We start from the raw sequence: 72,089 nt of genomic DNA, 5'->3' as shown, positions 1-72,089 counted from the left end.
GGCCACTGCCTATGAAGGCTCGGTTGGTATTAACCTCCGCAGGTTCAGAAGGGCCGATCAGTTGTTTCAGCGGGATCGTTTAGTGCTGCGTCACAGTTGTTTGTCTGCGAGACACAGGCGATCCAGGCTCAGTGTGTGTTCCGAGAGGCCCAGACTGTTCGCCCCAGATCCACATCAGCCTAGCATTGCCTAGTGATCCTGAGCAAACAGCATTTAGACAGTTTACGACTCCCTATGCCCACGCAGCTGAAGAGGTCAGAGACTTGATGTCTCCGCGCCCGCCGCCATGTTGTGATCTTTAATCTTAAAAACAATTCATGCTAGTAGATTCTATTTTTTTGTTTGTTTTTTTGAGAAGTTGAAGTTTAGATGTGATTTGCCTGAAGCTGCCCCATTAACAGGTGCCAGAGTTGAGATTTTGAGCTCCTTGCACTACACTGCATTCTGATCCTTGCCATCTCTGTCCTCTTTTTTCTCTATGAGAGTTGAAACAATGCAGTGTGATCATATAGTGTGATCATATCATTTGAATATAGCTGAACATCATTTTACAGTAACTGAAATTTCTTGCCATCACTCTGTGTGTGTCTACAAATGTCTATGAAAGCACCATTGGTATGGATTTGTGGGTTTCAAATAAATTTGAGCAAGTAGGCAAATACAGAATCTGTGAATAATGAAGATGCAGAATACATATAATACAGCATATTTTATAAACATAGAAGATTCTACAGAAAGTTGAGAAATTACCAAGGCAAGAATATTGTTTGGATAACAAATGCATTAACTAGCACTTATTAAGTACTTACTCTATAACAGGCAGTATTCAAAGCCTCTTACACATATTAATGCATTGAATCATCACTACAACCCTATGAGATAAGGGTACCTTTATCATTTACATTTTACAAATGATGGTACCAAGACAACGCAAGATGAAAGAAATAATCCAGGTGCAGAAGTGATGTATTGATAGAGCCAGATTTCAAAGCTCAGTTATCTGACTCCAGAGACTCCTCTTTGAAAAATAGGAAATGTACAAATTAAAATTATGAGAAGGGCATGCTTTTCAACTAAGGTAATTTAAAGATTATGCAAGTGTTTACAGAACATCTATTCTGTAGTAACCCTTGCAAAAGATATATGATGAACCTTAAGATGTCCCCTTTCTTCACTGAACCCATGGAGAGGTGTGGCATGTACACAAGTTACCACAAAATAAAAAATAAGTGCAGGTAACAAGTGTTATGATTGTTTTGACTAGGTCTGCTTTATGAGGAAAAGATTCAGGGTAGACATCAGCAGGGAGGTAATATTTGAGATAGATCTATAAATTGGAATAAAGTTGTATTTATATTTTGTTTACCCATAAATTGGTATAATATATGGAACATAATAGCTATTCAATACCTATTTGGTAATCAAGATAATTGTTTATGAATTCATAACAAATAGAGGTAGGCAGGATATTCTTTGCGGGGTGTGGAGTGGGCATAAAGACCCAGGCTGAAATGTTGAAAATGTATAGGGAGCAAAAAATAATTTACTTAGAAAGCAGTAGGCTTTGGAATTGTCTTTCTGGAGGGTAAGAGTAGAAAGATAATCGAGGCCTAGGTTGAAAGTGCCCGGATCTAGGATTTTATTATCTCTTATTGTCACTAGGCAGTATAATTTCAGATTATCTAAAATTTATGTAATTCATTTTAGTAATGAAAATAAACTGTTTATTTGAATGTTAGCAGCAATACTTTTATTGTTCTTCTTATTATATTTTAATTTCTCAGTTTTCAAAAAATTGAATCCCTTTGAAAAGTAGTTCTGTCAGAGCAGATGAAGTAACTATATTGATGGTCAAAGGCTCATTATCCTAATTCTCCAAACCTCCTGTGTTATAATAGTCACAAACAGGAAGTATATTATTCCCCACTCTTTCAGGTGTAGTTCTAAAAATAGAGGATTGCATCCTTGACTGAAGGGCTGTCAGTTTTGTAACATAGAACAAGTCATTTAAAACCATGTAATTTGAAAAAAGCTAAACAAAGAAAACTGTAAATTTGTGGTGTTTAATAGTTGAATGAAGAATTATGGTTAGTTATTTATTAATCATATTAGGTGATGGACAGTGTTGAATTAAGTTATTTTCTTTTATGAGGAGTGTTCCTTTTATCTTATAGAAAATCAGGAAATAAAATTATAGCAGATTTTTATATCAGTGTTAACATTTTTCAAAACTAGTTATTATTTAACAGTTTAGCTAAAATTGACCATCATGAAATGATTTTGCTTTTTAAAAATTTTTTTTAGTTGTAGATGGACACAATATCTTTAGGTATTCATTTATTTTTATGTGGTGCTGAGAATTGAACCCAGTGCCTCACGCGTGTAAGGCAAACACTCTACCTCTGTGACCCAGCCCCAGTCCTGATTTTACATTTTATATAGGTTCCAAATGATTTATAAATTTATTTCTAGTATATGCATATATTTGTATAAAGTTCAGTAAAAATAAAATACCTTACTTATTTTATTTTAGCCTCAAACACATTCTGGGAAATAGAGGAAGTTTATCTTTATTGTACAGATAGAAATACCAGGATTAACAGATTAAACTAATTTACTAATGTTGCATTCTAGTGTAGAAATTAAGAAGGCTCAGCACTTGGTAATAACATATGATGTAATTGGAAAAGGAATATGTGACACTAAGACAACAGCTCATAGTCTCACTCAAGAGGCTGCACAAGATAACCTTGGTTTATGTAGTGCAAAATTTGGCCTTTATTTGTTAGGCTCAGAAGTCTTTTTTTTTTCTTGAGCTATATCAGAGGTGAATTAGTTCAAGAGGTTAATGTTTAAGTCTAAATATAAGACTGTGAATTTACAATGAGAAATAATTATCACGAACTTCAGATTTTAAGCTCATTGGATTTTATTTTCTTTTGGACAGATGAATTTTAAAAGCCAGGTAATAATTTAAAAAGTTGTTTATTAAGTATTAGATGAAAGGGTGTTGGAGGAATCAGATCTTTAGTGGCATGAGGTTGAGATAACCTGTTACATCCATCTCAGAGTTGTAATGTTCATGTCTGTAGACTAAACTTCTTAAATGCTCCTTGCTGTAACTCCCAACATTGTTTTCTGCATTAAGTATGGCTTTTTGAGAGGGATCAGACTTCTCAAAGGTTGACAGTGCATTGGTCTTCTTCCAAGAACTATACTCAATTGATCAATGCCTACATTTTCTTAGTACATTCATTCAAGGCGCCTAGAAGTCCTGTTTGGCAAGGACTCGTGTCTCCTTAAGATAACTTTACTTCCTTACCCATATTTTCATCAGTTATATAGATTTCACTTATTTTCTTGGCTTTGGGAATACAGCTCTTAACTGTTTAATGAATATGCGTTAATATGTCTTGTCTTAGCCTAATCTCCAGTTCCAAAATTGAGTCCCCAGATAGGAACTGGGGAAAATTATCTGATGGTCTTTTATATTTCTGTTTGAACTGTGAGTCTAAGCCCAAGTTGGTATGCTGTAAATATATAGTAGTGGTCTTAGGTGTCACTTGCTGTTTAGTCACTTAAGCATTGCATATCCCTAAATTTCTGATTCACTTAAAACCCCAGGAATGAAGTTAAGGAAGACTTAAAGGAATCCACTTTAGTTCTTGTTGTTTTTCTCATTTTATAGCACTTGTCCATGAAATACCTTCAAATCATTAGAATCCAGGGGAGGACCGGTATTTATTTATTTATTTATTTTGTTTCTTCTGAGAATCCAGGGGAGGACCAGTTTTTATTTTTTTTGTGTCTTCTGAGAGTGTCTAGAGAGTATGTAGTACTATAACTAGCCATCAGAAATACTGAATATTTAGAATGTTGACCAGTTAATAAGAAAAATGAAAATGTGATGGTTTATATAGATATTTTAGTCAGACTGGTTTTTGTTTTGTTTTGCTTTTTTGGTGGTGCTAGAGATCAAACCCAAGGCCTTACACATGCTAGGCAAATTAGATTGCATTTTTAAATTTAAATATTTAATCACAGCACAATATAAGAGAAATTTCTTCCCAAGAAGGGTAAAACTGTTATATTGTTTGCTCATATGTACTGTCAGGTAGATAAGTCCTAGGTCTCCTTGTACTGGGAAAAATGGAGGGCAGGCCCAACAGTTGCTTTTTATAGAATTATATAAAAAGGAGACACCCATAAGAAGTTGCCAGAAGCTAAAAATGTCATTCTTATATTTTCATTTTCTTTTCTTTCTAAAGGAACAAGATGAAGTAGAAAAGTCAAATAAAAAAGAATTACAGGAAAAGGAGGCAATCATCCAGGCATTAAATATAAGACTAAGAGAAGAAGAAAAAAAGAATCTTGAGCTAAAAGATCAAGTCACAGCCACTGAAAAATTAATAAGAGAATTACAAGAACAAATTGCAAGTATGAAATTAGAGCTGGCTAATTCTAAGCAAAAAGAAAGACAGTGTTCTGAAGAAATAAAACAGGGTACAGCTGAAGACCTTCAGAAAAGATATCATTACTCAGATAGCCAGTTTGAATCTGATGTGGTACAGAGAATGGTGGAACAAGAAATGCAGAAAAGATTAGAACAACTCCGAGCAGAGGTGGATGAAATGTATGGGCAACAGATAGTACAGATTAAACAAGAGTTAATAAAGCAACACATGTCACAGATAGAGGAACTTAAAGCACAACATAAGGAAGAAATTGAGAGTGTTTTAAAATCACATTTAAATATTACAATTAATGAAGATCAAATAAAGTTAATGAACGTGGCAATAAATGAACTGAATATGAAATTACAAGATACTAACGCTCAAAAGGAAAAACTCCAAGAAGAACTAGGAATAGTTTCAGGAGAAAAATCTACTCTGCAGAGACAACTTGATGACCTTTTTGAAGAATTGAACTTTTTAAGGGACCAAATTCAGAGAGCTAGAATGATAATAGCTGAACAAGAAAGTCAACTGAATGAAGCACATAAGTCCCTTAGTACAGTGGAAGCTTTAAAAGCTGAGATTGTTCTGGCATCTGAATCTAGGAAAGAACTAGAGTTAAAACATGAAGCAGAAGTTACAAATTACAAGATAAAACTTGAAATGTTGGAAAAAGAAAAAAATGCTGTATTAGACAGAATGGCTGAATCACAAGAAGCTGAATTAGAGAGGCTGAGAACACAGCTCCTATTTAGTCATGAAGAAGAACTTTCGAAACTAAAAGAAGATTTAGAAGTTGAACATCGAATAAATATTGAAAAACTTAAAGATAGCTTAGGCATTTACTATAAACAGCAGATAGATGACTTACAAAATGAAATGAGTCAAAAGATAGAAACGATGCAATTTGAAAAAGATAATTTGATAACTAAGCAGAATCAGTTGGTTTTGGAAATTTCAAAACTGAAAGATTTACAGAAGTCCATCATGGATTCAAAATCAGAAGAAATGACCCTTCAAATGCATGAACTCCAGGAGGAAATCGAAATATTAAGACAAGAAAAAAAAGAAAAAGGTACACTTGAACAAGAAGTTCAGGAATTACAACTTAAAATTGAATTATTGGAGAAACAAATAAAGGAAAAAGAGGATGACCTTAAAGAAAAGTTTTCACAACTTGAAACAGAAAATAACATTCTTAAAAATGAGAAAAAAGCTATTGAGGACATGTTGAAAATTTATGTTCCTGCTGAACAAGAAGAAAAATTGATTTTCATTGACTCCAGCAAGTCCATATCCAAAGATTGTAGCTGGCAAAAAGAAATGGAAATGCTTACAAAAGAGAATGAGGCCCTGAGGCAACAGTGTATTCAGCTAAATGAAGAAATTGAGAAGCAAAGAAGTACATTTTCATTTGCTGAAAAAAATTTTGAAGTTAACTATCAAGAGTTACAGGAGGAGTATATTTGCCTTCTCAAGGTAAAAGATGATTTAGAAGATAGTAAAAACAAACAAGAATTAGAGTATAAAAGTAAACTTAAAGCACTAAATGAAGAGCTTCATTTACAAAGAATAAATCCAGCTAAAATCAAATTGAAAAGTGCCATGCTTGATACTGACAAAGCTTTTGTCGCAGAGCCATTAGAAATCTGTGAAGTTGTTGAGAAAGATACAACAGAACTTATGGAAAAACTTGAGGTAACCAAGCGAGAAAAGCTAAAATTGTCAGAGAAACTGTCTGATCTCTCTGAACAATTAAAACAGAAACATGGTGAGGTTAATTTTCTCAGTGAAGAAGTCAAATCTTTAAAGCAAGAAAAAGAGAAAATTCTATTGAGATATCAAGAGCTAGAACTCCTAATTAACCATCATAGAGCAGAAAATATAAACATGTGTGATGTTCATTTAAGCTCTTTATAAGATGGAATAGTAACTATTATAAGCAAGGATTCTCAAGGATCATTATCTAATGTAGGTGAAGATTTTGGAGAACAACCAAAAACAGTAGTGGAAGAGAAAATTTCTTTTGAAAATGTGGCTATTAGAAGAGAAAGCAAGCACGAACAGTTATTTTCACCATCAGTAACAAATGAATCCTCACCTGGGACAGATCAATCAAGTGAAAACAATAAACTCCTTCGGGAACTTTATGTACTTATATCAGAACAGGTATGTTTACTTATTTACATATGGTATAGCACAGTGAAAATGTACATTTCGTGCTAAAAAGAGTTTTCACCTTCTTAAAACAAATTCATAAAAGAGAATGAAAGTGAATCATGTAATTCTCATTTGGATCTATCATTTACATTTAATTTTCCTATTTTTTCTTAAACACTGTTTTTCTTTTAGCTAATCTATTACATATTCTGCTCAGGAAGTAAAGCAATATTTTCTTTGTAAAGAGAATACTTTAAATAATATTGTTTAGAATCTCAACTTTACAAAAGTTATTGATTTTATAACTTAGTATTTTGTTGCAATTTCAAAGACTTTTAGAGTTTTTATTTCATACTGGTCTTTTTCAAGGTTCCACAATTGTAAACAAACTCTTGAGTGTTTTAGAACCTTATGCAGTTGTTCAATAGTTACAAATTCTTTTTCCTTTGTGCAAGAAAAACACTTAAGTCCTAGAGTTTTTTGAGTCTTATACCTGAGGAGGAAAAAATAGTATTAATTATCTGTACAGCTAAAGAAATAGAACACATAAAATAATAGGTTATTTCCTTTTATGTCAGCTATTGATATTAGAAATAACAGAAAAGTCTGATGTGTATCTTCAGTATGATAATGCTAAATAAACTTTTTATAATTAAAAACATCTTTTAGCTATAGATGGACATTTTACCTTTATTTTATTTATTTATAATATGGTGCTGAGAATTCAACCCAGTGCTTCACACATGCTAGGCAAGCTCTCTACCACTGAGCCACAACTGTAGCCTGCTAAATAAACTTATGTGTTTCTAAAACTTAGGTAATAAATATCTTTTGCAGATATAAGAGTTTAGTGTTGAAACAGAGAAGAAGTTAAGGAGTATATATTTCAGTGAGGAAGACAGGTAATAAATTAGAAAATAAGACAGAAATATTGTTACAGTCTATGAAGAAATAAAATAGGGTATTGTGATAAAATAAAACAGGGAAGCTCACAAAAGAAATTGAGAATGATGGGTGGAGGTGGGTGGTGGTCTGGAGCTTGGAGGAATTAACATTGAACTGAGATTCGAATGAGAGGGAGGAGGCTGCATTATGGAAATTAGAGTAGTTGTACCATGAGTAAGTTTGAGGAACTGAATTGAAGGCCTATGTAGTTGAGTTTGAGAAGAGTTTGAAGAAGGAAGAAACTCAATCATAGGGAGCCTTATAGACTTTGTAAGTTTAGATTTTTATCCCTAAGTACAATAGGAAGTCATCAGAAAGATTTCTGTTTTTATTTCTACTGACATGTTTATGTTGATGATCTTATCAAATGTGGTCATACTTTACGTTTTTAATAACTTGAATAGAGCCAAGAAATTCAAATTGCTTAACTACTATTGCTATGTTAAATATTGCAAATTGTTTTTAAAACTATAAATGGTGGTGATTACTCCTAAAAAATGTCAGACATAATTTAAATTTTATTAAAAAGCATTATTCGAAGAAGACCTGAACTTGAAGCACATTTGTCAAATTGGTGAAATTTTCTTAATAGGAATTTTGTTTCTGTATTGAAGATACTTGCAATGGTATTTAGATACTCTCTCCTTGAAATTAACTAAACAAAGTGAAGAAAAGCAAGTCTGTAAATTGCTCCCATTTATCATTACTAAAATAAACTCCATCATTGATACAGAGGGGAGTAAGGTATGTATGCAGGTGGAGGGAAGCTCACAGAAGAAATTGAGCGGTGATTTACATAGTGATACTGTTTACTTGTCTGAAATACTGCAGAGGCAACAAAATACTCCTACTCTCAGTATTAAACTTAGTAATTAGAGCAGATATATCTCACTGAAACCAAAATAAATGTGGCTGTTAAGAATTTTTAACTGGCCAGCTGCAGTGGCAAACACCTATAATCCCAGCTGAGGGAGGCTGAGGCAGGAGGCTAGTGAGTTCAAAGCCAGCCTCAGCAACAGTGAGGCGGTAAGCAACTCAGTGAGACCCTCTCTCTAAATAAAATACAAAATAAGGATGAGATGTGGTTCAGTGATCAAGTGCCCTGAGTTCAATCCCCAGTACCAAAAAAGAAAAAGAAAAAAATAATTTTTTAACTGAAAAGAAAGAAATGAATAGTTTTGGAGTATAATTCCAGATTATCAGAGAATCTTTTCAACATTGGGGTGCAAGAAATAAGGAGTGGCAGGAACATTATAGATATTGGCTAATTATTGATGCTAAGAGAAGCCATAAATTCAAGTGTGTGTGTTTAAAATTGGAGGTAATTATTGGTATTGGAAGAGATACTAGAGCTTAGAAACATATACTGGAGCTTAGAAACCTCAAGAGGAACCATAATATCAGTTCTGTGAGTGAAGAGACACTACTATATAGGCTATATAGACAGCTGCTATATCCCTAGTACGTAGAATAATGTTTTGCACATGATCAGCAGTTAATAATGTTTTACGAATGGACGGATGAGGGGTGAATAGGGGAAATAAACAAAGCCGTTTTATCAAGAATCAGCAGTGAATCAGGATAGGCCTTCATGCTAGAATGAAAATCAGAATAGCTTTTGTCGCTTGCTATTTAGCATTGTTCTATAAGCCCTAACCATTCCAAAGATAAAAAGATAGATGGCATAAATAGAAATAGATAATTCACAGGTGTAATTAAGAAATTGAGAAAAAAAACTAAGCAAATAAACCAAAAAACCTAATGTGAAATAAATGTCAAAATTAGCCAAAAATATGTAAGACCAATACAAATAAAATTAGAATACTTTAATGAAAAATATTTGAATAAATGAAAAGTCTCATTTCTGAGTGGGCAATTTTTTATATTATAGAATGTCAGTTATCTCTAGATTTATCAAACTTAAAAAGTTACGGAAATTTGACTTAATTGGTTTATAGTTCAGCTGGAAGAGTAAATGCACAAGTAGAGCCATGAATATTTTTTTTAAAAGTAGAATGTATGTAACATGATATGTGAAAAATAATTTTTAGGTTTAAATATTATCAATTTAATAAATGAGATATTGAAATGAGTTAAGTATTCAACAGCATAGAAAAGTGTCAAGAATATCTACATTCAAAGGAAATAGAAGGAAGGAAATAAAAAGCAAAAATAAGGGAACTTGTAATAAACAAGTGGGAAAATTTTTCAAGAATTTTGGAGGTTTATTATTTGAAAAGATTATTTACAGGTATTAGATCTCCAAAAATATGACCAAGGGGAAAACACATAAGCAAAATCAAGAATGAAATAAGGATATAAGTACAGGTACCACAAGAAATTTTAAAAGTCATAAATAATGCTACAAATAATCTCTGCCGGGCTGGGGATATGGCTCAAGTGGTAGCGCGCTCGCCTGGCATGCGTGCGGCCCGGGTTCGATCCTCAGCACCACATACCAACAAAGATGTTGTGTCCGCCGAGAACTAAAAAAAAAAATAAATATTAAAAAAAATTCTCTCTCTCTCTCTCTCTCTCTCTCTCTCTCTCTCTCTCTCCTCTCTTACTCTCTCTTTAAAAAAAATAATCTCTGCCAATAGATTTGAAAATATAAGCAAACTCTAGATGGTGTTCTGGAAGAATATAAATTACCAGAACTAATGCAAATAGAAATGAATAAGTTCAAATGACCATTAAATAGAAATGAATAAGTCAGGAATCATTAAAGAGTTTGAAGTAGTGGTCAGAAGTTTTCCCTTTTGCCTCATCTCAAACCAAAATTCTAGACTTAAGACCATTTTACAAGTGATTCTTATTAACTCTCCAAGAACAAAAGTGTAATTGTCCACTAAAATAGGATTAAAGAGAGAATGGAAGAAGAAAGGAAAGAAGAAAAACTGAAGAAAGAAAAACCACCCGGTTCACCTTAGAAGGCCAATCTTAATATGAAGTCCTGATAGGAATTGTAAAGAAAATAAAATTGTAGAGTAATCTAACTTGTAAGTGTGGTTGCAGAAATTCCAAATAAAATATTAACAAGTTATACTAAGAGTGGACAAATAGTTAAACATTTGAAAAAAAAATCTGTGACTGTAATCTCTACATTTTTATGTAGCAAGACAAAATCCATGATTATTTTAGTACATATCAGAAAAAAATTCATAAAAAATTTGACAACCCATTTATAAGTTAAAAAAAAAAGCTTTAGGAAATCAGGAATAGCAGGGAAATTTTCTAGTCATGATGCTGATTTTCATCAAAATGTTGACAGATTATATTTCTGATGGTGAAATTTAGAAGCATTTCCATTAGAATCAAGCATAGGACTAGGATACATACCCATTGTCAACATTACTATTGCAACATGGTTTTGTAGTTCTTAGTGAATGCTTCTCCAGTTCTTGCAATATGACAAGAATAGGAAATGAGAAAAAATATGAACAGATCAGGCAAAACTTTAAACCCAAGATAAGATGTTTTGAGTTTTTGTTAAGAAAATTATAAAATATTGAAGGACACAAAGACCTGACTGTGTGCTAATACATATCATATCCATAATGGAAAGATACAAAGAAAAATATCAGTTCTCTCCTAATTAATAGTTCTAGTCAAAATTACAATAAGGTTTCTTAATGAATGTGGACCACTGATTCTAAAATTGATATAGAAGAGTAAATAGCCAAGAATACTCAAGACAATCCTAAAAGTATGTATTTGTTATCAAAACTTATTACAAAATCATTATAAACAATATGGTTTGATGCCAGGATGGTTAAGTAGATCAGTGGAATATAATGAAAAGCCCAGAACAGATCTGTATCTTGTAAAAATTTAGTATGTGGCAAGAAGGCCCTACAAATCAATGAATCACTTAGTGAATCTCTACTATATTCCAGGCACTGTTCAAGTCATTCATAATTTAACAGTGAATAAAAATGGTCAAGGAAGAATAAAGTTTACTTTTTAGGGTTTAGATGAACATTAGAAAATACAGACAAATATTTCTGGTGGTCTTAAGTGCTATGAATAAAATTACAGTATGATAAGAAGAATAAGATCCCTAAGTGTAGGGCTTTTTTTGCATAGTGTAGGTCAAGGAAGACTACTTTGGTGAGATAATATTTGAGCAGAGACAAAGGAAATCAAAAAATAAACCAAATTAGCAGAAGAAGCTTAGAGTATTCAAAATTGTTTGGGAGGAAAAAAAACAAAATTGTTTGAGCACAATTGACTTTTGATACTAGAGGTTAGAAGTTAGGGAATTAGATCCTTGTTGCTTTAGGGAAAAAAAATCAGGTTGGTTAAAAATGTACACATAAGAAGAAAATAGAATCTTAAGATAGGGAAAGACTTTTAATAAAGACAAAGCATGGGAAAAGATTTAAAATTTTTATTGTATCTTTTAAAAACAATAATATAAAACAGATTTGAGGACTGGGACTAGATATTTGCCATGTATGTAAGTTGCAAACAAAAGCTATCAAGAATATAGAAAGAACAATTAATGTAACAAGAGGTCCAAAAATAAAATAATAATGGGCAAAAGATGTGAAAGACATGTGCCTGAATAGGAAATCAAAGTATCTAATAAACATGAAAATATTCTTTCAACCTTACTATTCAGTGTAAAAATAAAGTAACATTTTATACCCATTACATTGGTGAAGTTAGTCTGATATAAAGAATGGTAAGGATGTGAGTATATAAGTACTCGATCTTCTGGAAGCATTGTAAATTAGTACTGTCATATAAAAATAATTTGATCAAATCTAGCACAGTTAAAAATGCACTATAGCAGTTATATTTCTAAGTAGTTCTGAAAGTGTGGTTCCTGACCAGAAGCACAGCATTACTTGGTAACGTGTTAGAATTCAAAGCTCTTTGACCTCTCCTGAATCAGAAACCGTGCGGATGGGGATAGGTTCCTAAAGTAACCTGTTTTAATAAGCATTCCAAGTGATTCTGATGCATGTTACATTTGAGAACCACTAATTAGAAAGAAATTAGCACATTTATCTAAGGGCATGTGTAAGAATTTAACAGCAGTATTTTTTTAAATATCCAAAAATTAGGAATAAACCAATTTATCTCTTGAAAGGAAATGGACAAATTTTGGTATAGTCATAATACCACAGTTAAAATTAATTAACCTGTTGCCTACATGCTGCTAACTTTTTGTTTGTTTGTTTGTTTGTTTGTGGTACTGGACATTAAACCCCCTGTTACCTACATGGAATAATACCAGAGACATATTGAATAAGAAAATAAATTTGTAAAATTAATATTATTTGTGTAAGTCCATAAAAATACAAAATATACAGTGCATTGAGAATGCAAAATGTATTGTAATGAGAAGTGATAATGTAAGAATTGGACTGGATTTGTAGCAAATTATGATTATGGTTGCTGTGAGGAAGGAGTGATGAGAACATAGAAGTGTATAGGGAGTATAGGGAATGAAAAAATAGACAAAATATTATAGTACTTGTTAATTTGGGTTTTGAGTTTATTGCTTGCATTTTTTTCCATATTTAAAATAGTATTTTAAATCCAGGCATGGTGGTGCATGCCTGTAATTCCAGCTGTTTGGGAGGCTAAGGCAGAGGAGGATTCTAAGTTCAAGACCAACCTTGGCAACTTATTGAGACCTTGCCTCAAAAAGGGCTGGAGTTGGGATTGTGGATCAGTGGCAGAGCGCTTGCCTCACATATGTGAAGCACTGGGTTCGATCTTCAGCACCACATAAAAATGAAAATATTGAAAAAAAAAGGGCTGGAAATGTAGCTCACTGGTAGAGAGCACCCCTGGGTTCAATTCCCAGTGCCATGAAAATAAAATATTATTTGAAAATAAAAATGAAAGATAAGGAATAGTCAAGACAACATAAGAGAAATTGGTATGAAAATTTGTTCTCCTGGTCTCCTTGGCTAACTACTCTTACACAGCTGTAGCCGATCCATTGCTGATAGTCCTCTTAGGGTTTTTAATTGGACCCTGCATCTTTAACTGTTTATTTAATAAGATGTATAAAACAAAAAATACATTCTGTAAAACTGATGGTCCTCCATACTCACTACAGTAGCTGTAAACCAATGATGATTAATTAATGATTTGACTAGTTCCATAAAACCAGTGGGGAATGTTATAGGCCAGGCTATATAAGCAATGACCAAACAGATTTCATTTTACCCTGAGACTCCATATTACATAAGAAGTGCTTCTCCCATAGGAAAGCCTCATCACTGTACCACATTACTAATTGCCTAGCATAGCCTACTTGCAATACAGAATAGCAGTTCTTACACAATGTAAAATTGTTCTCTTTGGTTCCCATTTCCCTTGGGCAGTGTACCTTATTGGGGAATAATTGATTAGATGTTAGTAGCCATTCTTTAATTTGTATTCAACTAGGGTCACTTTGATCCATTTCTCTTTTGATTATGATTATGAAAAAATCCCAGGAGAAATGAATGAGATGAAAATTTGATTAAGACATTGCATTGTTTCACTAATGGCTTTATTCAGCTTCTGTACTACTTCTTGCTTGCTTGCTTGCTGGTTGCCAAGTCAATCTGGATGTGGTTTTCGCCTTTAAATATCCTAAAATGTTGAGGCTCTAGGCTGTTTCCTGCAGAGACAACTTGTTCCTGTAGGAAGCAGTCCCAGACAGTCAGAATAAAGACTCTCCAATATGGACAACTTATAAGCTATACCAAATATTAAAATTTGCTATAAAATTGAGGTAATGATACTACTCTCCTTGAAAAAAGAAGTAGCTCAGTATAACTGAATGAAGAATGAAGAAAAAAATGTCATTGGTTCTCTTATGAAGTTTTAAACTATAATTTATTTCTCCTCTTGTTTTAGTATATGCAAAAAGTAAATTATTTTATAGTAAATTATTTTAAATTTTTCTAATATATATTCACTTTCAGAATGATTTAAGGCTACAGATGGAAGCTCAGCGCATATGCCTTCCACTGGTTTATTCAGCTCACGTGGATCAGGTTCGTGAATATATGGAAAATGAAGAAGATAAAGCTGTTTGCAGTCTTAAAGAGGAGCTTATTTCTACTCAAGAGGAAAAGATCAACAAACTTCAGAAAATATACCAGTTAGAACTACAGAATGTAAAAACACAAGAAACAGGTAAATAGTTTCTGACTTATAATTACCATGAAGCATCACTTAGAGTCCACCATTTTATAATTCTGTCCTTAGAACTCACAGGGGAAGGTGACTTGTGTATCTAAGCCCTAGTCTTATTTGTTCATATAATCATTGGATATTCATTCAAGTGCTAGAGAAAACTAAAATTACTGAGTCATTTTCCCATAGGAAATCATAATCTATTGGGAAAGCATATATAAAATAAACTGAAAATTTCTGAAATATAATGAATGGAGGGAGAAAAAAGAGTCTTGTCTTTCCTGGGGAGATGAGTAGGATGAGGGTATGGACAAGAGTAATTAGGTTGGAAATTTGGGGAAGGCTATGGAGTCTTAAGCATTGAGCTCTATCTAAGATTGCATCCATTTGGGAGAACTGGGAGTTCAGGTCGTGTTAGCTAGAAAAAACTGGAGAGATTGGAAGGAGCTTGATCAGGAAAGGTTTTATATACCCTGATGAAACATGTTTATGTTTTATGCTATTGGTGATAAGACCTACAGCAGGATTTTAAAAAGTGGGAGTAACAATAAGATTTTTATTTTAAGGTGATACCATTAGGATCAGTTGGAAAGGATGAAATTATTGATGGGAAGACCAGCCAGATTGAATTGAGTATGATAGAAAGTTAAGTTCAACACTTAGAGTTACGTTTTAGTTTGTCGTTAATGTTAGCAGAAATTAAGGATGATACCCAAGTTTCTAGCTTAAGAAACTAGAGTATGGTTCTAGTCATAAAAAGGAACCAATTTGTGAAAAAAATAATAAATTCAGTTTTAAATATATTGAGTTAAGAATAGAATACTTACTGACTTTGAAAAAATATATAGGAGTTAGTTGAAAATAGAAGTCTGAAACCTGGGAGAAAAATTTTAAGTATGAGGCAAAGATTTATAATCAGCATGAATGTCAAGGACAAGAAGTCAAGGACAAGAATGAGTTATCCTGGGAAACTAGAGAGTGAGTTAAAAGACCAAGATGGCATAATGGAAAGCAACAATGTTAAGGGACCATACAATGAACCATAAACAATTAGTCACAGTTAATGTTTTTCTTTCATGAATATTTGGCCAGTTAACTAGACTTCTTGTGTTCAAGGTATCTCTAGGCCTTTACTTTTGCTTTTAGGAATGAGTTTTATTATTGGAATTGCTTTGGTGAACAGAATAGAATTTCAAGCATATCAGATAATACCATGCTTTTTCACTTCAGGGGTTCTTTGAATATAGTAATATTTTAAGTTTGTATTTTTTTTAATTGATATCTTCTTGAGGTAGTCTGTCCACTATTTCCCAAATTTCATGTTAACTAATGGTTCATTTAATTGGCAAAAAAGTTAGTTTAGTGATTAACTATCAGCATTTTTTAGACATAAAAATAAAAGAGGAAAGTGAAAGGTATGAACTACTCTCCTCTGGTCCCTTTTCAACACCTCTTTTGTTTCATGTTTCTGAATTGTTTTAATGATATAAAATTGTTGAATTTAGAGGTACTATACCATAAGGATAGGAGAAATGATATTGAATCACACTGTTTTCTTGTTTTCATCAGTCAGAATGAGTCAAATTAAAACCTGACTTTCACTCAAAACATTTTTCAAAGAATAAATATTTTTATACATTGAAATAAAATGATTGTTATTTCACTGAGAAGTTTGTATTGAAATGTGTATTGTCTTCTCTTCCTGTTATCTTCTCTGTAAGATACCAAAAAAATTAAACAACTTGAAGAACAAATTCAAGAATTAGAAAACTTCATATGCTTTTTGCGCCAACAATTGAAAGAAACTAAAGAAAATCATAGGGCAGAAATTTATTCTCTACAGGAGAAGCTTCAAGCCATTAGTGAGGCCAGGGTGGACCCAAGGTATCTATTTACTTAAAACTTCATTCAGTGGTATTTGTAGCTTAGTAACAATGATAGTATCATCTGGAATGGTTATTTTAAGAATAAAATATAACTTTAACAAAGAGATAGGATGTAACCTTTTTGAGAAATAAGAGCAGGAGATAATTCTGTATCTTTGAAATGTGTGAAATAAATGTTGGTATAAACCAAAGACATTTTATTATAGGAATTTTACTTATACTCTTATAAAGATGTTATTATTAATCTATTTTCTGAATTAAAATAAGTCAGGTAGTAGACATTTACTTGTTTATTCTATGCCTAGGCTTTGATATGTTGATGTGGTGAATACTTAAATAGTCTAAGTATGATCATTCCACTATGACTTGAACATACTCCATTTGATTGTCTAATTGCTCAAATTCATCATGTCCCAAATAGAACCCTGATCTATGAAGAGAGAAGAAATGATCTTGAATTACCACTATTTATGTTTTCTTGGATCAGGATCTTCTAAAATTTGCTCCTTCTGTAGCCATCTTCATCCATCATGACTCCTTTCTGTCTTAACTCTCTGCCGTTCTATGAAAAAATCTTGTTTTTTTTTTAACCTTCAAAGTACATCAAAACTGTGCCACTCCTTACTGCTCCACTGGTCCCTGCCATTGTTGTGTGTTTCACCTGGATTACTCAACTTCTGTTTACAGTCTGTTCTCTATATAGTCAACACAAGCGCCAGAACCTTTGCTTTTATAATTTCAGTTACATCATGTTACTCTAATCCTCTTCTGCTCTTTACAGTCTCACTAGGTCCTGAGGACCATGACATCTTTGACTTTCATTTCCTACTGTCTTTCTTATCACTTACTATTCTCAAACCATATAATTCCATGGGGTTGGGGTTGGAGCTCAGCGGTAAAGCCCTTGCCTGGCTTGTGTGAGGCCCTGGGTTTGATTCTCAGCACCACATATAAATAAACAAAGTAAAGGTCCATTGACAACTAAAAACAATTTTAAAAGATTAAAAAAAAACCTCATACAACCCCACTGTGATCCTCAAATATATCACATATCAGTACGCTTCTGCTTTAGGGATTCATTGGCTTTTTCTTCTACCTAGAATGATTATTCTCCAGGTATTTGTATGCCCACACCCTCATCTCCTTTTGGATCTTTACTTAGATGTCATGTTCTTACATAAATTGAAATTGTCCCCAAAGAGTCTGTGTCTTACTTTTCTACTTCATTTTTTCTTAAAATTATTTGTTTTATATGTACACATACATTATAATCACTGTGTGTGTGCGTGTATGTGTATATATAAATAATGTATGTATGCACTTTATATATCCAAATGTATATAAATTTAGAGGAAGTATTGTTTCATTTTGTTTGTCTTCAATTAAGGAATTTAAGCCTTTTTAAAAAATATTTTTATTAGTTGTCATTTTATTTATTTATTTACATGCAGTGCTAAGAATTGAACCCAGTGCCTCATACACGCTAGGCAAGTACTTTACCACTGAGCCGCAACCCCAGCCTAGGAATTTAAGCTTATCTTTGTCTATTTAAGTCACTGATATATTCTAAATCCACATGATTCCTAAATACTAATCTTACCTTATTGTATAAGATTAGACATTTTAAGAAAACATTTTTACAAAGTATTGAATGCTTATATAACAATACAGAATTCAGACATACATACCAAAAGATATGTGGGTAGATAAAATTAAAATTAAACTAATTGTAAGTTAAAATTAAACTAACTGTAAGTTAAGAATCTTCTCTTTACTGTTGCCACACTTCATTTCCAATATAAACAATCACTCTTACTTTTGATATGTATTCTTTCAGACATTTTCCTATTTATATAGACATATATGTTAAACAGGTTTTTAATGCAAGTGAGAATTTACAAACTTTTTTAAAACTCAGTAATATATCTTAGATATATCTTTATATACATACATACATGCGCGCGCGCACACACACGTTTGTGTGTGTGTGTGTGTGTGTGTTTATATATATATAAACACACACACACACACAAACGTGTGAATTCAGGGACTCTTAATCACCAAGCCACATCCTCACCCCTCTTCTTTTTTTCAGAACTACTGTTTTTATTTAAAATAACTCATGTTCAGATCTACCACATACCAGTTGGGTAATGTTAGACAAATCAAATTTAATGAACTATTATTTCTATATATGTAGTTTCAATAACTAATTATTTTTTTTTTAGTTCTAGCATTTTTTTCTTCTAACTAGTTATCTAAGACAGTAGGATGCATTTTGACATCATACATAAATGAAGTATAACTTCTCATTCTTTGGTTGTACATGACCATGTTCATGGTTTCTTACCATCTTCCCTGTGTAGTCAACTTTATTTTCAAAATTATATATTTTGTCTTCATTTCCTGAGGTTCTATCTTCCAAATGGTGTAGTCTATTGATAATACTTTCCATTGAATTTTTAATTGGTTTATTGATTTTTCATTTTGAAGATTTCTGGGGTTGTTGTTGTTATTGTTGTCATTTTCTGAGAATCTCTGCCTCTGCAATGATCTTTTACCTCCTCAAATTTGTCTCTGATTTTATTCCCTATATCATTCTTTATGTACCAGGTCAGTCTAATATGTACTTTCTAAACTCCTTTTCTACATTTCTTTTACTGTGTTGTCTATGGGTTTAATTATTGGATCATCTTGGTTTGTTTGGGCCACTTTGTTCCATTGTTTTCTCATGTTGTTCTTATGTCTGCCCTTCTAGCAGTGTGGATTTCAGGCAGTACAGTTTCTACCCTGTAGATTCATAGTGTCCCTGAAGATTTCTAGTACCTCACCTTTAAGGAAGAGACAAATAATAACTGCACCCAATACAAACAATATACAGCCTTAAACCAAATAGCTCCTATTAAGGCATCCACAGTTTTGTTCCATTAAACTGAAATGATGTGTTCAATTATTGTCTGCAACATAAACAGTAAGTTTGCAAAAAAGTTTACAGTTTCCATTGGTGGACAAAGAGAGAACAAAAGTCATGTAGGGTGTGATGTTTATGAGGAAGGATCAGAAAAGATAGAAGTTAAAAAATTATAGGAAGAATGAAGGGAGGACTTAATAGAGGTTGGGTGTTAGCAAGAGAAAAGTGAGAAAGAGAATCCAAGGAGACAGATAAATGAGAGGGGAAAAAAAAAAATATATATATATAATAAAAATTTTTTTAAAAGAAAATAATAAACAACAAAACTGTAATGTAGTATTCAGATATCCCAGTCCTCAGTAAACTGATCCATGAAAAATACTTGGTTTCAAAAATGGTAGACATGTGAGAGAAGAAAAAAAAGGAATCTGGATGAAAAATTGAACACTTTTTTCCATGGCAGTTCAAAAGTTTCTCAGCTTCTCTTCTGAGCAGTTAGGTATGTTGTCTGGAGTTTGATGCTAGCTCTACCCTCAGGGTAGTTAGGGTTGCTAGGGTGAGAGGGTTAGTCCTGGAAGCGGAACTACTAGAGCCAAGGTGTAGGCTTAGGTACGTTCCAATCTCTTCACTGCGTGCCTATTGGTCTGAAGATTTTAAGTCATCACACCTCCAAGGCTCAGCAATTGTCTGTCCACATTGGAAGACCGCACCTTGGGAACCTCCTTTAGGTTATACACATGTGATGTAGGAATCTGTTCTTAGCCCACTACTTTGCCTGCAGACCCCATGAACCCTGGTCGTCATTTGGTCTCCAAACTTGATCTCTCCTTTGCCTATCCTTTCAAATTCACAGTCAGGCACTTCTCTTCCATCCAGTACTGCAAGCAGCTGATTGGATGGGGAGGGGAAAGCCAGGTGGGTTTCCTTGATCAGTATTCTCCTGTGTAAATATCCCTCCATGCTTGATTTTCTCACTTTGGAACACTCTCTATCACACAGCATAGGTTTGCCTTGCACATTTTGGGGGCCAGACTTTGGTCTGCCAATAATTGACTCACCTAGCTGCAGGCCCCCCAGCCACTGCTTCGCAATGGTTCTTTCTGCTGTCCTCCATGCATGACGCCAAGAAAGCTGGTGGCTTCCCTCCTGTACACAGATGCTGTGCAGCACAGCTTACTGAGGTTTTTTGTTTGTTTGTTTGTTTGTTTTTTGTTTTTTGAGCAGTATCTCTGAGCTCTTAAGCTCTCCATACCGCAAAACACCTCAATTTTCCTAGGAATGGGGGTTCCTTTAGTTCCTTTATTGCTTTACTACATTCACATAGGGATATTCTGGTTTGTACTTCCAGCTATTTTACAGATTTATTATACAAGATCTCTTGAGTCCATGATCTGTTTTGAGTATCCAGTATTAAATTCCAGTTAAGTCCTTCCTAGTTCTGGACTATTCACCCACCCATCTTGTTGAAAAGTGGCCTTTCTGCTTTTCTTGGTTCACTCCACAGATCTGTCAGGGAAGCAAATACTTTATTCAGCCATCTTCCTGCATTTCCAACCCTTTTTTTTTATTTTGAAAGAGAGTCTCACTAAATTGCTAAGGCTCGTCCTGAAATTTTGATCCTCCTGCCTCAACCTCCCAAATTTCTGGAGTTGCAAGCATGCACCACTGTACCTGGCTCTTTTAATATATTTAATCCAATATAATCTATTCTATATTATTATATGTTTTGTGTCTGTGTAATTTAGATATCCATGTAATATGAATAATATGTATCATATATCTTAGGTATATAAGTAGTGTGTAGTATCAGTGTATATAGTATATTATATTATGTACACTGTTGCTATATAAGCATATCTAAGATGTTATTTTTAAAAGACTTATTAAAAATGTTTTTTACATAATAAATTTTTTATCATACATTTATACTGAAATTCATTAAATGACATAATATTCATTGTTACTTTTAAATGGAAAACTTAGTCAAAAATGTTTTAAGTTACAATACTTGTAACCCTGGGGGAACTATCATTTTTGTCTCCCCACTGCCTCAGTACACATTATGCATGGTAGAAACTTTGGATAAAACACATAACACTAATTTTTTTATACTTTTTCATTTATATTTAGCTTCTCTGTTGATTCAGTGGTAATTAAAGAATCTGATGTACAGAAATCAGTAGTACATCCTGGAAGTTGTCTAAAAAAGAATATTGATCATGCAATAGAGGTATGTTATTTTTAATCTTCATTTTTAAACAGTTATGTACACTGATACTTTTTTCTTACTATCAGTTTTATGTCTTCAGTTTTGTAATTATGTAGTAAATATTTGGCTAAGATTAAGCATAAAGCATGAGGATAATACCTTATGTAAAAGATTCAGAATGTCTATAGAAATATTTTCATAGCATAGGAAAAACACAGAGATAAATTTGAGAATTTTCCTTCCTTGTTACAGTTTAATTTTTTTCTTTGTAACATTTCTTTATGAACTGTGTAATAAATCAGCTTCAGTACCATGGCCAACATAGTCTTTTCTTCCTCTTATGGAAGCAGAGGGTATCTTCAGAATGGTGTATAGGATTCCCTAAAATCCAAGGTGCTAGGGCTGGAATAATGGATCAGGCCATCTTCCAACAGAAGTAATGATAGAAAAGCCCTTTTTTTTTTACTGTGCTTGCCACTGAACCACTCTCTGCCTCTCCTCAACATTGTATTATTCAAAACTTTTTTCAAACCCCCAACTGCATCTTCATCTTCACTCAATAATTCTAAATTCTAGTAAAAATTAAAATCACTGCCTATTGCCCTTTCTCATTCTGGATATTAAGAAGAGATATGAGCCACACTCATCCCTTATTAAATGTCTGTTGGATGAAATTCAAATAATTTGTAAATAAACAAATACTTTCATGTTGACAGTATATCTACATTTCTAAAAGAAGATTTATTTTTTTAATTGATAAAAATAATTTGTATGTGGAAAATTGTGTTCTTTTAATAAATACCAAGAAGAAAATTTGTTCATAATTTCATTATCAAACATAGCCACTTGTTAACATTTTACTTAAAATAAATATACATTTATATATATATGTCTTATTAATTATATTTAAGTATCCTTAACCCACCCTAGAATTTATGCTAATAATTACAGATATGTAAATATATTTCTCTCTTTGCATCTTTAAGTTTATAATAAGTGTAATTATTTCGTAGGATTATTAGATTAATATTTTTATTTAAAGATAACTGAAATTTATTTTTATTTGAAAGTGTCCAAAAATAGTGATATTTTTGGAATTATGAGTACATCCTTAAAATTAATGGTATAAAATCAGTGTAAATTGTCATATTTCACCCTTTAATTTAGTTTTCTAATGAATGTGGAATGAAACAAGAAACAAATATGGTTAAATTGTTGGAAAAACAATACCAAGAAAGATTAGAAGAAGAAATAGCTAAGGTAAGTTTATAGTTTATCTGGAAGATTTTCTTGGTTTATAGATTTTCTTGATCTTTGAACTGTCAAAAAAAAAGCATAGATTTTTTTGATGGTATGTACTTTGTTTTTATTTGTAAGTTTCATATATAGTCCACCAAACAGTTGTATAACAGCATCAACTATAATTGCTGCTTCATAGAATGTTTTGCGGTACTTTTCATTGAGAAGAACATTTTTTTCTTGATATAGAATAGTAATTACAATTTTTCAGAATGCCACAAGTTTTTATATATGTGTTACATTGTAAATAGTTACCTTGTGAAGGAGTTTGGCATTCTAAAAATGAGGGAAAAGTTATGAAGAGAAAAAGTGGTTGTATTACCCTGATAAATTATTGTAATGTTAGATAATAACTACAGATACTGATGGAGGATTGTCACGGAACATTATCACTCATGGCCAAGTGAATTTTTTTGGAAGGAAGAAATATAAAGACTTTTATTTTTTTATTTTTTTACTGAGCATTTATTGATGTTATAGTTAGAAAAATTTTGCTTGTTTTATTTTAAAAGGCAGGCAGTAAAACACTTTGATGTTAAATTTATTGAAAAATAGCCTATCTCTGTATCACTTTATCAGAGGATTTATTTTTGTTTTTAAAACTATGAGGCCAGGCTTTTTTTCTAATTCATATAATTTTGAATAATGACCCACTTTTTAAATCCAGCTGGTATTTATAAATCTAATCCTTTTTGTTTGATTGATTGATTTCTTTAGGTCATTGTGTCAATGAGTGTTGCATTTGCTCACCAAACTGAACTATCTAGACTATCAAAGGGAAAAGAAAATACTATGTCATCAAAACAAGCACTTACTTTCTGTCAGCAAAATGAAAAACATTATTTTAATGAAATGAAATTATCTCAGGATCAAATTGATCTTCAGACCTCTGATGCATTGGACATGAAATTTAAAGAAGAATTTAAGCCACTTAGTAAAGAGTTAGGAGAAGATGGAGAAGTTCTGTTACCAAACAGTGATCATCTTGATGATATAGTAGAATCAGAGGTCCACCAACTAACTATTTCAGAAGAAATGTTTTCCAAAGACAAAACATTTATAGTTAGCGAATCTGTAAGTATGCTTCTTTGAATATAAAAAAGAAAAACTTATAAAAATATCTTCAGTTTAAAACAGTAGCAATAATGCTCATTAATAGAGAATGAAAGTATGAAGTCCAGTCTTGACTTTAATGTGTTTTATTAATTATAAGGTATTTGATTAAGTGAAACAATATTGGTGTGAAGTATAAAATAAGTCAGGTCATAGTATTCTTGGTTGTCTTATGGACATAGTACATGTTAAGTTCTCATTGTAAATTATACCTGTGTTAATTTTATTTAAACTAATTGAAGGTTAATTATATTATAACTAGGTAATACCTGTGGCCAAAAGATTTGCTCAATTAAATGTAAGAACATAAAAGGAAATTGCTACGAATTCAAGAAGACAATTCAAAGTATCTTATTATCTATATACTAATTCTTTTTTCTTGTTAGTTGAGGATCTGTTACCCCAACTAATTGCAGCCTTTATCAGAAAACAATAAATTCTACTTCTTTTAAAATTATCTGAATTTCAAATTTATTTTATGTGTTCACGATAGATATATCTTGTTCAGAGGAGTATTCAAATAAAACTGTCAGCTTTTTATGTAATGCAAAACTTGTGAAATGTTTATGAAAACTAATTTAGCTGTAGCTGTTCAAGGCAGAATGATTTTAATTAGTATCTTAAGGGATTGAAGTATTCATAGAACCTATTGACTTGTCATGAGTGAGAAACTCATAAATGTAAAGTATTTATTTCCAAATAAAATTTATTATAATTTTTCTCTGAATAAGCAGTTTTCTATAATACTATGATGACCAATGAATAAAAATTAAATAGGCAAAATTCTTTTATTTTGTGAACTTAATTTTTAAAAATATTTTTGTAGTTGTATATGGACACAATACCTTTATTTTATTTGTTTATTTTTATGTGGTTCCCGGGATTGAACCCAGTGCCTCATGCATGCTAGGCAAGTGCTCTACCACTGAGGCGCACAACCCTGGCCCTATAAACTTTATATATATATATATATATATATATATATATATATATATATATATATATTTTGTTGTTGTTGTTTATATTATTTCCCCATTATAAAATATCAGGAGTTATAACTTTATTAGGAGAAGGGGCTGGAGATGTAGCTTGGTGGTAGAGCACTTGCCCAGCATGTGTGAGGCCCTGGGATCAATCTCTAGTATGGGCGGAAAAAAAAGTGGAGGGGGTGGGAGTTGGAGGGGGTGGATAAAGAATCTTGAGTATTTTGTTTTTCTCTGTTAGAATTAGATTTTAGCTAAACTATCTGGTAAGTAGCTGTTTCCTTTTGGAAAATAACATATATGGTGGTAATAAATAAACTTCATGTTGTTTTGGAATTATAAGTAAGAAAAATACTTTTTTAAAAAAAGTGATTTATGGGCTGGAATTGTGGCTCAGTGGTAGAGTGCTTGCCTTGCATGGGTGAGGCACTAGGTTCGATCCTCAGCACCACATAAAATAAATGAATAAAGGTATTATGTTCATCTACAACTAAAAAATATTTTTTTAAAAAAGTGATTTATGCTTTTGTTTAATAATAAAACTAAAACTCAGATGCTTTATGTTGTTAATATACTAACAAATAAGTATAATGAGAAATGAAATTTTAAGTATTGTTAATAAGGTTAACGGAATAGAACCTTATTTTGTTATTGTTTGGTATATACTGCTGCCCATTCATCCTAAATGTATCAAAGGGCTCAATTTGATCTAAAAGTCCCAACTTGGCTGTGTTCTTAATTCCAGAAAGCAGAATGAGATAATATTACACTTCTCCAGTGCCAGGTGAATTGTTTAAAAAATATTCTGCTTGTCTTTAAGATTCTTGTTTTTGTATGTTTATGAATCCAATCCTGAATAAAAATGGGAATAAAAATGGAATGATTATATTTGAGAGAATAGGTATTGTGATACCTAGACCAGCTAAATGAATTGTTTACATCCATGACATACTGACAGTAGTTCCAGGCAAGGTAAAAGCAAACTTGGATTCTAGATTTTCTTACACCATAAGGAACTTATTTTTAGTTTTCTATATGTCAACTAATTCTGTAGAGAAATATCTTTTTTCTGTTTTTAATGTGAAACTTATAAACATTGCTAAAGGTGTTTAGCATAAAGATACCTGCATATTCAGTATTCCAGGTTTATTTGATTCTCAAATATGTTGTGAATGATTGACTACAAGTTATTTAGCACTTTTTATAACTTTGGTGACTTTAACTGTACATGCTAGCTAATATTTAACAGACCAGATGGTTTTTAGAATAGTGTTGTTACCCCTTCTACAACTTTTGTTTTAAGTGTCATAATCTTTACTAAAGCTTATCCATACTTTAAGTATAATGGTGAGTTTACTAAATACTTTGAAAATATTGAGTTTAAAATTTTTATATAATTCATACTATTATAGATATTAGGAGTAAATCATACCTTAACTGGATAGAAGCTATTGTGTAAAGTATGTAAATGAGAATTTTAAGGGGGACTCTTATCCCAAATGCAGTGGATCCCAATTGCTATTGTAAATAAAATATATTAGTCTTACTTATTTGATTGCTTGAGGTTTTTGCTTTGTTTCTAAAACTGAAGGGTTTTTTCATGATTTCATGGTAAATATCTAAATGTATGTGAAGGTGGTTTAGATCTTGTTGTGAAATGGAGCATAGAGGCAAAGACTTATCAAATTTATCTAAAGCAAATATTTATTTTATTGTAAATACTCTATTGAATTTATGTAGTAAATTTGGAAAATAGTTCATCTTTTTTTAGTTATAACTTTGAACTCTATATTTCATGTATTTTCTAGGTCATTAGTATATAATAAAAATTATGTACATATTGAAGCAATTGATGTATTTTAAAAAATGTATTGACTAAATTCAGGAGAGTAGTTGTGTACAGCATGTATACTTCATAGTCATTTTCTTTATAGTAAAAATTAAAATATAGTATTTATCCACATTTAAAGGAAAATACTGTTGGTAGTTAAAAGTGAACATGTTCATAAAATTTTTCCTTTTTAAAGTAACAATATATTTTCACAGATATTTTAGGAAATTAGTTACAAATTAAAATTTATGTTTAATTTTCCATTATGAGTCTTATATCTATGCTCATTTTTAAATAATAGGTTATAAATAAAATTTAAACTTTCTTTTAAAACAACAATTATTGGGGTTGGGGTTGTAGCTCAGTGGTAGAGTGATTGCCTAACATGTGTGAGGCACTAGGTTCAATCCTCAGCACCACATAAAAATAAATAAGTAAAACAAAGGTATTTTGTCCATCTACAACATAAAAAAATGAATTAAATTAAAAAACAATAATTGTATACTGAATATTTTGGAAATTGATTTGGTTTGGCAATAACACTCAGGTGTGAGGAGCAGAAGTCTTTAAGAATAAGATTTTAAATATTATCTTAATTTTATAATACATTATTAATGTCTAATTAGAAACCTTAGAAACCACTACATTTTATCATTTTAAGCTTAAAACATGGCAGTAATGTCTTTCTGATACACAAACTTATGTAAATTTACAAAATTTATTTAAGAGACTTGCTGTAAGCCTGTTGTCAATACATACAATTATTTCTTAAAATTCTGGGGCTAAGTACTGGAAACATTTGAGCTCAGTTTTTTGTTTTTTGTGGAGGTTTTTTTTTTTTCTGCATGTAGTTGTTTTAGTAAAAACAGATAAGTAGATGGTGACATATAAAAGCTCAGATAACTAAAGCAAAGTTAGTGCTTTTTTGTAATTTCACACAAATGATTAAGTTATGGCGATTGAGAGCTTTGGCCTCAAGTGTGTATTACCATCTTAAAAACTATTTTAAAAATGGAGTCAGTATATGCCAATGATAGCATTCTAAGAAGGCTATATTTTTAATGCCTCTGAATTCTAAAGTGTTCAAAACAAATGTGGAGTCTACTATTGACTTATCCTACCCACAAATGTTAACATGCATTAGAACTGTCTTAAGTGACTGTAAGTCAGAAATATGTCTTTTATTTGAAATCCTTACTTTAATGGAAAATGACACTGGTTTTCCAACACTTCATCTTCCTTTATGTATTCTTTCCCTTCTTGTTTAGCTTGAACATGCAAAAGTTACACAAACAGAATTGATGCGTGAGTCATTCAAACAGAAACAACAGGCAACAGAGTTCCTTAAATGCCAAGAAGAACTGCGAGAGCGCCTTCATGAAGAGTCTAGGGCCAGAGAACAGCTGGCAGTGGAGCTCAGTAAGGCTGAGGGTAAGTACCTTGCCTTTGGCAAGTCAGAGTAGCAGAACTTCAATCTTAAAATAGAGATTTTGATGTACAGCCAAATTCAGAAACAAATCTACTCTAATTTAGAGCAGCCATTGGAAAGTAGTTGTAGTTTGTCTTCAGAGTTTTTCCAAGCAGTTTTTAAAACTGCATATACACATTTAAATATAAAAGGAACTTGTAGAATTACTGAAAATATAAAGGAATTTTAGAAAATAGAGAAATGGATGGTGGAGAGTTGTTACCATGATCCCACCATCCTAAGACATGCCTGTAATTTAAAAATGAGAAAACCGAAGGTAAAGATGTTATTGAATTGTTTAAGGTAACCATTAAATAGTGACCATAGGCTTTAAGCCTCTAAAGCCTTGGGCTTTGCCTCTTCCCCCATGCTGTGGTATTGACCTTAACCTTCTAGAATTAAAATACCAACTTGAGAGAAAATGTTTTGTTAGAGCTTCATAGTCATACATAGTAGCTGAGTTCATCTCAACAAACTCATACATGCATGGAAATAAATTTCAGTTCATGATCCCCTTCTTTTCCCTCCCATCTTCTTTCCCCTCTCCCATTCTCTTTACTCTATTAGAATTGTGATTCGATTTATAATATCTGATTTACATTAAGCTAGAAACTTGTCTATTTTTATCATTTTACTAAAGTGAACTACGCATATACAATGTGATGATACTTCAGTATAGCAAAGTATTTGAAAGTTTAGAGAAATTTCACATTAATGTCAGGTTGGTAAACAAGAAGACTGCATTAGGCCAGGCACAGTGGCACATGCCTGTAATCCCAGTGACATGCCCAGGGACACTGAGGCAGGAAGATTATTAACTCAATGCCAGCCTCAGCAATTTAGCAATGCCCTAAGAAACTTAGTGAGACCTTGTTTCTAAATAAAATAGAACTGGGGATGTAACTCAGTGATAAAGCACCCCTGGGTTCAATTCCTGGTACTCAAAAAAGAAGACGACGACTAAATCAAATGTACATATTAAAAGTTAAGGGCTGGGGTTGTGGTTCAGTGGTAGAACATTTGATAGCACACATGAAGCACTAGCTTCAGTCCCCAGCACCACATAAAATATACTAAGTAAAGGTATTGTGTCCATCTTCAACTAAAAAAAAAAAAGTCAATAAGTTGCTGCTATTAATAGCAAATTCATTCAAGACTCTTAATAGGTTGGAATGATTTAAAGTTTTGCTAACAGCTCTTTTGTTCATATTAAAACATATTAATGTTCAAATTTAAATGAGTTGTAATTTCATTTCCTGTTCATTTTATCTTACAGGTATCATTGATGGCTACGCAGATGAAAAAACTCTTTTTGAAAGGCAAATTCAGGAAAAAACTGATATAATAGATCGCCTTGAGCAGGAGTTGTTACGTGCAGGTAATAGGTTGCAAGAATTGGAAGCAGAACAACAAGAAATCCAAGCAGAAAAAGAATTATTGTCAAGACAGAAGGCGGCAATGAAAGCAGAAGCAAGTCCAGTTGTACAACGTACGTATTTTCAGACTTTGGAACACTTTTCTTTTCATTTATATTCTTTAAACATTAAGAATGATTTTCCCCCCTTTTTTTCAATGCCATTATTCATATACCATATAGGAACTTGAAAAATAATAGCAGAGTGGGCTGAGGTTGTGACTCAGTGATAGAGCACTTGCCTAGCAAGTGGGAGGCACTGGGATCCATCCTCAACACTGTATATAAGTAGAATAAAGATCCACTGACAACTAAAAAAAGTATATTCAAAAAAATTATAACCAAACATACCTATAGGTAATTGTCTTATTAGACAACCAAGTAGAACCAGGGTTTTCTTTTCTTTCTTTTTTAATCTCTGGCAGATGTTGACTGTTAACAGGAAAAGACAATTCTTTACTTAACCCCAAAAATCTGCCTCAAGAGAAGGTTACAAATAATGGGGCAGAATATTTTATAAATTGTGTAAGCTTTAGGCTTTTTAATAGAAAAGAGACAGCAAAAATGTATTGTCGGATTAAATAACTAAGAACTTGTTTTAGTAATAAGCAGGTCTGGGGCTTGCAAGCCAAATAGATGGAAAAGGTCAATGGCGCTAGAAGCAGGCTGACATCTAGTGTAGTAGGAGTTCAAAGAGAATTTAAATTTATAAATAACCTTAATTTTTCCTTAAATAAGAAATTAAATAATATCTTGACGTTAAAGTTTGTTTAGCAGTAAATGTCAATCTTTGTAATAGTAAAAATTTAAATTCAGTTTATTGTGTCCTCACTTTTATAGTAAACATAAGTTGGAATTATAAACTGTTTGTCTAATTTCATTTGATCAATTAAGAAATACAACATACATTTTTTGTAAAATGATGAAATTAGTCTAACATGGGTTTAGGGTTGTAATTTTTAATGGGGAAAAACTTTGTGTCATACATGTAAAATATTCAAGAAATATTGGAACTTCTTAAAATCTCCAGTGATAATAATCAGTGGCTTCAGTGTCTGCTTTCTAATATATATGTGGGCACATGCATTATCTTATTTTAGCCAATAGAATATGTATAATATTTTTGTTGTGTCTTGTCTTGTTTTCTATTTTCATAGGACTAGTAGATGCTGCAGTCGATGCAGCACCTGAAGCAGGCGTGTGCGTACAATTGCATGGACTATTTTTGAGTGGTAGATTTAGATGCAAATTTTGAGTAACCCTTGGATTTTCAACCAACTAACATGTCTCTAATTTCGCAGTTTTGCTGCTGTGATTCACTCTTAAAGTTGTTCTCTTTAACAACAAAACAACTTGTCTTACTATAAAAGTTCACATTTTCACTTGAAATTAACAACTGAGATTGATAATGACATCATCTTATTATCTGTTATGCATGAAAATTAAAACAATTTCAATTTTTCAAAGAAAATGTTTTTTTTTTGTTAACAAATATATTAAATCTTGTAGTCTATGACTTTCCAGAATCCTCTTCTAAGTCAGGAAGTTTATAAGATGATGGTAGTAAAAAGATCAATGGAATTTAGTAAGAGGCTTTCTGATTGATTTACTTTATGTTAACATCTAGTATCAGTGTTGTTTTCAAAGGAAAAATTTTTTCTGTTGATTCCTTGTCCTGAGTATAGTGTTGGTACATCAGTTAGTATAAAGATTCTAGAGATAAGTTCTTTCCATTTTCTTTATTAGAGGATTGGTTTACTTTTTCTTTTATACTTTATTATTATATTAATAATGATACTAACACAATAGTGCTTACTATACTACAGTTATTGTTTTACATAATTTAACTCATTTGATTCCAAATTTGCTGTAAGAGATTGGCAATGATATAGTTCCCATTTTACATATAAGGAAACCAAGGATCATCATATTGAATATCATGTAAAACAAAAGAGGCAAGCTAGGATTTGAAGACATAGTCTGTTTTTAGTGCTAACCACACTGCCTCTCACGTGTCAGTTTTCCCTTGATGCACATACATGTGAGCATGCAAAAACAACTCAGTAATATGGATCTAATAAGGAGTAAGAATAACAGGAAATTCTGGGTCTAGTCATATTTCTTCTTCTACAACTCTTCCTTGCTTGTTTAAAGATTTACAGTGATTTTTGTGTATATTATGTATACATATGAAAGTGATTTATGGGTTTGGAATGAATTAATTTTTGTGTGAGGTAAATAAAAATGTTCTTTTTCTATGCTTAAATTTCATTCAATTTTGTTCTATTATTAATAGTGAAAAGTGGCTTTTTTGTCATTTGCTATGTTTTTACAAAAATGGTGTTTTTGTGACGGGACTTTCTTTTTGTTAATTCTGCATAATTTTAATAATACTAGTTTATGTATGTGTAGCAGTAAGATATTTTGTTATTTCTATAAGAGAATATTTACTTTTTAATATGGACTTAAAATATTTCTCAGTCTTTATTTCATGAAGGTAAAATTTACTGGAAGCACCATTAATTATAATTAACTCTGAATGCTTTTGCATTTATAAACAGAATTACTACATGAGACAGAAAAATTAATGAAGTAAAAGCTAGAATTGCAGTGTCAGGCTGAGAAAGTACATGATGAACTTCAAAAACAAATGAAAGCTTTGGAAATAGATGTTGAAGAGCAAGTCAGTTGGTTTATAGAGATGGAACAAGAAAAAAATGCTGAAGTAATGGATTTAAGACAGCAAAACCAAGCACTGGAAAAGCAATTAGAAAAAATGAGAAAATTTTTAGATGTAAGTATTTGCAATTTGATATTGATTTTTCTCAGTAGAATACTATGTGATACTGTTCTATATTATTTTAACTTTAAATTATAGGGACTCTTAATATTTTTGCTTATGTGTGTATTACACCAATGGAGAGAGTATTCCGATAATTTATTATGTAACAATCAAAATGAAAATAGTAAAACTAGGGCAGGGAATGTAGCTCAGTGGTAGAGTACTGCTTAGCATGAATGAAATGAGGCCGGCCCTAGGTTGAATCACCAGCACCAAAAAAAAAAAAAAAAAAAACCTAAACAACAACAAAACTTGTGCCACTAGCTTGTGAATAAGCCCTACTAGTTAACGTTCCAAAATTCATAGTTAATCTTCTACTAGTCTCTCATTTAATCAGTAGTCAAAGCAGGTAAGAATTCCAAGAGCTAATTGTCTACCATTGTGTCCAACTCAAAAGGTGTGAACACAGGTAACAACAGTGTGGCACTTGGACTGGAATAGTTGCCAAGCTTCCATTGCTCTCTTCCAAAAAGATGTTAAATCTTTAATTTCACATGGATATTCTTCTTTAAGATTTCTTATAAGCCAGATTTTCTCTTCACATATCAGAGAATTAGAGTCTTATACTATTTATAATTTTAGGTATAAAACTTAAGATTATAAGAAATTGATTTACCAGACAGTTTGTTTATTTGCTTAATGACTGAGTTAGCAGTGTAATTTCTCCATTGTACAAGTACATTCATTGATGGAGGAGAATTATTTCATTCTGAGTTTAACATTACCTAAATGAAAACAAGTGTACTTCAAATAAATTTTAAGTATTTAAATTTTGTGGAAGAACCCAAATAGGTAATGTGTCATACCAAAAATATTTTTGAATCTTTGTGATTCCATGGTCATCAGTCCTTTCTTTTCAAACAAACTTAACCTATAACTAAAGAGAGATAATCGGTTTAATAAATATTGTTTCTTCAATTACTATTGTTTTTATTATTGTTCAATTTCAGGAGCAAGCCATTGACAGAGAACATGAGAGAGATGTGTTCCAACAAGAAATACAGAAGTTAGAACAACAACTTAAGGTTGTGCCTCGAATCCAGCCTGTTGGTGAACATCAAACTAGAGAGGTAAGAATTTTATTGGTATTGCCTATTTGTATCTTGAGTGTGAAGTAAGAGTTACATTATGAAAAACTTAAAAGTGAATAAGGTATAAATCTTAAAAATCAGGACATTGAATGTTACTTAAATGTGAGGAGGTCATTAACCCTAAAAAATGTTTATATTGGACTAGGGGTTATAGTTCATGGTAGAACACTTGCCTAGCATACCTGAAGTCATGGATTTGATGCCAGCACCATCAAAAACAAAAAACAAAACATAAAAATGTTGTACTTAAATTTGGAATTATTTCCATCTTTATATATTTTCTAGTATTAAATAAACTTCTCTGCCTAGTTCTCTTCTCCCATCCCAACTAAACTGATAATTCTCTGTAGTCACTCTTTACTAATTATTTCCCTTTCTCTTCTCTTTTACAGTCCACTACAATGAAGTTTCCAACATCTTTTTCTTGGAATTTTATACCCCTTAGTATATTTAAACTGTTCCTATGAAGGTTACCCAAAGCCTCTTGGCTGTATCTAGTAATCACCTCTCTGTCTTTAATACTACTCAACCATTTAGAGACACTCATTACAGTCTTCTATAAGTATCGCCTTCTCTTGACTGCTGTGACACACCTACTGTAGAGTGTGGTCTCTCTCCTCCAGTATTTATTTGTCTTCTGCCTACCCAAAATAAATGAGGGGTACCTCATGACTTAGTCTTAGAGTCCTCGTTCTTCTGTTTTTACATTTTCTTCCCAGTCATCTGTAAATTGCCCCACAGATGTTCCTTTATTCCTAACATCTCTGTTGAACTCTGTACTTGAATTTTCAACTGCCTACTCCGTCTCCACGTAGATGTCTCATTTTTAACATATCCAGGAATCATATTCTTGGTTCCTGAATAGCCTTTATCAAAAAGACAAGAATAAAATTATTCCTTCTTCATCTCAATAAATGTTGTGCCTTCTAAATCATCTTCTTTGCTAAGTTCTAGAATTCTTCCTCAGTCCCACTCCTTCTCAGCCCTGATCCCAAACCATTAATGGATCAGATTTATACTATATCTTTTTATTCTTTTCAGCTTTATTCATTTCCCTGTGTCTTAGTTGTCATTATTATTTGCCTATATGTGTGAGGTAGCTTCCTGACCAGTCTCCCTGCTTCTACTCTGTCACTCCCACTGTCCATTTTCCTCATACAGAAAACTCTACATTTATTAAACAAATGCTACATGGGAAATATTATACATATTTATACGTATATCACTTATATATATTTCTAAAGATGGCTTATCCTGGTTATAAAGAGATTGTGCTTGAGATAAGGCAATCCCAGTGTGGATCATGGCTGTGCTATGTAGTAGATGTGTGACAGTAACTAAGCTACTTAACCTTTTAAATCTATTTATTCATTTCTAAAATAAAGACAGTAATAGCTCCCACTGCATAGCAGTATTAGTGTGGCCCTTAGTTAACACTTAAATTCAACTACTATTATTTCTGAAAATAATTTTATTGCTGAAAATTATCTACAATTTCTAAGAAGTTTACTTGATTCATTTCTCTTAAAAGTACCTCAATGAAGTATAAAATGCCTATAAGTTCATTGTAATGAAATTTTAAATCTGCTAGAATAGCAGAAAAGTCATCATTCCCCTTGTTTGTAGTCATTGCCCTTATTTCTAACAAATGTATTTTTAGCTTTTGAAAAACAGTGACTTATTCATTGAAACTCAAAAGATAATTCAAGATCTAGAACTTTGACTGCCATTTTCTACTATATAATTTTTTAAAAAAATATTTGAAAGTTGACCTATCTCATTCATGAAACTTTAAGGTATGTTTGAGTTTCCTCAGGAACATTGTGACCCATTTGTTCTCTGCTTACCCTGCCAGAACTAATCCCAGCTTCTGTTTTTCTGAAGACCCAAAAATTCCAACTGTGAAAACATTATAATATGCCATTTCATTGTACCTGTTTTATAGCCTTTTCTTATGAACTTAATCCAAAACTTAGTCAACCTATTATTCTCAGTAGCTTTATTACTGTTAAAATTTAATCCTGTAATTATAATTAAGCTTGCATTTTTTAATGTTCTGAATAATGATTGTCATTTTGTATAATTGCCTCCAAGTATTTCACTGAATAAAGGCAGTATTCTTTTATTTCTTACCATCACTTATCTTTTTAGGAACTTCCTCTCCCTCTTGATCAGAACTAATTTCATAAATTATCTTATTAATCCTTCCTGTATTCTTCTATCCCAGAGCCACTGAATTGAAGGCACTTGCATATCAGTCTTCAGGGATAAGTTCTGGGATGTGTCATCATTTATTTTGGATGCAGGAGAAACTATTAAGACACTAAATGTACAGCTCTCTCTTACCACCCATCCTCATCTCTATTCTGGGATGGTGCAATGTATAGATTGAAAGTGCTTTGTAAATAACTATTATCAAAAAATAATTCATGAAAGATTTTTTTTCAGGTTATCTTACTTCACATTCTGAGAGCAAGTCAGTAAGTACTCTACAAATTTGCCATCTTTAAGGTCATAGGTCTTAGTATGATTGTACCATTACTAGATAATTCAACATTATTCAAAATGTGGTTTTCCCCTCTTCCTAGCTAAAGTCTTAGTCTTAAGAGAAAGAAATTTTTCTAAAAAGGGTTGAGCAAAAGCAATATTTGTTGTTTACTAGTGCTGCCTAGTTCTTATCAACTTGGGAACTATCAACCTTTGTTTGAGATAATAGTTGCTATCCTTATAAAAAATGAAATTAATATAGCATTTCAAAATGTTTTTTGAAAAAAATGATTTTTGAAATGAATTAAAAGTTATGAACTTTTCAAATTTTTAGATTTTTTTTGTTTATTATATTTTCAGGTTGAACAGTTAACAAATGATCTAAAAGAAAAAACAGACAAGTGCAGTGAGCTGCTTCTATCAAAAGAACAGCTTCAGAGAGATGTACAAGAGAGGAATGAAGAAATTGAAAAGCTAGAGTTCAGAGTGAGAGAACTGGAACAAGCCTTACTTGTTAGCACAGACAATTTTCAAAAGGTGTGACATTTTGAGTTAACTTTATTAAGTGTTTTAATGAAGAAAAGTTTGATACACAAACATCAGAGCTTGAATAAGAAAGCTTGAGGGTGGGGGCAGATGGGGAAGAGCCTTCATTTTTATCTGAGAAATGCATTTTAAGTGTCAAAAGTTCCTGTTTGACTCTATGAATGTATTCAAGACTGAATATCTGTAACTTTTTGATATTCACTAATGTAGAGTTTGTCCTCCTAACTGGTCAGAGAGAATTGCTACTTATCCAAAAGGAAACACGAACACACACACACACACACACACACACACACACACACACACTCTGAATAATCAGTATTTAATGTCTGAAAATTTGAGAACATTCTTATATATTTAAAGGTAGCGGACCAGAAACAATTTGGAGCCTTAGAAGCTAAAGCAGAATTGTCTCTAGAAGTGCAACTGCAAGCTGAGCGAGATGCTATCGACAGAAAAGAGAAAGAGGTAAGGACTCTTTTTTTTCTTTCGTGTGTGTGTGTGTGTGTGTGTGTGTGTGTGTGTGTGTGTGTATTAGATGTAGATGGGCAAATATCTTTTGTTTTATTTACTTACATGGTTCTGAGGATTGAACCCAGTGCCTCACACATACTAGGCAAGCGCTCTACCACTTTATTTTTAAATGACAAAATATGTTTTGAGTTATTTTAAAATCAGTTACCTTGAAAATATCATTTGAACAAAATGAAGTTTGTGGTCTAAAACCAAAATATAGACTTTCTCAATTCAGTGCCTAAATTGATCTTCAAGACAATAAACATGTGAACTGATAAGCTTATGAAGGAAGTTTATTCCAGGTTGAGAGGATAACTAGTGTGAGCACTTTGAAGCAAGAAGAAATTTAGAGAGGGAGAAAGGATAATTTAGCAGGTACGGGCTGAATGAAGAGGACAGTGGAGAAATGTAGTAGTTAGGACAAAAGGCAGCATCTCTTTTCTCCTGTTCGTGCTATGGGCATTGAGTTTTTGCTCCTCTCTACTGTGAATTTGGGTTTGCTTGCTTTCCTTTTTCTTTTTAAACTTTTCCCTGAGAATTGATAGTATTGTTTTACAACATATGAAGCTTGTGCTTAAAAGATTAATAATGAACTAGGAATGGGAATTTAGCTCAATGTGGGTTTGAATCTGCAGCACCACAAAATAATAATAACAAGAAAGTAACTATAAAGTTATCCTGTGTTGCCCTTCTCCCTCCTTCTTAAAGAGAAGGATCCAATTAGGCATGGTGGTGCATGCCTGTAGTCCCTGCTTCTCAGGACTCTGAGGCAGGAGAATGAATCACTTGAGCCAAGGAGGTTAAGGTCAGCCTAGGCAACATAATAATACCCCTGTGAGAACAAGAAAAGAAAATTTACCTTTAGAGCTATAGTAATTTTAACTTTCTTTGTCTACTAGTAGTTTTCCGAAAACATATAATACTCAACATTGTATAGTAATAAATAATTTTAAATGTTTAAAATGTTTTTAATTATGTTTTTGTCTCTTTCCATAGAATTTTTCTCAGAACATTTAAATTTATTTTAACAATTACTTATTTTGCTTAAATATCGTAGAAGTATTTGGTAATAAGTACTTGGAAATCTGTTTATAAAACTAATTTAGACATCAGCTAAAATGACGGTTCAGTGAATTTGTAGTTCAAAGAAGAAAAAAGGAATCCATAGAAATTACTATAGTTGAAATGATCCATGAAAAGGATCGTTTTCCCATTTTTATGTAACATCTGAGAAGTTCTTGTTTATTAAGTTTGGAGTTTTCATGGAAGCAGTGAGCACATTTTTTTTGTGTGTAACTATTTCTGTATATTTGAAAGGAATTAATACTTAATGATTTATCTTAAATACTGAATAATCTCCTCCCCCAAAAAATGAACCTTCACAACTGGATCTAAAAGTAGTGGTAGTTGATTAAGGATACTTGATGTAGCTTACTAGTTGTTTCTCTTCATTTGTGTGTGTGTTCTGGGGCTCAAAGGGCCTCACACAAGCATTCCATCACTGAGTTATTTCCTTAGCCCTAATTCTATACATACATACACACACACACACACACACACACACACACACACACACACACACAGATTTTTTTGTTTTTGTTTTTGTATTTTGAGATGGAAGCCATTAAGTATAGTGCCAGGCTGACTATAAACTCCAAATTACAGGGTTCAAGCAATCCTCTCACATCAGCTTCCTGAGTAGCTGGAACTACATTCATGTGCCACCATGCCCTATTATTTTTATTATCATTTGAATGTAATATATATCTACTAACACCTTAATTTCCTGAATTAAGTTTCTAATAAACATCTACCTTTTACTCAGGATCATAGTACTAGTAGTACAGAACTATAAGAAACCATAGAGAGAGCATCTGTTAACTGACTTTCAATTTTTGCAGATAGAGACCCAGAGCCAAAGATGTTGAGTGAATATATACAAATTAAAATAACAGCTGACCTTCATTTACTTGCTTTAAATAACTATAATGAGTATTCTATCAGAACTCACTTCCTTACCTATAACTGAATAATGAGAGGTATGAATGTAGAATTAAAGCATATGTCTTTTAATGAAAATAACTTAAGCATTCTATCCTGAAAACTAGGCAAATGTTTTCAGATATCCTATTGAGTATAAACATAAAGATATCTTTATGTATCATTATAGTTGAGACGTTCAAATACTCCTAAAACCTAGATTTGTATAAAACATTTTTTGAAAGTTCATTAGACTATTTAGAAATGTGGGATGAATAAAAAGAAGAAAACAGCTTCTTATAGGAGAAGGAAATATTGTGGAGACAATAGTTATTTTGAGAAAAGGATCAGTAAGTTTTAGCTCTCTGTAGAACTAATGAGCTCTAGTTTACAGATAGCAATAGTAAATAATAGTTAACTTTCCTGAGGGCTGAGGGCTAGAAAGTATATTAAATGCCTTGTCCCATTAACCCTTAACACTCTCCCTGGGAATAGATTCTGTTCTAAAATCTCCTAATTTGCCAATGTGTGACCTGATCCTTAAGAGAGGTTAATACTTAGTACAGACAGAAAGAACTGATTCTGGAACCCTATGATGCTATGATGCCAGAACACTGAATATATTTTGCTTGTTAGTGAAAAATGTTAAAGACTGTCATTCAACATTTATTATTAAGCTGTTTCTGAATGTAGAGCACTTTTGTTCAGTTGTGAAATCAACACCAGACTTCAAGGAATATGCTATCTAATTAGTGGAACATATATAAGGTTTTTTTTTAACATTTTTTTAAGTTGTTGATGGACCTTTATTTTATTTTTTGATTATATGTGGTGCTGAGAATCGAACACAGTGGCTCACACATGCCAGGCAAATGCTCTACCACTGAGCCACAACCCCAGCCCCTATACTTTTTTTTTAAGAGAAAAAAACACTTACAAAATAAAATAAGACTCAAATAGGTACAAATCAGTGTCATCCAAATAGTCTAGATATCAAGTGGTAGATAAGTAAAACAAGTTTAAACCTTTCTAATGTTCTGGTTTGGGTGTTGTTATAAGATAGCCTGAAACTAGAGTCTGCTTGAATAACAAGAATGTTCCATAGTGTCATTTGGAGAAACTAAAGTCTGATGTGATGTCTAAAGTTCAGCTACTTAAAATAAAAAATGTTAGTACTTTAAACCAGTCCTTCTCTGCATATGAATCAGCTGGAGATCTTGATAAAGTGCAGGTCTTTTTTTTTAATCTTTTTTTTTTAAATTTTTAGTTGTAGAGAAACTAAATACCTTTTTTTTTAATGTGGTGCTGAAGATCAAACCCTGTGCCTCACGCATGCTAGGCAAGCGCTCTACCACTGAGCCACAACCTCAGCTTCCAAAATGCAGCTCTTGAGTGCAGCACAAGATTCTGTGCATCAAACGTGCTCTCACATGATGCCCATTCTGCTGCTCCAGAGACTACACTTTGAGTAGCAGGGCTTTTAAGACATAGAGCTAAGAATTTGACTATTAAGTGATATTACAAGGAAAAAAAAAGGTCATGTGAGGTGGGGCAGCAATTTTACTTAAATAAATATGTGTATGTTGATTTTATAATACCTTGTCATTAAAATTTGTTATAGAAGAGAATAGGTGTAAATACTGTCAGATAACTTTGAAGAAGATACAGTCATCACAATTTTCAATAAACTAACCTGGAAATTATATATGTACAACCACTAAATGTATTTTAGTGTCTACAGAGTTCAATATCAGTGTTACAAAAAAATTTAAGTAGAGGTCTTAGACATTAGTTATTAGAAACAGGATAAATTATAGTTTAGGACTGGAACTCCCCAGGTTCAAAAGGTGGTTTCACCACATAGTAGACATGTGACCTCAGGACAAGTTACTCCTTGCTGTAACTCCCTTCCTCAGTTCTGAAATGGGGTTAATCATAGAATAGAGCTCCTAAGGTTGTTACAGGCTTTTTAAAAAATAACAATATATAAAGTACTTTGTACCCATGCCTAGCAGTAATTCTCTATAAATAATAGCCATTATTTAGTATTGATACCATTTCTGTTTAAGAAATATTAGGCTGATTTTTTCTCCTTGCTGATTTCTTTTTTTAGGCTGATTTTTAAGGCCTTGCCTTGCCTGTGCTAGAATGATTCTAATTATGTGATGTATCAGTATATAAGCAAGATATGCCCCTTTTCAACTTTAAGGCACTAAATGATTTAAAGTTGGCTCTGAGCCAGTTACTACTAAACACTGCTTCTGCATCTTAGGTTGCTGTTAATGCAACATTTTTGATCATCAAGTAAATATATGTTTATAAATTCATTTATTAAATATTAAGTAGCTGTGAAGCAGTGAGCTAAAGTGATTGCTAATGTCCTCAAACCCATTTTTTTTAAATAGAGCAATAATTAGCTCTTAATATTCATCATCAGGTTCATTTTTTTTTTGGATAACCATCAAAGAGGATTATTTTACTTTTATTACTAATAATCTATCTTCAAAAATTAAATTTCTGTTTTCCTATAAGTAAGAGCTCTCTGATTTTCTACTAAAATTATTTTGTTAACTTACTCTGCAATTCAGACCTAAGGATCTCTTGACCTTATTGTGTATCTCTGCTTCCATCTGCTTAATCAAACCACAAAGCAGCCAGGGCATTCAATGGATTATAATTAGATATTTGTGGGACTATATTAAGTTAGTTTTATTTGATACTAGAATAACTGAATTAATTCTACAATTTTTCTAAGCTTTTCAATAGCAACTAACTTAATTTTAACTGAATTTAACATAAGAGTTAGCATGTGGACTGCTCCTTTCTGTGACTCTTTCTGCTTATGGTAGAAAATGTTTCCTGGTGTCCTTCTTTAAGGTGTCTTCTAATTGGGCAAGATGGTTTAAGAATGTGCAGTGTGACAGGCACGGTGGCACACACCTATAATCCCACAACTCAGAAGTCTGAGGCAGGAAGATTGCAAGTTTGAGGCCATCCTCAGCAACTTAGCAAGACCCTAAGCAACTTACTTAGCATGACTCTATCTAAAAACTATAAAATGAATAAAAGGGCTGGGGATGTGGTTCCATGATAAAGCTCCCTTGGGTTCAGTCCCCAGTGCCAAATCAAAAACAAAATAAACAAACCAAAAAACAAACAAACAAAAAAAAGAATGTGCAGTGTGAGCATGTCTAGGAACCATACAGGTATGGCTGGCTTAGAAAACCACTTTCCTTTATTCTTATGAATTAAGCATATGTACTTTGTAAAGCAAATACAACATTCTTTTTTAAAATTTTTTTTAGTTGTAGTTGGACACAATATCTTTATTTTTATGTGGTACTGAGGATCGAACCCAGTGCCTCACATGTGCACAGCAGGCGCTCTACCACTGAGCTACAGCCCCAGCCCCAACATTCTTAATTCTATCTTGACAAACATCTGTGTAAAGTTTTTTTTCTTTACTTTTCATAATTTTGATATTAAAGATAACAAACTTAGAAGAACAACTAGAGCAATTTAGAGATGAGCTTGAAAATAAAAATGAAGAAGTTCAGCAACTACATATGCAATTGGAAATACAGAAAAAGGAATTCACTACCCGTCTACAGGAACTTGAACAAAAAAATAAATTATTCAAGGTAACTATTTTAGAAAATTTTTTTTTCTATAAAGAGATAATAAGTTTTGCTCCTATGTAGTTATAATAAACATTTACTAAGTCCAGATCTAAATAATACTCACTCGAAGAACACTAGCAAGCAAATAGATTTGCATGGAACTTATTTTCTGTTCATAATTAAATTTTTGAGATCTTTTATGAAAATATTTCAAGAATTATTGATCTACATTATGTCTAATTTTTTTACTTGTACATTGTAGGAAATGTATTTTTTATAAGACTTAATTGAAACAATGTTGTGAACAATGCCATGTCATGAATACATCCAACTATGATGGTTATTTTTGTCACTAGGATGAAATGGAGAAATTGAGATTTGCCATGAAGGATCCTGAGGCTATCTCTACTCATGACCAGCATATGCTATTTGGGAAATTTGCTCAAATAATACAGGAAAAAGAGGTAGAAATTGATCGATTAAATGAGCAAATTAGAGACGTTCATCAACAAATTAGACTTACAACAGATAACAAGGTATACTCATTTAAAATTGGTTATTATCTGAAATCTAATATAGTTAAATAGAGTAATTAGCTTTGGATGCCATCTGTTATAGACTTAATTTAGTATTTTATCCTTTCCAATAAAATGTACTAATGTTGACATTTTCCTAATAGAGAATCAAATACTAAAAGCATAAGCCACTTATGTTTAATAGAACTTCCAGAATGATGTTCTAAATAAGGTCTTTGTTTGATGTGATAAGGGAGGTGTTGGTCTATATTGTTGGTCTATTATTGTAACATAATGTGTCTGACAAGCATACAGCTTTTGTGCCTGATCATCTTTAAGTTTTTACCCTAAAATAAAACAAAATTTTAAAATATGAATACATACTTTTCTGTGTTTCCCTTTTTCATTAACTAATAGGATTTTGAAGAAAAAAATGAACTGATAAGGGATCTTGAAGCCCAAATAGAATGTCTGAAGAGTGATCAAGAACGTTTGAAGAAAAATAGAGAAGAAGAAACAGACAAGCTCAATGAAGTGATTGAAAAACCTCAGGAGGAATTGTCATATATTGAACAGAATATGTTGGTGGATACCAGTTCCCCCTCAGAACAAGAGGACAGCTTGAAACATCAGTTAGAAAAGGTTATAGCTGAAAAGCTGGCTTTGGAACAGCAAGTAGAAATCACTAATGAAGAAATGGCCTTCACAAAAAATGTACTTAAAGAAACCAATTTTAAAATGGATCAGCTAACACAAGAATTAGTCAACTTGAAGAGAGAACATGACCCTAAGGAAAAAATCCAAAGTATACCAGATGAAAGTGTTAGCATGACTATAGATGATATCAGCAAATACCAACCCGAACTGGAAGTAATCCATATTGAAGATGTTCTTAAACCCCCTGAGAACAAGATGTATCTCAGATCTTTTGAAGAAAGCACCAAAGTTTCCAGAAATTTGGAAACAAAACTGCTACAGCTTGAGAGCTCTGTTAGTGCAAAGGACTTAGAACTTATCCAGTGTTATAAACAGATAGAAGACATAAAAGAACAAGGCCAATCTGAAACAGAAATGCTTCAGAAGAAGATCGTAAACCTACAGAAAGTACTTGAGGAGAAAGTAGCTGCTGCTCTTGTAAGTCAAGTCCAACTTGAGGCAGTTCAGGAATATGTGAAATTCTATCAAGATAAAGGAGTAGATTCATCAGAACTTGAAAAGGAAAATATGCAGAATTTAAATCAAATAACAGAAAACAAGATGGAGTCAGATATGTCTGCATTAACCTTGAGAATATCAGACTTAGAAAGACAAGTGATTGAAATGCATACTACTTTGATTTCAAAAAAAGAACAAGTAGAAACTGCAGAGAAAAAAGCTTTGGAAAAAGAAAAGAAGCAGATAGAACTGCAGAAGTTATTGGAGGACAGTAAGAAAAAACTTGAAGGAAAAGAAAGGAAAAGAAGCCCTCACGGAGATTTTGTTCTCAAGGTTAGTTTTATATTTGAGTTTTTCACATAAAATACCCTAAGAAACTCTTTTTTTTTCCTTTGCTTATTAAGCTGATTGGTAATTTACTAAGTCAAACAGTTCTGCTGACACCTACCAATTTATACATAATGGGATTTTATTTAAAAAAATCATACTGTTCTTAAAGAACTTTAGACAAACTAAAGAATTTGTTTGAGCAAAAAGTGCTACATGCATTGTGCAACACTCAGAACCAGAAGAGATTCAAACAGTTTCACTGTGCAACAGTGGGTGGTATTTAGAGGCAGAACTCACACATAAAATTCAGAAATTGCTTGATTGGTCATGGCTAGACCTTGTTTGGATGTGATTTGATTGGTTGATTGCCTATGATTGGCTGAAACATAGTTGCCTACTATCATTGGCTGAGACTTAGTAGTTGATTATACTCTGTTCATTTGATTTCCTACCAAGTTATATTGCAGACAAGTAACATTTCTTACACAGAAACTCAAGGTATAGAGACCAGATTAAATTTAACACTATAGGGTCATTTTATTATCACTAGAATAATGGGCCCAAATTACATTTTGTGATCTTCAAACATCTTTATTCAATCAGGGTTGTCATTAATTAGAATAGTTCAAATAAATATGGAAACATTAAATTTAGCAAATGTCCTCTAGAATTTCTGTGGATATTTTCCCCCTTAATGTACCTCTACTAAGTATGTTATGTCATCATCTCTTTTAAGTACCATAGTGCACCCCATAATCATCACCACCACAATAATGTATATTCATGAGTATTCTATACATTCTAATCTTGAACCGAAGACAGTTTATTAATAGATGATTTTTAATTAATACCAGCACAATTTTTTTTTGGTTGGGGGAGAGCTTCATAAAATGGTCATACCACAATTTTGCAAAAACAATTTTGGCATAAAATCTGTGAAAGTTACGTAGGTGAGATACAATTATAAAAATATCAAAATATATTCATATTGAATTAATATGAGTAACAAGTTATTAGCTTGGCAAATTTTATGCCTCATAATAGATTTTATTCTTCTTAGGAAAAATTTGTAACTGACCTAAGTCTACTTACAAGATCAGAAATTGCAGTTATTTCTTAGTGTATGACAGACATGACAAAGACTTTTTTCCTTCAAGTTCCCTCACTTAATAAACTTACAATTTCAAGTACCAGAAGTTCAGTCTTACCTGCCCCAGAAGATTAATTGATACATTGGGATTTTATGTCTACTTAATTTATATTGGCAAAGGATAATAATTTCATTCACTATACTTCTTCCTAGCTCATTGGAATTGCATATTACTGTAGGTAATAATTATTAAAATATTAATATAACTTTTTAGGTATAACTTATAATAATTATCTTTGAGCTCATATCTTTTGAGGAAAGTAATATAAATATGAAACTTTTGAGTGGCACAAAGAATACTTTTATCAATAATTTATAAATGTTATATATATATATATATATTAATGGCATGATTTGTCTTTCATTCCCAGAAAATCTTTCTTATTTCCTTAAGAATACAAAACGATAGTTCTTAAAATGTTTCACTATTTGTTGAAAAAGCATTTATCACTAAAACCCCTAGGCAGTCAGTCTTGGAAAAGCTTCATTAGAATGTGTAAATGCTTTGAACTTAGCTTTTTTTTTTAAATGGTGTATTTCTTATGTTTTCTACTGTTATCCAGACAACTACTGAGTTAATAAATGCCAGTGGAGAAAGTGGATTTTTTGAAGAACTTGAGGCTCTTAGAATCGAGTTGGTGGCTACCAAAGAAGAACTTGCCACTTTCAAAGAAAGGACAGAAAAACTTCAAAAAGAGCTTTTGGTAAGACAAGTAACATAACTCCTAATTCATTCATTTCTACCCATCTTAATTCCCTTTCAAAATGTCCTATAGAAACAAGTCCAGAGCCATAACTTAAACTAAATTTACAAGTCTTTTTGAAAAATTCCATTGTTATAAATCTATTCACCATCTCCTTGCTTGTTTTGCAAGGAATCTTTATATTAGAAGAATGCTTTTAATCTCTAGTCTTTTAGTAAAGGAAGCGAAAAACTGCTGTTAAAGAGAACTTAAATCCCTTGAGAAACAAAAGTAAAGGCTAATAAAATTATTTCAATTTTGTAGTAACCTGTGACCATACATACATGCGAAAGTATATATGTATTACAGTTTCCAAAGTGATTTTCCTATTATTCTGAGGCAAGTGAACATATAAATGAAATTATACTCTTTCCCTCTCCACTGTAAGATTTTCAACTTAATTTATCTGTGTTTCAGGTAAAAGAGACAAATATGGCATCTCTTCAGAGAGATTTAAGCCAAGTTAAGAATCAACTTGATAAGGAAAAAAAGAAATTATCCCACTTCTTAATAAAAGAGGATAAGTCTGAAGTACCAACAAACAGAAACATCTGCTTACAGCCACTTCCTATTGAAGTAGGTAAAAACACTGCATCCCAAACGGACCAAATACTCAAGGTCAACATGAGCAACCAGACTCCACAAATTCTTGTTAAAAACGCAGGAATTCAAATTGATATACAGACTAGCTGTTCCTCAGAAAAAGTCTCTGAAATAATTAGGCAATTTACTGAAATAATTGAACACATACAAGAACTTCATGCCGCTGAAATTTTGGATATGGAATCCAGACATATTTCAGAAACTGAAACTTTAAAGAGGGAACATTATGTTGCTGTTGAGTTACTGACAGAGGAGTGTAACCAGCAGCGCAACTAACTTTAGAGTATTCAAGACATGATTTATCACCTCAAATCCTGCCCACCCCAAAATAATTCCCCTACTACCTCTTCATTCAGTAGATTTCTCATAGAAAATACATGATTGAAGACTAATGTGGGAAGGTGCTCTGAGGTAATGCATGGTAGAAAGTGGTGAGGCATACAGATACTGGTGAGGAAGAGGATTGATCACTTAGTACAACCATTATCCCTACTACTGCCTGGTGCTTTTAAGAGTGATCCAAAAAAAAATCCTAACAATGATCTTTTACTTTTCTTTCCTCAAAAACATACCTGAAGTGTCATACTTGATAACAGAAGTGGATTTTCTATTCATTATGAGAAAACTTCTTTACCCTGTCTTCCTTTAGTTCACTTCTGATCCAGAGATTTTGAATCATTTTAGTTTGAATTGTATTCAGTCTACTTTTACAGGTTTTTTTTTAACTTTTATTAATGATTCTCTTTTCCTACTAGTCCCACAAACTGTGGACTAATATCAGATTGAGTTAGTAGTTATCTCTTCATTCATTCATTCAAAAAATTCATGTGTTTAACACAAGTAACTTGTAGTACTAGGAAACTCTCATTATTATAGTTGAAGTCTGTTTGTTGGTTAAAGGTTTGTTTTGTTTTAAGCGTCCAAATTTCACAAGACCCAGAATCTGAAGACCAAAATATTTTTTAGGATATACTAAAAATATATAGAACTTCAACCTTTAGAACACTTTATATTAGCATGAGTCTTGATTCCTTGCTTTAGAACAACTCTTGATGACTTATAAGTATAGTCAAAATCTCTTTAAAAATCAGTTGAACTATAAATAAGACGTTTAAGGAACAAAGGGCATTTTTTCTGATGGAGAGTTAAGAGTAATTTTTTTGTTATCTAAAATCATGCAAAATGTCTTGTTTTTCTCTTACAGGTTCAACTACTACATTTCATAGTGGTATGAGAAGATAATACTTTAAAAACATCAAAAGTTGAAGTGATTTTAAACAAATTCTCTTTTGTAAATTGAAGATTCTTTTGTGCTTTTATATTGTGAATATTTAATGGGACCAAAACAAACACAGCTTATGATTGTATCAGATCTCTTACACATGAAAACAAACTGGAATTTGTACATACAAGCATTGTGTATGTATTCATGCACAATAATCACTAAATTACATGTATATTTGCAGAATGTTAATTTAAATGATTAAATTATAAACCTTGTGTATTTATCAAATGGGTGAAAAGATTAAACTTTTGCCGATATGATACTGCTGAATGTGTAGCTTGCGGTGTCCTGCACTTTTCATTTAAGGCTACTGAAATTACATGTTTCTGCCTAATGTATTTGCTACTGGTGATGAAGACAGAAGATATCACTTGTAGACACCTATTTTTGTATAATGGTAGAAGTTTTGAATTTTATGGGGTATTTTGTCAAAGCACTGAAAATAAAAATGACTTCACCATTTTCACCACACTGTATTTGAAACTTCTTCATTTTTAACTGAGCCATATAGTTCCTGGTGCATATCCTCATAAATTACTTATCTTAAATACGCAAGACCTTAGGATTCAAACAGAAAGTTGTCCTCATATAATTGTATATTAGGGTTTTCTATGAAGGTTTTCCCTCTGCCTTTACATCAACTTATATCTAAGGATAATATTTCTTAAAAGCCATATTTATTCAATTACATTTGGTTTTACATGTATCTAACGGTATGTCTTTACAATCTGTGGCCCACTATGACACAAAAATCATTTAGCTCAAATAATCTAAATTTATTAATTAGATTTCAGCAGAATGAAACAGAATTCCTGCTGTCCAACACAATTCAGAGTGGGAAGCTGTCACAGATGTTGTTTCTTTATCTAGAGTGTTCCAATAACATGGCAACTCACTAAAACAGGAATTGTATTTGTTGCTGATGTCTGGAGGATTTTGATGTCCTATGATTTAGATCAACACAAATAAGCATAGTAACGAGTTGTACATTCTTGGAAGTTTCAATATTAGCAGCTGGGCTTCAGTATGAGGATTTCTAAACATAGCAAAAGTATCCTAAAACAGCTAGTGGAAGTGGAGGAGAGTTGTGGGTAAGAACCAGAAGCTAAAATGATTGCCATTCAGGACTATTTTGTTGTAGACACATGACAAAAGCAGATGGACATAAGGGGAGGGAGGGGAAAAGAGAGGAGGGAGCAAGAGGGATAGGAATGATGGTGGAATGAGTTAGACATCATTACCCTAAGTACATGTATAAGACATGAATGGTGTGAAAATACTTTGTGTATAACCAGTGTCTTGAAAAAATGTGTTCTACATGCATAATATAAAATGAATTGCATTCTGCCATCATGTATAACAAATCAGAATAAATTTTAAAAAATTAAAAAAAGAGCAGATGGACAAGTACTTAGCAACAGCAGTTCTCAATAGTCTGTAGTTTAAAAACTAAATCTGCAGTGCTCCCCTAGCATACACAAGGCCCTAGTTTCAAGCCATAACACCATAAAGCAAAACTGAAATCAAACTTCACTAACAGAGCAGCTTTGCCTAGGGTTCTTAACTTTTTTCTTTTTTAAGTTGTCAATGGACCTTTATTTTACATATTTATATGAGGTGCTAAGAATCAAACCCAGTGCCTCACACATGCTAGGCAAAGTGCTCTACCACTGAGCTCTACCCTGACCCACCAACTCATGCTTATTACATAGTAAATCCCAGCTCCTGACCACTGACAGGAGCACTGACATGGATCTCTTTAGCCGTCTGCCAAAGCTATCAATCCTGATTTTCAGAATGCTTTTAAAGACAATATATATATATATATATATATATATATATATATATATATATATATATATATATATATATATATACATACATACATACATACATATGATTCCAAAGAAAACCAATTATACACAAATAATTACTAAACTTTTCAAGTTGTGATATAGTACATATTAAAATATTAAAGTGTACTATAAGCCACCTATAATTCCAGCTGCCCAGATCCACCCACACCAACCTACCCAGAATCCCTGCTCTCAGTGGTCCTGATTTACTCCTCCACAAGCAGGGCAGACACCACCAGAGTCTAGCCTTTGGTGCAGGACTTCCCCTTCCAACCAGCAGACTACCACAGGAGGTCAAGCCCAGCGGCCCAGACCCACCCATTCCAACTTAAGCAGGACCCAGATCCAGGATGTAGTAGCATTTATTGAGGACACCAGAAGGGTCTGGAAGCCCAACATCAAGGTGAGGTGAAGACATTCTGCACAGGTATGACAAAAATATAGAAAAGAAACTGTAACATCTCAGATCCACACTGCAAGAAAGGCAGACACATATAGACAACATAAAAAAACAAGGGAAGAAAGTGCCCCCAAACAAACCAGGATGCTATAATATCAGAACCCATAATATCAGTGAAGTTGATGAAATGTCAGAGAAGCAGTTCAGAGATTCATAATTAAAATAATCTTGGGTTGAGGATGTGGCTCAAGCAGTAGCGCGCTCGCCTGGCATGCGTGCGGCCCAGGTTTGATCCTCAGCACCACATACAAACAAAGATGTTGTGTCTGCCAAAAACTAAAAGAATAAATATAAGATAATTCTCTCTCTCTCTCTCTCTCTCTCTCTCTCTCTCTCTCTCTCTCTAAAATAAATAAATAAATAAATAAAATAATCTTTGAATTAAAGAATGACCTAAATGAGCAAATACAAGCAAAAATTGATCCTTCCAACAATGAGATAAGAGCAAATACAAGTAGCAAAATATTACTCCGAGAGAGAGACACTCTGGGGGGGGGGGGGAACAGAAATCCTTCAAATGAAGGATACAATAAATCAAAAAACTCAATAGAAAGCATAACCAACAGACTAGATCACTTGGAAGAAACATCAGATAATGAAGACAAAGTATACAATCTAGAAAATAAAATTGATCACACAGTGAAGAAAGAAACCATGAATAGAATATCTAAGAATTATGGGACAGCATCAAAAGATCAAATCTAAGAGTCATTGGGATTAAGGAAGGGACGGAGTTTCAAGCCAAAGGAATGCACAATCTCTACAATGAGATAATATCAGAAAATTTCCCAATCATGAAAAACAAATTGGGAAACCAAATACAAGAGGTTACAGGACACCAAATGTACAAAATTACAACAGTTCTACACCAAGGCATACTATAATAAAAATGTCTAGCATACAGAATAAGGATAGAATCTTAAAAGCTGCAAGAGAGGGGAATCAGATCACATATAGGGGGAGACCAACCCATATCAGCAGATTTTTTAACCCAGACCTCAAAGCCAGGAGATTGTACAACATACACCAAGCTCTGAAAGAAAATGGATGCCAACCAAGAATCTTATATCCAGGCAAACCTAAGCTTTAGATTTGATGATAAAATAAAAACCTTCCGTGATACACAAAAGTTAAAAGAATTTACAACTAGAAAACCTGCACTACAGAACATCCTCAGCAAAATATTCCAAGAACAGGAAATTAAAAACAATGATGAAAATTAGCAGAGGGAGGGATTACAGTAAAGGAAAATCTAATCAGAGGAGAAACCACAAGTCACATTAAATACTAAAAATAAACAAAAATGGCTGAGAATACAAATCATGTCTCAGTAATAACCCTGAATGTTACTGGCCTAAACTCAACAATCAATTATCACTTTACAGAATGTATACACACAACTCCGGTGCTTAAGCAGGACTGGTGGTTCCTTTATATCTGTAGGAATATTTCAAAATTATTCACCATTTTCTTTTCTGAAAGAAGTCTGACATGCAGAAATTTGGAGGGAGTGTTCAGTGAGTGTTGTAGGGAGAATTTTCTTTTTGAAGATCACAAAGCCTTTAAAACCCTCTCCTAAAAGAGATTTCTCTTCTAATTCTCAAGACCAGAGTGCCTTCTTTAATTACCCTCAGTTCTGTAAGCCACTGTCCTTGAGGTGCTGAGGATTGTTCTGCACTTATCTTCTGAACTTTGTCCAGAATGTTCTGTTTATGGACATGTTGCTCTGCACTGATCCCTTTTCAGGCTTTAACTTCCTTGGTTGCCCTCTCCCTTTCCAGTTCTCTTTAGATGCAGGGACACTGTTTCCCCCTTGAGTCTACCAAAAACATTCCATATTTTCAGACTATACATCCTTTAACATTTTGAAAAAAAAATTCCCTATTTTGGGAAAATGTACCTCTACCCACATCTGTGACTCTCAGCTAGTAGGCCTGGGAAGTGCTGGAGGCTCCCAATCTCTCCATTGTTGCCTTTCAAGGGAATTCACCCAATACCTGCTAGGACATGGCTACCTCAGAATAATGAAATCTTTCCAGAGCTCTAGAAAGATATCTGAGATGCTTCTCTTTCAGGCAAAAATTCATCCATTTCTGGGGAATGGGTTCTCCATCTTAGTCATTTTCAATCTATGGAAACTTAACTTTCATGAGATTCTCTTCAACCTTGATTTCCCAGCCTCTCTTCATAACTTTGCAGAATTTCCAAGGATCCTGGGACAGAATATTTACTGTTAGAAATTATGAAGATGTCTAAAAATAGCTCTCACACTGTCCATAGATAGTAAATAGGATCTGTGTATTAAACAACCAGTGCTTACTTTCCTGTGGTTCAAGATGATTTTCATAACTTTTCTTCAAATTTCTTTTTCTTTCACTTTGTTATTTTAGTATCTCTTTTTTTACTTCAGAAAAACAAAAAAGTAATTCACTTTTAGTATTTCATTATATTTTTCATTTATTTGATTCGCCTTATCTCCTCCTCCATTTGGGAAGATAAAAGCTTAAAAAAACAGTCATGCACTCAACTTGTCCCCACCAAGTCTATGAACCTGTCTCCATCTCCTGAGTTCTCCCACTTCCCCCATTGTCATGAACTGCATGACCATTAATTCAGAAAACTGGACAAGGGGCAATGGGAGATTAGAAAATAAAGCACACACACAAATAGAGAAAAACCTGGGATATCCCATGAACACCACACTCAGATGGAGTGCAATGACACGAGTCATATCAACACGTTTATTATGTAAGTTTTTATCATAGAAAGTGATATTGTGGGGAAGTCTCTCCAAAACAAGCAGAGCCAAGGTCATGAGTATGAGCAGCCTAATTATGATTATCAGCTTGTGCCCGTAACTTTCTACCCCAAGCAGCTGGCATCTTAAACCCAAGGTTAAGAACATAATATTTCTGACTGGCATAGAACCCACAATTGCACAGGTTGTTACCATAGCAACTGGGCTATCTCCATGGGCACTTTTGCACCAAGAATTCTCCAGAGGGCCATCACCTCTGTTACAGGACAATTTCAATACTCATAATTCGGTTGCCACTCCCGACACCCGATCTTAAAGAAAAGCATTCTCTCCTCCTATCTGGTCCTCTTTTTCTATATTTCTCACTTCCTAAGATTTCCCGCATTCAGTCATCTTCTGTAATCCTGCAGCATCCAATCTTTCCCCCTGTCCTGGATCATTCCAAGCATGAAGTATACTATGGAGTTGCCCATCCTAAAAAAGACCTCATCAGATCATCAGCTCCAGCCTCTACTGCCCTTCCCAGCTGGATTTTTTCATAAACAAGTGGTCTGCACTTAACCTCTCCCTTCTTCACCTCTTCATAAACAGACCAACAACTCCATAAACCCCAATAACTCCAACAAATTGCTCCCAACAAGGTCACTAGCAATCTCTGTGCTGTCAAGTAAGTCATAAACCTTACCTTATCTTTTTCAAGCTGTCAACACCATTCAAAATAGCTGCCCCCTCCCTCCAACTTGTAATGTTCTTTGCTCTTGACTCCTGTGACTTCATGTTCTCTGGCCATCCCATGCCAGCTTGGATGCTTTGGGGTTTTGTGTTTTCTTCTTTTTCTGGGATGACAGAGGGAGACAGACTCCTCATTTTCTATTTAACTGCTCAAATTGAGGATACTTTGGCACTCAGAACTTGCCTATCTTTTCTCTAACTTCCCACTGTTTGGATTTCGATTTTTTTGTTTGTTTGTTTGTTCAACTGCTTATGTAGCTTTCTTGCTTACACATTCCCATGAATGTCAAACTGAACTTGTCTAAATCACAGCACTGTTTGCTCACCTATGTTCCTCAACAGGTTCCTCTTTTTTCATGCTTCCCCTTCTGGTTAATGGTCCTGCCATCAATAAGTTCCATAGTTTTATTTCCCAAACCTACCCATCTTAATCACCATGGCATGAGTCCCAGCCACCATCATCTCTCATATGGGCTCAGCTTCTACTCTCACTCCTTTCCAGTTTTTTAAAGAAATAAAGTTGGAGAAAATTGACCGCATCAATATTTAAAATTGGAGAAAAGTTGCAACAGCTGTATTTAAGCAGGGCTGTAGGAATGAGGGATAAGGAGATGCAGTTCAAAAACATGTATTTAGCTGGTAGGATACACAGACTTCAACATAACTGAACCAGTGAAAAGTGGGAAAGAACCATGCGGAAGGAATCCGGGTGATAGGAAACAAGTGGGAAAGAAGTGGAGGCCAGGGTTTTTGTTTGAGACAGGATCTCATGAAGCTGCTGATGGCCTTGCTAAGTTGCTCAGACTGGCTCTCAAATCTGGAATCTTCCTGCCTTACCCTCCCAGGTTTCTGGGATTACAGGTATATACAAAAAAGTGATCCGAACCTACAAGAGGCCAGGTTTTGAATTGAAGTCTTAGTTGTTGGATTTGTTGAGCTGTAGGATCATCAAATGTCTATTTCTTTTTTAATGAATATTAATTATACAGAATAATGTATTTCATTGTGGCATATTTGTACATGTGTATTATGTACTTTGATCATTTTTACCCCCCGCATAACTCCCACTACCCTCCCCACACACTTTACCCTGGGCGCCTTCCTCTTCTCTGACAATCTCCCTTCTAATCCCATGTTGTCTTTTATCCCCTGGATTCCATATATGAAAGAAAACATGATACTAGACTTCCCAAGTCTGACATTTTGTTAAACAGGATGATCACCACTTCCATCCATGTTCCTACAGATGACATGAATTCATTTTCCTTTATGGTTGAATTATACTCCATTTTATAAATATACCACATCTTCTTTCTGCATTCACCTAATGATGAATGCCTGTGCTCATTCCATAGCTTGGCTATTATGAATTTTTCCACAGTAAATATGGGTATGCAAGTATGTCTGTAATATATAGACTTAATTCAGGTGTATACCCAGGAGTGTTATAGCTGGATCAGATAGTAGTCCTATTTTTTTTTTTGAGGAAGCTCCATATTGATTTCCATATGGCTGCCTTGCTTATATTCCTACCAATAGTACATACAGGTATCTTTTTTTCCTCTGAGTACTCACCAGAATTAACTGGTTTTCTTTTTTTTTTTCTTAATTCTTTTTTTTTAAGTTCTTGGTAGCCATTCTGACTAAAGTAAGATAGAATCCCAATGCAATTTTGATTTGCATTCTCCTGATGTCTATAGATGTTAAACAGTTTTTCATATGATTACTAGTCATTTGTACTTCTTTTATGAAATGTCTGTTCCATTTGATGAAATGAATATGTTTGGAGGTGGTTGTATATACACAACTAGAACCAAGACTTGAAGACTAAATGTATAGACTTTGGAATCATCCATTACAGGTTATACCTGAAGTTATGAAGATAGATGAAATCACCAAGGAAAAAAGTACCCATGGAAAAATAAGTGTCAATCCTGCTTGTCAGCCTCAGGTTGACTTCTTGTACTTCCCATCTAGTCTCTGTCTAGAGCCAAGCATTCATTCCTCTTCTCTTCACAGCTCTGCACCATCTTCATTTACCCCAGTCACTCCCTTCTCAGGATACACACAAAAGGAAGCACAGTGCCCCATGTCTTTTTCAGTCTTGTTGTTCACAATGATAAGCACCTACATCCACCTTCTTATTAAAGGTTTTGTGGCTGAACATTTTGACCCTTGATAATCTTCAGTTATCGGGAGCCAGCAAGAGAGTACAACACTTGACAAACAAATACAGTCACACCTCCCCACCCTGGTGATTACTTATCTGACATTCTAGTGGATGGCCCATGAAGCCAAGAATCCCAAAGCAGCAAATAAAACCTTTCAGCCATCTACTTAGAATTCTCCTTCCAACCATCCTGGTAGAATTACAACATGGAGGAGGCACCAAAACTGGAGTCTGTTTTTTCACTTCTATTTTTCTTGTTGTTGTTCTTTTTTAGATATACATGACAGTAGAGTATTTTTGATGTACATATACATGGAGTAAAACTATTCTAATTAGGATCAGATTCTAGTGATTGAACATAATGTGGAGTTACATTGGTCGTGTATATTCATATATGAACATAGGAAAGTTACCTATACTTCTAACGAGGTTGTTTTTTCTGACCATGGCTGTTAACTCTTTTTTTTTTTTTTTGCATATTTTAATGTCTTTATTTACTTTTGTATTTTGGTATTTTATCCAAAAACTCTGGAAGAAATTTACATAAATGAATATACACAGAAAAATCGAGGCAAATTTGTTATTGGTATAAAGAGAATTCTTATCAATTGAGAATTATAAAATTTCAATTGAAATATTAACTTAAAATTGTAAAATTTACATGCCTTTTTGTGCAATGACATGTAATTAAGCATTTATTTTCCCCACCCTCCTCCCCCCCTCCTCCATAATCTTTTTTTTTTAATTTTTTTATTAGTTGCTCAAAACATTACAATGATCTTAACATATCATACATTTGATTCAAATGGGGTACATAATCTCATTTTTCCACGTGTACAGATTGCAGGATCACATTGGTTATACAGCCACGTTTATACAGACTGCCATACTAGTGTCTATTGTATTGTGCTGCCCTTCTTATCCCCTCTCCCCTCCCATTCCCTCCCATCACCTCTTTCTACCCAATCTACTGTGACATGTTTCTCTCTTTTTTCTTGCCCCTCACACCATCTTATATGTAATTTTGCATAACCATGAGGATCTCCTACCATCTTCCGTGCAATTCCCATTCTCTCTCCCATTTCCACGCACCTCTCGTCCCTATTTAATGAACTGTATGAAAGTCCTACATATAATGTTCTGTCCTGGTGTTTTGGGAGAAGGAAGAAAATTAGGTTCCTTTATTGTCATTGTTATAATCCATTACGAATATTAGCAATTGCCCTCAATTTAATGGTACTGCACAGTTGATCTAAAATTCTAGCTGGTGGTTGGATAAGTTCTAGACAAACAACTATTAGAAATGTGTGTTAATGAAATGGTTACCAGATTGAAATAAATCTAGATAAAATTTCAGTAAGGTCCAAATAATATGGAATATATGTTTTAAATAGAATCGGATGAGATAGAAAGGCATTCTTAGTTTTGGAAGAGTATCAAATAATCTGTTCCGTAGTCTTAATTGAAGTGATAAATTCTCTTTGCATTAACCTTTTGCTACAACATTAAAATATTTACTGCTTGTGGTTAGCATTTATGTTCAAACTTTAGTGTTGAATTCTTTATACTTGAATATCATCTGTATTCTCGAAGAATCTTAAGAGTCTAACTTTGAAGTCAAGTAATATCAATTGGTGTCCAGTGTATACCAGGTATTGGAAAAACAAAGATAAATAAGAGATTGTTCCTACCTCAGAAAGCCTTCAGTTTGGTGAATTTACAGTCTGGCTAAGATAAAACCCACATTCAAGATACATAGCAATACAAACTAGTATATAACATATGCTAGTTGAGTAGCATACACTTGAAGTGCTTCAGGACTTTAAAGAAGGGAGCCTCCGATAGGCTGTTCAAATAATTGGAGAATAATTTACTGGTGTCCACCCAACAGCAGCAGCCTGAAAACCAGGACCCCTATGTATATTTACTCAACTCAAATGACTTCTCGCTTTGGCATTTTTTCTGCCAACTTCTCCTATTTACTTGTTTGTTTATTTATTTTTGTAGCACTAGCAATTGAACCTGGGGCCTCGTGCATATGAGGTGAGTGCTCCATCACTAAGCTACGACACCAGCCCTCTTAATTTTATTTTAGATAAAGTTTGCTAAGTGGCTCCAACTGGCCTTGAACTTGGGGTCCTCTTCCCTTACACTTCCTAGAAGCTGTAGTTATAGGTATATACCATCATGCCCAGCAACTTGCTCCTCCTCTTCAGGCACAGTTGATCAACCCCTTCTTTGTAATGCTTCTGTTAGTCCTCCTTAATTATATGGAAGCCCTCAGAGTATATTATAAGATTCCAACCAAAAGATTCCCTATAAGATTCCTACTTCCTTGAGACTGCAAATGTTGTACATTTGTCTCTGAATCCCCACCACTGCTTAACATGGTACCGAGGATATTGTTAGTGTCCCCCCTAAGTATTTCTTTTATGAATAATTAAAGGAAAAAAATGAATACACAAGATATGAGGTAGGACCTGAGGGAAGATTATAACCCTGCACTTAAAAATCAACAGGTAACATATCTTTACCAGGTACACAGGGATTAGAAATAAAGAAGAATAAATAGTGCAAAGAACAGGAATTCTCAAACCTCACGCGGTCTCATTCCTTCCTTTGTGACTCTCAGTTATTCTGTCTCCTGACATCCTGTTCAGTAGCTGATATTGTCCTGCCTCCTCTGCCGTCCTACCTAATGCTTCTAATGTTTTTGGCAAGCCCAGCAGGTCACCTGGCTTATTAGCAAGTATATTTTGAAATGATGTCAATCTCATGGACTTCTGTAACTTTTTTTAAAAATATTTTTAGTTGTAGATGACCACATTACCTTTATTTTATTTATTTTTTTATGTGGTGCTGAGGATTGAATCCAGTGCCTCTAACATGCTAGGCAAGCATTCTGCCAGTGAGCTACAGTCCTGACTTCAGGAACTTTATAAAGGGCTATTTTATTTTAGATGCTTCAATTCTCTCTTGCTTAATGGTATAAAGTTTCTAGACAACACCCAAACCTAGAAATCTTGACTCCTTAAATGGGAGGTTCGTAGAATAAGTTATTTAGAAGAGATTACTAAAAGTTTGATTCTTACCTTTTCTTTTAAACATAAGCAAACTGAAGTTCTGGGAGACGTAGTGACCTGAGATGGGAGAGTTGTTATTAATAAACCAAATTCAACAGAGTTTTCATGGTTTGGGCCAGCAATCACTATAAAATCTTAACATCCATAGAAGGAATATCTGGTTATTAAGAAAAAAACAAGTAATGGTAGATACAGTTTCTCTAGTGTCTGTTTTAAACTAAAACATAATTAATCACATCTATACTTATTTATTTAAAGATTTTTTTCCCCACCCTGACAAATCATAGGATCTTGAGATTAAGGGTCCTGGTTCTGTTCATTTTTGTATATAGCCCATAAACTTAAAACTGGCTCAAAGTATTTTTCTTGTCATGCTACAGATCTATTTTTCAATTAATAATAAATATGTAAATCATAAATATTTTCAGTAGAGCATTCATCTTAGGAATTGCTGCTTGGAAATATATTTATGAATATATATTGTCATCTTTATTTAATGAAGCCAGATGCTTGCACTAGTCAAAAGATTTCTAGTTAAAAAGAAATGTGAGGCTGGAGCTGGATCTCAGTTGCAGAGTGCTTGCGTAATATCTGTGAGGCACTGGGTTTAATCCTTGGCACCACATAAAAATAAACAAATGAAATAAAGGCATTCTGCCCATTCTATGAATACAAAAAAATTATTAAATGTATTCATGAAAAAAACTTTAAAATTATATAATGGGTCTATCATAAATACAATAATAAGTGGCTTAAAACTTCTAATAAAAGAGATAGATAGCATCCTCTGGGGCTAAAATGCCAATACCACACCTGGGAAAGCTAAATAACAATATTACCTCTTCTGAGTTGTTGGATTTTAAAAAACTAAATGCTCAGTATTTTAGTTTCATGTGCTTAAACATGTTCACGATTTTTGCATGTGTATATATAATATACAAATGTATATATTTACATCTATTAAATATCAACTTCTTGGCCAGGCATGGTGGCACACACCTGTAATCCCAGAGGCTCAGGAGGCTGAGGCAGAAGGATCACGAGTTCAAAGTCAGCCTCAGCAAAAGTGAGGAACTAAGCAACTCAGTGAGACCTTGTTTCAAAATAAAATACAAAATATAGGACTGGGGATGTAGCTCAGTGGCCAAGGGCCCCAAGTTCAATCCCTGGTACCCAAGCAAAAAAACAAAAATAAAAAATAAAAACCTCTCAACTGCAAAAGGCTTATGTAGTCAAAAAGTGTATAGTCTTTATCTCTTTCCTGTCTTCTCTTCTCTATCCTATCTTCTCTTCTAGACTTACTTCAGTTTGCTCACAACAGATTTATGTAGTTCATGAGATCCTATCACACTGTGTCTGTGTACTCTCCTGAGAGCAGCTGGGGGAAGTGTGTGGAACTGCTCAGCCTGACCTCCACCACTGTGTCCTGAGAGCAGCCTGGGGGAGGTGAGAGGGACTGCTCAGCCTCACCTCAACCTCTGTGTAATGAGAGCAGCTGGGGGAAGTGAGTGGGACTGCTCAGCCTCACCTCCACCTCTGTGTACTGAGAGCAGCTGGGGGAGGTGAGTGACGGACTGCTCAGCTTCATCTCCACCTGTGCGTCCTGAGAGCAGCCTGGGGGAGGTGAGAGGGATTGCTAAGCCTCACCTTCACCTCTGTGTCCTGAGAGCAGCTGGGGGATGTGAGTGGAACTGCTCAGCCTCGTCTCCACCTCTGTGTCCTGAGAGCAGCTGGGGGAGTTGAGAGGGACTGCTCAGCCTCACCTCCACCTCTGTGTCCTGAGAGAGCTGGGGGAGGTGAGAGGGACTGCTCAGCCTCACTTCCACCTCTGCATCCTGAGAGCAGCTGGGGGAGGTGAGTGAGGGACTGCTCAGCCTCACCTTCACCTCTGCATCCTGAAAGCAGCTGGTGGAGGTGAGAGGGACTGCTCATCCTCACCTCCACCTCTGTGTCCTGAGAGCAGCTGGGAGAGGTGAGTGGGACTGCTCAGCCTCACCTCCACGTCTGTGTCCTGAGAGCAGCTGGGGGAGGTGAGTGGAACGGCTCAGCCTCACCTCTACCTCTGTGTCCTGAGAGCAGCTGTGGGAGGTGAGAGGGATTGCTCAGCCTCATCTCCACCTTTGCGTCCTGAGAGCTGCTGGGCGAGGTGAGTGGGACTGCTCAGCCTCACCTCCACCTCTGTGTCCAGAGAGCAGCTGGGGGAAGTGAGTGGGACTGCTCAGCCTCATCTCCACCTCTGTGTCCTGTGAGCACTGGGGGAAGTGAGTGGGACTGCTCAGCCTCACCCCCAACTCTGTGTCCTGAGAGCAGCTGGGGGAGGTGAGTGCAACTGCTCAGCCTCACCTCCACCTCTGTGTCCTGAGAGCAGCCTGGGGGAGGTGAGAGGGACTGCTCAGCCTCACCTCCACCTATGTGACCTGAGAGCAGCTGGGGGAGGAGAGAGGGACTGCTCAGCCTCACCTCCACCTCTGTGTCCTGAGAGCAGCTGGGGGATGTGAGTGGGAATGCTCAGCCTCACCTCCACCTCTGTGTCCTGAGAGCAGCTGGGGGAGGAGAGAGGGACTGCTCAGCCTCACCTCCACCTCTGTGTCCTGAGAGCAGCTGGGGGATGTGAGTGGGACTGCTCAGCCTCATCTCCACCTCTGTGTCCTGAGAGCAGCTGGGGGAGGTGAGAGGGACTGCTCAGCCTCACCTTCTCCTCTGTATCCTGAGATCAGCTGGGGGAGGTGAGAGGGACTGCTCAGCCTCACCTTCTCCTCTGTATCCTGAGATCAGCTGGGGGAGGTGAGAGGGACTACTCAGCCTCACCTCCACCTCTGTGTCCTGAGAGAAGCTGGGGGAGGTGAGTGGGACTGCTCAGCCTCACCTCCACCTCTGTGTCCTGAGAGCAGCTGGGGGAGGTGAGAGGGACTGCTCAGCCTCACTTCCACCTCTGTGTCCTGAGAGCAGCTGGGGCAGGTGAGAGGGGCTGCTCAGCCTCACCTCCACCTCTGTGTCCTGAAAGCAGCTGGGGGAGGTGAGAGGGACTGCTCAGCCTCACCTCCACCTCTGTGTCCTGAGAGCAGCTGGGGGAGGTGAGTGAGGGACTGCTCAGCTTCACCTCCACCTCTGCATCGTGAGTGCAGCCTGGGGGAGGTGAGAGGGACTGCTCAGCCTCACCTCCACCTCTGTGTCCTGAGAGCAGCTGGGGGATGTGAGTGGGACTTCTCAGCCTCACCTTCACCTCTGTGTCCTGAGAGCAGCCTGGGGGAGGTGAGAGGGACTGCTCAGCCTCACCTTCACCTCTGTGTCCTTAGAGCAGCTGGGGGATGTGAGTGGAACTGCTCAGCCTCACCTCCACCTATGTGTCCTGAAAGCAGCTGGGGGAGGTGAGAGGGACTGCTCAGCCTCACCTCCACCTCTGTGTCCTGAGAGCAGGTGGGGGAGGTGAGAGGGACAGCTCAGCCTCACCTCCACCTCTGCATGCTAGAGCAGCCGGGGCGGGGGTGGTGAGAGAGACTGCTCAGCCTCACCTCCACCTCTGTGTCCTGAGAGCAGCCTGGGGGAAGTGAGTGGGACTGCTCAGCCTCACCTCCACCTCTGTGTCCTGAGAGCAGCTGGGGGAAGTGAGTGGGACTGCTCAGCCTCACCTCCAACTCTGTGTCCTGAGAGCAGCTGGGGGAGGTGAGAGGGACTGCTCAGCCTCACCTCCACCTCTGTGTCCTGAGCAGCCTGGGGGAGGTGAGAGGGACTGCTCAGCCTCACCTCCACCTCTGTGTCCTGAGAGCAGCTGGGGGAGGTGAGAGGGACTGCTCAGCCTCACCTCCACCTCTGTGTCCTGAGAGCAGCTGGGAGAAGTGAGTGGGACTGCTCTGCCTCACCTTCACCTCTGTGTCCTGAGAGCAGCTGCGGGAGGTGAGTGAAAGATTGCTCAGCCTCACCTCCACCTCTGCGTCCTGAGAGCAGCTGGGGGAGGTGAGAGGGACTGCTCAGCCTCACCTCGACCTCTGTGTCTTGAGAGCAGCTGGGGCAGGTGAGAGGGGCTGCTCAGCCTCACCTCCACCTCTATGTCCTGAGAGCAGCTATGGGAGGTGAGTGGGACTGCTCAGCCTCACCTCCACCTCTGTGTCCTGAGAGCACTGGGGGAAGTGAGTGGGACTGCTCAGCCTCACCTCCACCTCTGTGTCCTGAGAGCAGCTTGGGGAGGTGAGTGAGGGACTGCTCAGCTTCACCTCCACATCTGCATCCTGAGAGCACCCTGGGGGAGGTGAGAGGGACTGCTCAGCCTCACCTCCACCTCTGTGTCCTGAGAGCAGCTGGGGGAAGTGAGTGGGACTTCTCAGCCTCACCTCTACCTCTGTGTCCTGAAAGCAGCTGGGGGAGGTGAGTGGGACTGCTCAGCCTCACCTCCACCTCTGTGTCCTGAGAATAGCTGGGGGAGGTGGGTGGGTCTGCTCAACCTCACCTCCACCTCTGTGTCCTGAGAGCAGCTGGGGAAGGTGGGTGGAAGTGCTCAGCCTCACCTCCACCTCTGTGTCCTGAGAGCAGCTGGGGGAGATGGGTGGAACTGCTCAGCCTCTCCTCCACCTCTGTGTCCTGAGAGCAGCCTGGGGGAGGTGAGAGGGACTGCTCTGCCTCACCTCCAAATCTGTGTCCTCAGAGCAGCTGGAGGAGGTGAGTGGGACTGCTCAGCCTCACATCCACCTCTGTGTCCTGAGAGCAGCTGGGGCAGGTGAGAGGGGCTGCTCAGCCTCACCTCCACCTCTGTGTCCTGAGAGCAGCTGGGGGAGGTGAGTGGGTCTGCTCAGCCTCACCTCCACCTCTGTGTCCTGAGAGCACTGGGGGAAGTGTGTGGAACTGCTCAGCCTCACCTCCACCTATGTGTCCTGAAAGCAGCTGGGGGAGGTGAGAGGGACTGCTCAGCCTCACCTCCACCTCTGTGTCCTGAGAGCAGGTGGGGGAGGTGAGAGGGACAGCTCAGCCTCACCTCCACCTCTGCGTGCTAGAGCAGCCGGGGCGGGGGTGGTGAGAGAGACTGCTCAGCCTCACCTCCACCTCTGTGTCCTGAGAGCAGCCTGGGGGAAGTGAGTGGGACTGCTCAGCCTCACCTCCACCTCTGTGTCCTGAGAGCAGCTGGGGGAAGTGAGTGGGACTGCTCAGCCTCACCTCCAACTCTGTGTCCTGAGAGCAGCTGGGGGAGGTGAGAGGGACTGCTCAGCCTCACCTCCACCTCTGGGTCCTGAGCAGCCTGGGGGAGGTGAGAGGGCCTGCTCAGCCTCACCTCCACCTCTGTGTCCTGAGAGCAGCTGGGGGAGGTGAGATGGACTGCTCAGCCTCACCTCCACCTCTGTGTCCTGAGAGCAGCTGGGAGAAGTGAGTGGGACTGCTCTGCCTCACCTTCACCTCTGTGTCCTGAGAGCAGCTGCGAAAGGTGAGTGAGGGACTGCTCAGCTTCATCTCCACCTCTGTGTCCTGAGAGCAGCCTGGGGGAGGTGAGAGGGACTGCTCAGCATCACCTCCATCTCTGTGTCCTGAGAGCAGCTGGGGGAAGTGAGTGGGACTGCTCAGCCTCACCTCCACCTCAGTGTCCTGAGAGTAGCTGGGGGAGGTGAGTGAGGGACTGCTCAGCTTCACCTCCACCTCTGCGTCCTGAGAGCAGCCTGGGGGAGGTGAGAGGGACTGCTCAGCCTCACCTCCACCTCTGCGTCCTGAGAGCACATGGGGGAGGTGATAGGGACTGCTCAGCCTCACCTCGACCTCTGTGTCCTGAGAGCAGCTGGGGCAGGTGAGAGGGGCTGCTCAGCCTCACCTCCACCTCTATGTCCTGAGAGCAGCTGTGGGAGGTGAGTGGGACTGCTCAGCCTCACCTCCACCTCTGTGTCCTGAGAGCACTGGGGGAAGTGAGTGGGACTGCTAAGCCTCACCTCCACCTCTGTGTCCTGAGAGCAGCTGGGGGAGGTGAGTGGGACTGCTCAGCCTCACCTCCACCTCTGTGTCCTGAGAAGAGCTGGGGGAGGTGGGTGGGACTTCTCAGCCTCACCTCCACCTCTGTGTCCTGAGAGGCCTGGGGAAGGTGAGTGGAAGTGCTCAGCCTCACCTCCACCTCTGTGTCCTGAGAGCAGCTGGGGGAGGTGGGTGGAACTGCTCAGCCTCTCCTCCACCTCTGTTTCCTGAGAGCAGCCTGGGGGAGGTGAGAGGGACTGCTTAGCCTCACCTCCAAATCTGTGTCCTAGAGCAGCTGGGGGAGGTGAGTGGGACTGCTCAGCCTCACCTCCACCTCTGTGTCCTGAGAGCAGCTGGGGCAGGTGAGAGGGGCTGCTCAGCCTCACCTCCACCTCTGTGTCCTGAGAGCAGCTGGGGGAGGTGAGTGGGTCTGCTCAGCCTCACCTCCACCTCTGTGTCCTGAGAGCACTGGGGGAAGTGTGTGGAACTGCTCAGCCTCACCTCCACCACTGTGTCCTGAGAGCAGCCTGGGGGAGGTGAGAGGGACTGCTCAGCCTCACCTCCACCTCTGTGTAATGAGAGCAGCTGGGGGAAGTGAGTGGGACTGCTCAGACTCACCTCCACCTCTGTGTCCTGAGAGCAGCTGGGGGAGGTGAGTGACGGACTGCTCAGCTTCATCTCCACCTGTGCGTCCTGAGAGCAGCCTGGGGGAGGTGAGAGGGATGGCTAAGCCTCACCTTCACCTCTGTGTCCTGAGAGCAGCTGGGGGATGTGAGTGGAACTGCTCAGCCTCGTCTCCACTTCTGTGTCCTGAGAGCAGCTGGGGGTGTTTAGAGGGACTGCTCAGCCTCACCTCCACCTCTGTGTCCCGAGAGAGCTGGGGGAATTGAGAGGGACTGCTCAGCCTCACCTCCACCTCTGTGTCCTGAGAGCAGCTGGGGGAGGTGAGAGGGACTGCTCAGCCTCACCTCCACCTCAGTGTCCTGAGAGCAGCTGGGGGAGGTGAGTGAGGGACTGCTCAGCCTCACCTCCACCTCTGCATCCTGAAAGCAGCTGGGGGAAGTGAGTGGGACTGCTCAGCCTCACCTCCACCTCTGTGTCCTGAGAGCAGCTGGGGGAGGTGAGAGGGACTGCTCAGCCTCACCTCCACCTCTGTGTCCTGAGAGCAGCTGGGGCAGGTGAGAGGGGCTGCTCAGGCTCACCTCCACCTCTGTGTCCTGAGAGCAGCTGGGGCAGGTGAGAGGGGTTGCTCAGCCTCACCTCCACCTCTGTGTCCTGAGAGCAGCTGGGGGAGGTGAGTGGGACTGCTCAGTCTCACCTCCACCTCTGTGTCCTGAGAGCACTGGGGGAAGTGAGTGGGACTGCTCAGCCTCACCTCCACGTCTGTGTCCTGAGAGCAGCCTGGAGTAGGTGAGAGGGACTGCTCAGCCTCACCACCACCTCTGTGTCCTGAGAGCAGCTGGGGGAAGTGAGTGGGAATGCTCAGCCTCACCTCCCCCTCTGTGTCCTGAGAGCAGCTCGGGGAGGTGAGTGAGGGACTGCTCAGCTTCATCTCCACCTCTGCATCCTGAGTGCAGCCTGGGGGAGGTGAGAGGGACTGCTCAGCCTCACCTCCACCTCTGTGTCCTGAGAGCAGCTGGGGGAAGTGAGTGGGACTTCTCAGCCTCACCTCTTCCTCTGTGTCCTGAAAGCAGCTGGGGGAGGTGAGTGGGACTGCTCAGCCTCACCTCCACCTCTGTGTCCTGAGAAGAGCTGGGGGAGGTGGGTTGGACTGCTCAGCCTCACCTCCAACTCTGTGTCCTGAGAGCAGCTGGGGAAGGTGGGTGGAAGTGCTCAGCCTCACCTCCACCTCTGTGTCCTGAGAGCAGCTGGGGGAGGTGGGTGGAACTGCTCAGCCTCTCCTCCAACTCTGTGTCCTGAGAGCAGCCTGGGGGAGGTGAGAGGGACTGCTCAGCCTCACCTCCAAATCTGTGTCCTGAGAGCAGCTGGGGGAGGTGAGTGGGACTGCTCAGCCTCACCTCCACCTCTGTGTCCTGAGAGCAGCTGGGCAGGTGAGAGGGGCTGCTCAGCCTCACCTCCACCTATGTGTCCTGAGAGCAGCTGGGGGAGGTGAGTGGGTCTGCTCAGCCTCACCTCCACCTCTGTGTCCTGAGAGCACTGGGGGAAGTGTGTGGAACTGCTCAGACTCACCTCCACCACTGTGTCCTGAGAGCAGCCTGGGGGAGGTGAGAGGGACTGCTCAGCCTCACCTTCACCTCTGTGTAATGAGAGCAGCTGGGGGAAGTGAGTGGGACTGCTCAGACTCACCTCCACCTCTGGGTCCTGAGAGCAGCTTGGGGAGGTGAGTGATGGACTGCTCAGCTTCATCTCCACCTGTGCGTCCTGAGAGCAGCCTGGGGGAGGTGAGAGGGACGGCTAAGCCTCACCTTCACCTCTGTGTCCTGAGAGCAGCTGGGGGATGTGAGTGGAACTGCTCAGACTCGTCTCCACCTCTGTGTCCTGAGAGCAGCTGGGGGAGTTGAGAGGGACTGCTCAGCCTCACCTCCACCTCTGTGTCCTGAGAGAGCTGGGGGAGGTGAGAGGGACTGCTCAGCCTCACTTCCACCTCTGCATCCTGAGAGCAGCTGGGGGAGGTGAGTGAGGGACTGCTCAGCCTCACCTCCACCTCTGCATCCTGAAAGCAGCTGGTGGAGGTGAGAGGGACTGCTCAGCCTCACCTCCACCTCTGTGTCCGGAGAGCAGCTGGGGGATGTGAGTGGAAGTGCTCAGCCTCGTCTCCACCTCTGTGTCCTGAGAGCAGCTGGGGGAGTTGAGAGGGACTGCTCAGCCTCACCTCCACCTCTGTGTCCCGAGAGAGCTGGGGGAGGTGAGTGGGACTGCTCAGCCTCACCTCCACGTCTGTGTCCTGAGAGCAGTTGGGGGAGGTGAGTGGAACTGCTCAGCCTCACCTCTACCTCTGTGTCCTGAGAGCACCTGGGGGAGGTGAGAGGGACTGCTCAGCCTCATCTCCACCTTTGCGTATTGAGAGCTGCTGGGGGAGGTGAGTGGGACTGCTCAGCCTCACCTCCACCTCTATGTCCTGAGAGCAGCTGGGAGAAGTGAGTGGGACTGCTCAGCCTCACCTCCACCTCTGTGTCCTGAGAGCAGCTGGGGGAGGTGAGAGGGACTGCTCAGCCTCACCTCCACCTCTGTGTCCTGAGAGCAGCTGGGGCAGGTGCGAGGGGCTGCTCAGCCTCACCTCCACCTCTGTGTCCTGAGAGCAGCTGCGGCAGGTGAGAGGGGTTGCTCAGCCTCACCTCCACCTCTGTGTCCTGAGAGCAGCTGGGGGAGGTGAGTGGGACTGCTCAGTCTCACCTCCACCTCTGTGTCCTGAGAGCACTGGGTGAAGTGAGTGGGACTGCTCAGCCTCACCTCCACCTCTGTGTCCTGAGTGCAGCCTGGGGTAGGTGAGAGGGACTGTTCAGCCTCACCACCACATCTGTGTCCTGAGAGCAGTTGGGGAAAGTGAGTGGGACTGCTAAGCCTCACCTCCACCTCTATGTCCTGAGAGCAGCTGGGGGAGGTGAGTGAGGGACTGCTCAGCTTCATCTCCACCTGTGCGTCCTGAGAGCAGCCTGGGGGAGGTGAGAGGGACTGCTAAGCCTCACCTTCACCGCTGTGTCCTGAGAGCAGCTGGGGGATGTGAGTGGAACTGCTCAGCCTCACCTCCACCTATGTGTCCTGAAAGCAGCTGGGGGAGGTTTGAGGGACTGCTCAGCCTCACCTCCACCTCTGTGTCCTGAGAGCAGCTGGGCTAGGTGAGTGAGGGACTGCTCAGCTTCACCTCCACCTCTGCATCCTGAAAGCAGCTGGGATAGGTGAGTGGGACAGCTCAGCCTCACCACCACCTCTGTGTCCTGAGTGCAGCCTGGGGGAGGTGAGAGGGACTGCTCAGCCTCACCTCCACCTCTGTGTCCTGAGAGCAGCCTGGGGGAGGTGAGAGGGACTGCTCAGCCACACCTTCACCTCTGTGTCCTGAGAGCACCTGGGGGATGTGAGTGGAACTGCTCAGCCTCACCTTCACCTATGTGTCCTGAAAGCAGCTGGGGGAGGTGAGAGGGACTGCTCAGCCTCACCATCACCTCTGTGTCCTGAGAGAAGGTGGGGGAGGTGAGAGGGACTGCTCAGCCTCATCTCCACCTTTGCGTATTGAGAGCTTCTGGGGGAGGTGAGTGGGACTGCTCAGCCTCACCTCCACCTCTGTGTCCTGAGAGCAACTGGGGGAAGTGAGTGGGACTGCTCAGCCTCACCTCCACCTCTGTGTCCTGAGAGCAGCTGGGGGAGTTGAGAGGGACTGCTCAGCCTCCCCTCCACCTCTGTGTCCTGAGAGCAGCTGGGGGAGTTGAGTTATACTGCTCAGCCTCACCTCCACCTCTGTGTCCTGAGAGCAGCTCGGGGAGGTGAGAGGGACTGCTCAGCCTCACCTCCACCTTTGTGTCCTGACAGCTGCTGGGGGAGGTGAGAGGGACTGCTCAGCCTCACCTCCACCTCTGTGTCCTGAGAGCAGCTGGGGGAGGTGAGTGAGGGACTGCTCAGCTTCATCGACACCTCTGAAACCTGAGAGCAGCCTGGGGGAGGTGAGAGGGACTGCTCAGCCTCACCTCCGCCTCTGTGTCCTGAGAGAGGCTGGGGGAATTGAGTGGGACTACTCAGCCTCACATCCACCTCTGTGTCTTAAGAGCAGCTGGGGGAGGTGAGTGAGGGACTGCTCAGCTTCACCTCCACCTCTGCGTCCTGAGAGCAGAAGGGGGAGTTGATAGGGACTGCTCAGTCTCACCTCCACCTCTGTGTCCTGAGAGCAGCTGGGGGATGTGAGTGGGACTGCTCAGCCTCACCTCCACCTCTGTGTCCTGAAAGCAGCTGGGGAGGTGAGAGGCACTGCTCAGCCTCACCTCCACCTCTCTGTAGTGAGAGCAGCTGGGGGAGGTGAGAGGGACTGCTCAGCCTCACCTCCTACTCTGTGTCCTGAGAGCAGCTGGGGGCAGTGAGTGGGACTGCTCAGCCTCACCTCCACCTCTGTGTCCTGAAAGCAGCTCGGGGAGGTGAGAGGGACTACTCAGCCTCACCTCCACCTTTGTGTCCTGACACCTGCTGGGGGAGGTGAGAGGGATTGCTGAGCCTCACTTCCACCTCTGCATCCTGAGAGCAGCTGGGGGAGGTGAGTGAGGGACTGCTCAGCCTCACCTCCACCTCTGCATCCTGAAAGCAGCTGGTGGAGGTGAGAGGGACTGCTCTGCCTCACCTCCAAATCTGTGTCCTCAGAGCAGCTGGAGGAGGTGAGTGGGACTGCTCAGCCTCACCTCCACCTCTGTGTCCTGAGAGCAGCTGGGGCAGGTGAGAGGGGCTGCTCAGCCTCACCTCCACCTCTGTGTCCTGAGAGCAGCTGGGGGAGGTGAGTGGGTCTGCTCAGCCTCACCTCCACCTCTGTGTCCTGAGAGCACTGGGGGAAGTGTGTGGAACTGCTCAGCCTCACCTCCACCTATGTGTCCTGAAAGCAGCTGGGGGAGGTGAGAGGGACTGCTCAGCCTCACCTCCACCTCTGTGTCCTGAGAGCAGGTGGGGGAGGTTAGAGGGACAGCTCAGCCTCACCTCCACCTCTGCGTGCTAGAGCAGCCGGGGCGGGGGTGGTGAGAGAGACTGCTCAGCCTCACCTCCACCTCTGTGTCCTGAGAGCAGCCTGGGGGAAGTGAGTGGGACTGCTCAGCCTCACCTCCACCTCTGTGTCCTGAGAGCAGCTGGGGGAAGTGAGTGGGACTGCTCAGCCTCACCTCCAACTCTGTGTCCTGAGAGCAGCTGGGGGAGGTGAGAGGGACTGCTCAGCCTCACCTCCACCTCTGTGTCCTTAGCAGCCTGAAGGAGGTGAGAGGGCCTGCTCAGCCTCACCTCCACCTCTGTGTCCTGAGAGCAGCTGGGGGAGGTGAGAGGGACTGCTCAGCCTCACCTCCACCTCTGTGTCCTGAGAGCAGCTGGGAGAAGTGAGTGGGACTGCTCTGCCTCACCTTCACCTCTGTGTCCTGAGAGCAGCTGCGAAAGGTGAGTGAGGGACTGCTCAGCTTCATCTCCACCTCTGTGTCCTGAGAGCAGCCTGGGGGGGTGAGAGGGACTGCTCAGCATCACCTCCATCTCTGTGTCCTGAGAGCAGCTTGGGGAAGTGAGTGGGACTGCTCAGCCTCACCTCCACCTCAGTGTCCTGAGAGTAGCTGGGGGAGGTGAGTGAGGGACTGCTCAGCTTCACCTCCACCTCTGCATCCTGAGAGCAGCCTGGGGGAGGTGAGAGGGACTGCTCAGCCTCACCTCCACCTCTGCGTCCTGAGAGCACATGGGGGAGGTGATAGGGACTGCTCAGCCTCACCTCGACCTCTGTGTCCTGAGAGCAGCTGGGGC

General features: G+C 37.4%; 1 protein-coding gene and 1 pseudogene across 2 annotated transcripts; both read left to right on the top strand.

The window, feature by feature from the left end:
• Window positions 1–20,621: 20,621 nt before the first annotated feature.
• On the top strand, window positions 20,622–24,105 carry LOC308640441 (A-kinase anchor protein 9-like; the record flags this gene model as incomplete). The annotated part of the gene is made up of 4 exons (XM_081312359.1): window positions 20,622–20,686; window positions 21,636–21,735; window positions 22,882–22,974; window positions 23,731–24,105. 4 exons carry the CDS (start codon window positions 20,622–20,624, stop codon window positions 24,103–24,105), a joined length of 633 nt encoding a protein of 210 aa, XP_081168485.1.
• Window positions 24,106–25,852: 1,747 nt separating this feature from the next.
• LOC308640440 (A-kinase anchor protein 9-like) lies at window positions 25,853–47,676 on the top strand (annotated as a pseudogene). Its single transcript, XR_014024360.1, has 12 exons — window positions 25,853–26,081; window positions 28,209–28,371; window positions 29,685–29,897; window positions 32,384–32,616; window positions 33,615–33,734; window positions 36,603–36,779; window positions 37,152–37,256; window positions 42,773–42,925; window positions 43,261–43,440; window positions 43,837–44,907; window positions 46,618–46,758; window positions 47,215–47,676. The product of XR_014024360.1 is annotated as an A-kinase anchor protein 9-like (transcript).
• Window positions 47,677–72,089: the final 24,413 nt, after the last annotated feature.

The sequence above is a fragment of the Spermophilus citellus genome, assembly GCF_964194105.1.
Source record: "Spermophilus citellus genome assembly, contig: SCAFFOLD_58, whole genome shotgun sequence".
Taxonomy (NCBI): domain Eukaryota; kingdom Metazoa; phylum Chordata; class Mammalia; order Rodentia; family Sciuridae; genus Spermophilus; species Spermophilus citellus.
This window is presented reverse-complemented; position numbering and strand designations above follow the sequence as displayed.